This window comes from Elephas maximus, chromosome 3 (assembly GCF_024166365.1).
Source record: "Elephas maximus indicus isolate mEleMax1 chromosome 3, mEleMax1 primary haplotype, whole genome shotgun sequence".
NCBI lineage: Eukaryota > Metazoa > Chordata > Mammalia > Proboscidea > Elephantidae > Elephas > Elephas maximus.
Genome location: NC_064821.1, coordinates 60,476,334 through 60,547,626, shown reverse-complemented (window position 1 = coordinate 60,547,626; position 71,293 = coordinate 60,476,334). Strand labels below are relative to the sequence as shown.

Below are 71,293 nucleotides of genomic sequence, written 5' to 3'. Positions count from 1 at the left end.
GAGGCAGATGCTGGATAGAGGCTGGCCCAGAAGCTGGCACTTTTTCCACTACCGGGACCAAACCTGTGATTGATGGCAGCTGTCATTTCATCAGGCCCCTGGGCCTGAAGGGAGTTCTCAGGGTGCCCATGGAGCTTTCTGGAACTGCATCCAGTCCATCTGTCTGGTTGGTCATTGCTGGAGGCTTGGGGGTGGCTGTCTGCGCTGCACAATCCCTGGGTTCCCAGAGCTCATGCCTCCACCCCTAGAAAAGGTGCGGCCATGCTGGACTCCGCCACCTGAGTACTGGGAGCGTTTTGGCCCAAGGACAGAGTCCTTGTCTCCAGAAGAGCTGATGAAACCTCATGGGGGCTGAGAGTGGGATGGGAGCCAACCCCAGGACCCTTTCATCCTCAGATATCTTGGGATCAGAATGTTGAGGGAGATGGAAGGGACCTTGAGTGTTATCTACCTCTCTCATTTAACATATGGGGAAACTGAGGCTCAGAGAGGGGAAGGGACTTGCCTAGTGGCACATAGTCTCAAGTCCCTCCCCATCTTCTTATTGCAGCATGGGTGGTGGTGGTGGTGGGGGGTGTTCTGGCTTTTAGTACGAAATGGGGAGGGTGGCAAGTTTGTTTTCTGTGTGCCCAGGCTTCTTGCCAGCTCTTGCTCCCTTCTGTTTAGTGCTTTCTGCTGCTGTAGTAGGATCTGACCTCCCCTAGCCTAAGTATCCAGCTCTAGTCCTCACCTACACACAGATTTTCACAAGGGTCTTTCTGAAGACATCACCTTAGAGTAGCTCTAATGTGGGCTCTTTAGTCCCAAGGAGGGCAAGTGTTTGGGGACCTGAGTGACCTTGTTCCAGGCCCCCCCCCGGCCTCAGTATCTCCATTTGTAAAATGGGGTGGGGCGTTTGGAGGCTTCTAAGCACCCTTTCCAGCTCTGATGTTCTGGGACTACTCACAGTAGGAGCAGCTGGGACCTGGGTCCCCCAAGCTGGGACATGTCCGCTGCTTCAGGTGGGAGGGGGTGATGGGGAAAATACAATGGAGAAAAGGCAATGAGCTCTGGGCCCCAGTGAGCAGTGTCTGACCAGCAGGGGAAAGACAGGAGTGTTTGTCACTGATTCACCTCCTGTGTCTTGAGCATCCTGTTCCCCAGCTGCCTTCCTGGGGAGGGACAGGAAGGTGGGCTATATTTGTTTTCTGTGGGTGGGATGGGGAAAAGAAACTTAGTGGGCAAGGAAAGAGAGAGCCTCAGTCCCAGCAGCTGAGCAGGGAAGAGCAGATCCTCCTGCAACTTGGAGAAAATGAAAAGCACAGCAGTGCCTGGCATACAGTACGTGTTCAATAAACGTTTGTTGGGTGAATGAGTGAATGCATGTGTGCATACATAGGAAGATAGTCTAGCCTTGAAGTAAAGAGACCTGGCTTCAGCATTGGCAGACCTGGCTTTGAATTCTGCTCTGCCAGTTTCTAACTAGGGTAGATTGCTTAATGGCCCTGAACTTCGGTTTCCACATCTGTAACACCGAAATGATACTTCTTAGAGTTGTGAGGAGCAAATGAGATGGACTGATGGAAAAATCTTAGAATCCTGCCTGATGCTTAAACCAAACAAACCAAACTGTTGCCATCCTGCCATCGATTCCAACTCAGAGCGACCTTGTAGGACAGAGTAGAACTGCCCCGTATAGTTTCCAAGGTTGTAATCTCTACAGAAGCAGACTACCACTTTTTTCTCCTGCTGAGTGGCTGGCGGGCTCGAACCACCAACCTTTCAGTTAGCAGCTGAGAGCTTTTAACCACTGCACCATTAGGGCTTCTTGCCTGACATTTAGAAGTCCATAAATGATAACTTCTGATTCTTTTCACTAAAAATAGAATGATAGGGTCAACCTCTAGCCTTGCACTTCAGCATACATTTACTGAGCATCTAGGATGTTCTGGGCACCGCAGACGCCCAGAGATGATCCAGGCCCAGTCCCTGCCCTAAGGTTGCTCATAGTCTAACGGGGAAGACACATGGCCACACAGCCCTGAAATATCCCTGAGAAGGGCTTATAACAGCTGTTACCAAGAGTACAGGCAAAGGGATGTTTGAGCAGAGGCTGGGGATGTAGGCCAGAGAAGGCTTCCTGGAGGAGGTGGGCTCTGCACTGAGCTTTGAAGGATGACAGGAGTTTGTTCTTGAAACATGTCCCTCACAGGCAGAGAAAACATGGCAAAGACATGACGGGGGTGGCTTCTTTGGGGGACACAGAGAATCCTATCTCTGCTCCTATGTCATATTTTGTCAGGAGGTCTTCTCTAACCAGTAGATTAAATAACATCCTGCTCCACCCTGTTACTCCCTTCTCCAAATGCTGCTAGTTTTCCTGTCCTGTCACCTTTTGCCCTAATATGTATTTACTTGATTTTGTATTTCTTGTCTGTCTCTCTCTGCTAGAACATCTGCCTCAGGGGGGCAGAGACTGTTTTGCTCATTGCTGTAATCTCAGAGTCTAGAACAGAGTCTAACATTTAGAAGTATGAACTCAATTCATAGTTCTTGAATGAAGGAACCTTGGTTGGGGCATGCAGGAAGTGAAAGAGATGAGACTGAAAATCTCCACTGGGCAAGATGGTGAAGAGCCTTGAATGTCAGGCTAAAATTTTTGACTTTCCCTCCATAGGCGGTAGGGAACCACTGTGGGTGTTTTAGGTTTCCTCTGGCTCCAGTGCACGCAAAGGGGCCAAACTGGAGGTAAGGAGTAGGACGGAGGTTGGTGCAGTGAGCAGTGATGGGGGTGGGATCTTGGGGGCAGTGCAAATGGATTGGGGGAGCTGCAACAGCTTGGTAAATGTTTGGTGCAGATAGGAAATCTGGTCTATCTGCCCCCTTTTTGTTCTTCCTTTCCAAAGTGGAGATCTTTAGACTGACAAATTCCACCTCTCTCTTTTGCCCAATCTGCAAAGCTCATGGGACTCAGGGTCATGTCAGTCCTCCCCTTGGGGGAGTGGGGAAGAGGGCTGTCCCCAACCTGATCACTGTCTGTGGACAGAATCCTAAAGCAGGAGCCACTGAAGTGTTACCTCAAAGAGTACAGTGTCTGATGGAGGAGACAGCCCTCTTTAGGAAAATCCTTTGTCTGATGGAAGAGATAAGATCCCTCCTCTTGGAAAGCCTTCATTCTGTGAGGGATGTACAACCCCTATCCTGGAAGAGACTTCCCTTTCTGATTGAGTTCCCAGTCTGAAGGGAGAGACAGAACACACAGGCATAAAGTAATAAATTGTCCCATAAGAAGGCACTGTTGAGAGGAGGTCTGGAAAGGCTTCCTGGAAGAAGTGGGTTTTGCACAGAGTTTCCAGGAGGAGGAGTGGCCAGAGCCAGGAAGAATCAAGTTGTACCTTCTCCTTCCCAGACCCAAGTGAGCTAGCCCAGTGTCCAGGCACACGGGTGAATACATGACCAGCACAGCCTTTCAGTGAGCTTCCTAGCCATCACGAATCACTCCTTTTTAGTAAAAAAGAAAGACTGTTGGCAGGGGACAGGAATAGCTTCTGAAGCCTCTCTTCATCCCAGCGGATGCTTTTTCTCTAAATGTCTTTTCATCAGTAAGCTCCGGCCTGGAAGGCAGTGCATACCCACAGCGCCCCCTGCTGGAAGGTGTCAGAACAGTACTGCAGACTTTGAGCGCCAAGGCAGTTTGTGCAAAAAGGCCTTGGTTTCCTGCTTGAACGAAGCCCCAGATTCTGAAACCGGGAGTGAAGGATAGATAGGGACTGGGTCAATGCCTGGGAGGTCCAGAACTGCAACCTGGAGGATATGGGAGTTTAGGGCTAGGATGCTGTTAGTTGCCATCAAGGCGGCTCCAACTCATGGAGATCTTATGTATAAAAGAACAAAATATTGCCTGGTCCTATGCCATGTTCATGATCCTTAGATGGTTGAGTCCATTGTTGTGGCTATTGTATGAATATATCTCATTGAGAGTTTTCCTTGATCCTCTACTTTACCAAACATGATGTCCTCATCTAATGATTGGTCCAAAGTAAGCACTAGAGTAGGGGGTGGTTAGTTCAGCTTGGAATGGCTGAGAGAGCCATTGTAGAAAACTTTCCCCCCAGATCTTATTGGGCACACAGGACCTGGGGCTGACCAGCATCCTGAGTATCAGGGCCCCAGGAGAGGACCCCCTTCCAGCAGGTGCTACCCCAGACTACCCCCATGTCCCTAAATCATAGGGTGTTTGTGCCCCTTTCTTCTTCTAAGGCCTTGGATCTGGGGTAGCTGGATTTTAGGTGGGTGGTCTGGACACTTCCAGAAGAAATTCATGATTGGGAGATTCTAGGCGATGCCCAGAGGGGAATGAGGGCAACTGCTGTTTGATGACAGGACAGGTGAGCTTGGCAGTGCTGGGTTGGGATAAACTTGGTGTTTCCCATCCATCTCAGACTGGGACACAAGATTGAACCCAAGGAAGTGCAGGTTTCCCAGGAGGGGCAAGCAGTGCCTTGGAGGGAATTGGCTACTATAGAAGAGAGGGGCCAGGACACCTAGAGGCCTGAACCGTTCAAATCACTTCATTCCCTCCTACAGAGGGAGGGTCCTGGAGAGGACCCAACAGCCCTGAGCACCTGCTATTCTGAGTGTGTTCTCCAGGTTGAGAAGCTAGTGGGTCCTACTGCCATTCCATCAGGAAACATATACACACAGAGAACTCACTTTTACAAGATGCACAAGGGAGAAGACACTCTCATAGCGCAAATTGCCTACAAAGATAGGGGCAGTGCTAGGCACATATAAGTCAGTGAGGTGCTAAAGGGACTTCAGCTCCCCCCAGTGGCTTTGAGCTGTGGTGGTGGCTCAGTGAAAGGACTTTTGTACCACAGCGAGAGCCCGTTGTTGTTGCTGTTAGCTGCTGTCACGTTGATCCATGATTCATGGTGACCCCATGCACAACTGAACTAAATGCTGTCCAGTCCTGTGCCATCCCTGTGATAGGTTGCAAATTGGACCATTGTGATCCACAGGGTTTTCATTGGCTGATCTTTGAAAGTAGATCGCCAGACCTTTCTTCCTAGTCCTTCTTAGTCTGGGAGCTCCACTGGAGCCTGTTCAGCATCACAGCAACACGGAAACCACCACTGATAGATAGGTGGTGGCTGTGCGTGAGGTGCTTTGGCTGGGAATCAAGCCCAGGTCTCCTGCGTGAGATATGAGGATGCTACCCCTGAACCATTACTGTCATTCTTGAGGACCTTGCCCGTGACCCATGTTTCTATTGACCTTTTTAGTCTCAGCCTGTTGGCTCCTCTAATTGTGCCTATTATGGGTTAGCAGCACATACAGGAATGTTTTTTGGTTTATCAGGAGTTCCTATTTTAGTCAACTGTTCTCCTGGAAATCTGCAAAGGAATGATGGATTTTAACAAAACAAGGAAAGCTGCTAAAGGCTTTCCAAATGAACCTTACGTTTGCTATTTGGGTCAGTCAATGTGAGTTCCAACACAAAAGAGTGGCTGGTGACAGTTTTCAGATAAAAAGATTTTGCGATGACTAAGTGCTTCAGAAAACCATCTGAAATGTGGGAAGACGCTCCAGAAAGATGTTGTACTCTCAGTGCCTTGCCCATATCCCCTTCAGCTTCATTCACTTCAGTGCACATCAGCTCGACTCCCAACTGCCGTCACCTGCATTTCTTTGCCTGGTGGCTTTCCCTGGCTGCAGGAGCCTTCTTTGCTCATGCACCTGTGGCAGCCAGAAGAACTAAGGAATTAAAGCCCTCCCCCCCGATTTACCCCACCCCTAGGACTGGCCCCCAACCAATGAGTGAGTGGATCTGGTGTACAAATACCCCATTCCTTCACTGCTCGGGTGGGATAACTTTGAGGTGTGCGTCTATGCTGGCTTCCAGAGGTCCCCGCAGGAAGAAGGTCCATGCCCGTGGTACTAACCTGTTTAATAACATTCCCTTTATTGGCATTCTTTGCATCCCTATTTCACTCCACACTTCCCTGAGGGTGTTTCCTGGGATCACCCAAATATGCTCTTTGCACTTGAATCCTTGTCTCAGGCTCTGCTTCTTGGGGAACTAGGGTGAGGACTGTCCCAGTTTTAAAACTGAAAGTCCCCCATCCTAGGAACCTCCCTGTTCCAGGCAAACTGCGACGAGTTGGTCACCTGAGGGGGAATCCAAACTAAGGCAGGTGTGACCACACTAACCAAGGCAAAGAGATCACAGAACCACTAGTTTGAAAGCCAAGTATTCGGCTTGAGAACAAAACAGCAGACACAAGTATCATTTGGTCATGTGGTCAAGTTCAACAGTTTTTATTAGCTAAAAGCCTATGAGCGAATAGTAGCCACCATTGACAAAGAGGCCTTTTCTTGGAGAACAAACACACTCACACAGCCCCAGGGGATGATTGGCTAATTATTGGTGGACATTGGACGGCTGAGGTCTGGGACGTCCACAACATCTACATAACTGGCTACTGGGCAAGAAGGCGAGAAGTAGTCCAAGAACAAGGAAGTGTCCCAGGCACCCTGGGGACGTTTGGGTGAGCAGGCAAGGCGACAGGCAGCACATTATAGGCACTTGAGGCTCTGAGGGGGGACAAGCACCAGCCATGCCACTTGAGCCAAAGCCACCTGGGCAAATAGTGAAACTACATCACATGTGTCACTGCAGTCAACCACATTGAGACAAGGCGCTTTGCCTTGGGAAGCAGCTGTAAGCTCAAGACAGCTGGCCCCGAGCCAAGGAGATTTGCAGCATGAACAGGAGAAATCCCACTTCATCAGGTAACTGGGGAGGCAGTGCTGTTGAGAGGCTAAAGTCAATGGGGGTCAGGGCGGACACGGGGGTCAGGGAGCGCCAGAGTAAAGGGCTGTGGGCTTGGCCAGGAGCCGCCAAGCTTCTGACCTCAGGACAGATCTCTGTGGATCAGATTATCCAGCTGCAAAATGCCGCACACGCCCCTGCCCTGGTTATTTTTACACTGGCACTGCAGAGCGGGCTATGTACAGCTGAAGAAATGTGTCCATGCTGGCTTCTCTAGTCCCTGGTGAAAAAGTATAACCTCCCAAGTGCCATGGCAATGAACTTGTGCCCCATTCCTGGGGTAGCAATGCCCTTCCCTTTCCTTTCCCAGGGCACTAAGGATGTGGAATGTATTTGTGTCTGGAGGGCACTCAGAGACATTCCAATACACAGATAGGAAGAGGCAGGTGCTAGGGTCTCAGGCAGGTGAATGGGGTGGCCCATCACTGAGTACGCTGCACACTGATGCGGGAGACACCTTTCCTACTCCCCTTTGTTGGGAGACCCTGCCAAGGGAGAGAAAAGGGGAACAGTAGCAAAGAGAGGAGGAAAATTTGCTCCCAAATAAGGTCAGGGACCCACAGGAGGCAGGTCAGGCTTTAGATGAAACTTCCAGAACCCTTTTCTGACAGCTGTTGCAGGTGAAGCAGCTGGAAGGGAGGAGGAGGAGCCCGTGCTTTCTCAAACGTCTGAAGAGCAGGTTAGAACCCACCAGGAGATGGTCTGGGAAACAGTTCCTCTATTTATCAGTCACAGCAAGTGTCAAGTTTAGGTCGATGGAGGGCAATGTCTGCCATTCATGCGGCCCACAGGTAGGGGGCGGGCCGCAGAAACAGGCTGGGAACTGATGCTGTTTATTTACAAATCCGGCTTGAATCTGCCTAAGTGTGGGCCCCAGTTTTCCTAGTATCTGGAGTTGGCCTCAGGTAAGTGGCCTGAGAGAGAAGGCTCTGCATCTGTGGATGGCAGGAAGTTGGACTTTCGCGGCACTTTGCTGCAGGCTCTCCCCTGCTCCACCTGTGACAAGGAGGCCTGTAGCAGGAGCTCTTGCCACTGTCCAATGCCGCCTCCATTCAGGCTGAGCAGTACCATGTTCTGTTGTGGGCAGCTTCACCCAAACCATAAATGCTTGTCTGAAAGCCCAGGGGCTCGACCCTTAGTGTGAATGGTGGCGCTAATCTGAGGCCACATCCACAGATCGCAGGACCACAAGGTTGGGTCTGATCAGTCCAGGCAAATCCACCCTGAAGGTGGGGGAGGGTGGAAATGGTTTATGGAGCTGAACCTCCCTTAATGCATCTCACCAAGCTTCTAAAGGACAAGGAGAGCACCTGGTATGTCCGCTACAGTACACCAGCACCTGCCACAGAGCCTGACATACAGTAGGCACTCAAAAAAGACTTTTTGGATGTCAATGCTGAGAGGACCCTCAGGGAGACTGAGTCCAGCATTTCCCCTAGCGAGTAAGCTGGGGAGAGCTATGTGCTGAGTCACCCCACTGGAGGCTGTATTTGTACTCTTCTAATTCTTCAGGCCGAAAAACAAAAACAAAGCCAGTTGCCCTGGAGTCAATTCTGACGTGTGGTGAACCCATGTGTTTCAGAGTAGAACTGCTCCATAGGGTTTTCAATGGCTGGGGTCTTTCAGAAGTAGATTGCCAGGCCTTTCTTCTGAGGTGGATGCAAACCACCAACCATTTGGTTAGTAGCCAAGCACCTAACTGTTTACACCACCTGTTGTTGTTAGTGCAGTCAAGTCAATTTTTGACTCAAGGACCACATGTGACAGTGTAGAACAGCCCCATAGGGTTTTCTAGGCTATAATTTTTTTTTGTTTGTTTTTTGGGCTATAATTTTAATGGAAGCAGATTGCCAGGTCTTTCTCCTGTGGAGCTGTTGGGTGGGTTCAAACTGCCAATCTCTTGGTTAGCAGTTGAAGGCTTAACTGTTGTGCTGCCAGGGTTCCTTTTATACCACCTAAAATACCTGTTGCTGTCGAGTCAATTCTGACTCACAGCAACCTTACGTGACAGAGTAGAACTGCCCCATAGGGTTTCCAAGGAGCAGCTGGTGAATTCGAACTGCTGACCTTTTTTTGGTTAGCAGCCTGAGCTGTCAACCACTGCACCACCAAGGCACCATTTAGGAACTCCCAATTCTTGAGACAATACAGGGCATAAACACCATTTTGCGTGATCTAGAAAGCAAGGACTGGTTTAACAAAGTAAACCAGATTAATCCAAATTAAACCTGATTGCGGGGGCCATGTTTCCCCTACTCGAGAGCCTTTGAGACCACTTTAGCGTCAATACATGTGCTAATTACCTACAGTTCTTATCTTTTCCTTAAAGCTAGTCCCTTTAGTCCCTTAGGTCCTCTGCTCAGCAATCCTGGTAGCAGGTTCCCAAAGTGGGGTTTCATCTCAATACCACCGAACCAAAAAACAAACCAAACCCATCGCCGTTGAGTTGATTCCGACTCATAGTGATCCTATAGGCTAGAGAAGAACTGCCCCGTAAGGTTTCCAAGGAGCGCCTGGTTGATTCGAACTGCCAACCTTTTGGTTAACAGCCGTAGCTTTTAACCACTAAACAATATCCTTGTCCAGATATTCTCCTATAGCCTTTGGATTGTTTGAAATCCATGTGGATTTAGGGTGCTGGGCAGCGGAGCCAGGAGTGCAGTGATCAGCAATTTGCTTGTTGCAGAGCTCCAGGGCTGCACAGGGGCAGAGTCTGAGCAGTTTTCCCGGAGAAGAGGGGTGGTTTGCCCCTTGCTTGGTTGGCTTTCTCTGTTACTCCTTCCAGGCATCCTGCAGCATCAGCCCAGCTGTTCTTGCTAGTTCCACATACCGGGCAGGTGCTGAGTTGCCTTGAGCCCCAGTCATTGTCTACACTGAGGCCTGGAGACCCAGAATAGAGGTTTATGGGGGAGCTGGGGAGCCCAGTCCAAACGGGTCCTGATAGAGGATGAGAGAGGCCCAGAGAGCAGAAGCAACTCGTTCAAGATCACACAGAAAAATAGAGCAAATCCATTTTCATTGACAGGGAATATCTCCAAGGCAGAGAATCACAGAATGTCAGGGCAGGAGGAAGGCCCTCAGCTTCAGGGCACCCCGAGAGGGCAAGTGGCTCACCCAAACTCCTGCCAGGGCTGACCTCTGAATTCAGGTGTTCCTGATGACTTTTTCACCAATGGTGGGCCAAGAAGCGGGTGCAGCCCCCTCTGTTCTTACCCTGGAGCTGGGCTGCTGACTGCTGAATACAGAAGGGTTACTGGAGGGGGAGCATCATCCAGGGAGATGGCAAGGCTCTCCTCACACCTGAACTTGGGGCCTCAAGCAAGGGAGACCAGAGCCCTTATCCTACACCCTGCCACTGACTTTGAGTCAGTATTCCAGACTGGCACCCTGCCCCATCTGGGGCCCTGATGGCCATCGGTGTCAGTAATTACCAGGCAGAGATCCTCCCAAAAGGACAAGTCTAAAGTAGAGCCAGGGGGGCAGCAGAAGGGATTTTATCTTAAGTCTTCAGCCCCTTCCCTGTCCCTTTGGGAGGGATCACCAGGGGTTTGTGAAAGCCTCAGAAGTGCTTGTTGTGCAGTGGGAGCCGCTCCTGGGAGATTTTGCAGCATTGCATGAGGGCGGAGAGAGGGCTGGGTGGTGGGGAGGGGTCCGGGAGGGCACCACATCCTGTGGACGCTGCTGCTTCTCCTTTCATACCCGAGTATTCTGCTGGAGCCCACCTCCTCCCTGGCCCCTGCAGAAGATTGGAGCTTTTCCAGAATCTTCATGAGGCTGGGACTCGTCTCCTTGAAGAGGAAACTTTGTGAGGGCTTCCCACCAGGGCCTGGACCCTGAACAGACCTATTCTGGGACAGCAATTTGGTGAGGGGAGGCTAAGGCCTTGGGGAGGGGAGTGTATGGGGTGTCTGGATTTAGCCTGGGGTCCCAAGCAGGTGGGCTTCTCTGGTGAGGTTCAGATCCTGGGCGGGACAGAGGGGACTGGGTAGTTTGACACCAGACAGGAGGGGAATCTGAGGCTGGCACATACCCAGGCTCCCTGCTTTGAAGCTTCAAGATTCGTTCATTTCACCTAGCAAATCATACCTCCCAGCAGAAGCTGCCATCCCAAAATGCATCGCACCCAAGAGTGTTCTCTGTTGCAAAGGCAGCCCTACTGTATCTCAATATGTCGTAGCCAGAGATGGCTTACACTATCCCAGAATGCAATTCACACCGAGGTGCCTCTCTAGCCCCTCAGCACAAGTGGATAGAGTTTAATTTACTCAATTCCTGAAAGTGTGCAAATTATTAAAAATCTTCTTATCTAGTTTCTTCACTGACTTCTGTGACCATGTCTAGTCTTTTTGGACTTTTTTTTTCCCACAGGCTCCAGCTTAAATCTACACCTCAGCTTGCAGGGCATCTCCCCTTGTCCTGCCCACCCCTTCTTCTTAGCTAAGAAGTTGCAAAGAATCTGCAAACCACAAACTAAAATGCACTAAGGGGAGTTCTCTGCAAAAAAAAAAAAAAAAAACCCTCTAGGTGACTTCTTTGTAAAGTGTTGGAAGGATGTTCTCTGATTAGTTTGTAAGTGGGATTTAGGGGTCCTGTACTGTCACCATGGAGACAAGTGCCTATCCCACAATACAACAGACAGTGGTAGCCTCTCTGGACCTAGAGGCAAGCTTGTTGGTCTGGTTACTTGCAGTCACTGTGTTCTCTCATCTCACCTTTTCTGAGGGGGACATTGCTGTTTCTACTCCATGCCCACCTGGTCCACCTCCAGAGAGCATTTAGGCTTAGCTTGTATTCTCTCTCCCTACCCGAGAGTTGCAGTAAACCCCAGGACATCAGAAACATAAAAATCCTGAATGTCTCAACAGTAAGGAACCTTTGAACCACCTAGTGATCTAGTCCAACTCCCTCACCTCAATCTCTTATTTTACAGATGGGGAAACTGAGGCCTAGGCGGGGGGCAGAGACTGGCCTAAATTTGTACACTTGGGTGGTGGCAAAGTTGAGATTCAACTCAGGCTGCCTGACTAACAGTCCAGGGCTCTTTCTAGCAACCAGTATATTGGCTACAACTTCAAAAGTTTCCCCCACCAGGTCGAAATGGCACCCTCCCACCCCTCCAGCCTGGCCTCTCCTTTGCCCCCACTACACATAATTTGGGTTATAGCAGAGCATGTCGAACTCGAGGTTCTCATCCCAGTGCCGCAGGAGCACAAACAGCTGGCGGGCAGCAGCCTTTAGCGTGCCCTGTGTGCGGCCCTCAGGCACCTCCTGCTGCTCCAGCCAGGAGCTGGCCTTGGCAGCCACCAGCTCCCATTCAATGAAGTAGGCAGCTGAGCTGTGCTCCAGCCAGGCCAGCGCTACCACCGTGGCCCACAGCTTTCCCACGTGCTCCACCATGGCCCTTGGCTCCAAGCCCCACTTGCCCTTGGCCAGGGGCTCCAGGGAGAAGCTGTTACAGGAAGGGTGCTGAAGGGAGGGCCTGGTGTACAGCTGGGGACTTGGCATCTCTGACTTGGCCTGGCGGGCAGTGAGAGACACTCGGTGGCAGGTGAAGGGCGAAGTCCACTTGAGCTTCTCCATGGGGATGTGTGTGGCTTCACAGAAGGCTTGGTTGAGCAGAAAGGCTCCAGAGGCCAGCTGCAGGGATACCTGTGTGTGGGGGAGCCCCTCAGTGGGCCTCAAAGTTTTTGCCCTTGGAGCCCCAGATCATGTAAAAGTCTGGATCCACATTCTGTCCCCATCCCCAGGGATCTGAGGGATTCCTGACTAAACACCACCCGAGCGTCTTCATCCTGCACCCCACGGGCACTTCACTTTCCAAGCCCAACTCAGCATCTTCACTCCAAACCCGCCTCTTAACCTGGATGGACCCAGCTTGGCCAAGGGACTATCCAGGGCTGTCCAGCAGACTCTGGGCAGCACACCCCCTCTTCCTGCCCCCACGCCAGTCAGTTCCTATCAGGTCTACTTTCTAAAGAGCTCTGGAACCCACCACTGGCTTCCTCCTGCTATCCTGGCCTCTAATTTCCTCCCTCTGCCCAACGCACCTTTCCTGCATCCAGAGGGATTTTGTAAGGCATTGGTCTTTGACTTAAATTGGTTCGATAGCTTGATTTGTCTCTTAAAATAAGTCTAAAATATGGTTTACAAAGCCCTACAATGATCTAGCCCTGGTTTGTCCTTGTCACTCACCCCCTCAAACTCCATTCTCCAGCCAACCAAGCTCTCTGTCTCTCCTCTCTGGACCTTCAGCTGTAACTTCTTATCCTTTGGGTCTTGGCTTAACCATTACCTCCTTCAAGAAGTCATGCTTGATTCCTCCGCCACCTCAAGCCTGGCTTAGAGATCTACCCTCCGACTCTCCCTCACTAAACTGGCCTCTCCTATGACAGCTCCCAAGGATAATAATGGCCCGGTTCCTTGTCTGTGTCCCCACTAGACAATTGGCACCATGAGGGCAGGGACTGTATCAAGTTCAAGGTGGTCTCCCCAGGGTCTGGCACTGTGCCTGACACAATAAATACTTGTGGAGTGGATGAATGTGTCATGCTCTGTTGCTCTAGATACTTGAAAATTTATCCATACACTGTGTGTGCAGGGACAGTGCAGAGCAGAGAAGCTCAAACCATGTCCCTCCTCCAAATACCTCTGGGTCCAAGCCCCACTGGGGTCCCAGATGTGGCAGAGCAGGGCTCCCCTGCTCCCCAGTTGAGAGAAGCTCACTCCAGACCTGGCTTCTCACCCTGCCACAGTGGAATGGGGCATCTGCAGAGACACGTGCTATACATGGTGCATGTCCCTGGGGTGTTAATTTTACTGGCTTGTGAGTCATTTCAAGGCTTATTTTTATATATTGAAAAACAGACACATAGATGGTGGAATAGAATGCAAAATTCCTGTGAATTTTTAGAGCAAAGATAGCAGATGGCAAAGAATTTTTGTGATGCTGGCACTGGCTTCTAGCAACACCCCTAGACCCCTGGGGGTAGGGAAAAAAAAAAAGAGCCCCCCGCAAATGCTCTCTGCCCTGCTGGCTACTTGGGTGGAAAGGTCTAAGAAGTTCCAGATCTCAGAGAACTTAAGGTCTAAGACTGAGGTCTTCTTCCCTTTGGAGGAGAGAGGGGTGGGTTGGGGGCTCCAGGAAGGCCCCACTGCTGCATGTGGGGGCTGAAGTCTGGGGTCTGGGGCACTCACCAGTGGCACGTAGTCAAGGTTCTGGCTCCCTGAAGTTGACTCTGGAGTTTTGCTCAGTGGCTTGCCTAGGAAGCCCCTGGCCGCTCGAGTCAGCAGTCTGGACTTGTTCAGATTCAGTCTGTGCGGGGGGAGCCGGGAAGAGTGATCACAGCCACTCCAGGGGTGTCCCTGGTCATCCCACCACTAGTGCCCACCCAGCAGCCTCTGAAAGTCAGGGCCAGAAAGGATCTGACAGACGGCCTCCTCCAACCTCCTCATTTGACAGCTGGGGAAACTGAGGCCTGGAGCGAGAGAGAAGTGTTTGCCCAAAGTTGCCCAGTGAGCTAGCAGCAGCCTGGGCTAGGAGCCAGGCTAGTGTTCTTTTTATAACTCTCTCTCTCTCTTTTTTAAATTGTTGTAAAATATATATGTAACGCAACATTTGCTAATTTAACATTTTTAATGTGTGCACTTTAGTGATATCAATTACACTAATCATATGCAACCATTTATGACTTTTTTTTTTTGATATTGTATTTTGTCCAGCCCAGCATTCAGAAGAGCCCCATGCCTGCCCTCCCTGGGAATTCGCATTTGAAAAGAGACCACGGAAGTGGGGGAGATGGACTACAACTGGGAGTTTTAGGTAGTATGATACCTGGGAGACGATGGTGTCTCTGGGTAGGGGGGCCTTCTTAGCACCCTTCAGATACACCCTGTTGGTTATTGTGTCTAAATGTAAGGCTGGGCCTGCCTTTGGCCTTCCAAGTCAGGGAGAGCCCCAAGGGAAATGAGTGGTATTCAGCGTACCCTTATGGGAAATCCCAGTTACCTGGATCCAAAAAGAGTCTCAGGGGCCTTCACAGAAGAAAGGGTGTTGGTGGTCACACTGTGCAGGGGATCTGGAGAGTCATAGAAGGACAGGGTTGAGCCCTGACAGATGACCCTGTCCAACTGCTCGTTGCCTGGCTGGGGAAATATAGAGGCCCAGAGAGGGGCAGGGACTTGTCTATGTCCCTATATCCCTAGGGGTCAGAGCTAACCATTAGACTGCTGGGCTGCTTCTCACCTAGTTGGTATGGGGGAGGGAAGAATGTGTAAGAAACTGGCCTACAAGTCTACTTGGCGGGTAGGCCCTTGGCATCTTCTGGAAGGTTACCTGTAGGGGCCGTGACAGCTTTATGTCAACTTTCTTCACCCCAAAATGGGGACATTAAGTTGACCTCCCTGGGATGCTGCTGTAGGATTCTGGGCAGAGTCGGGTGGTAGACTATTCCCTCAGCTGGGAATTAGGAGGCCTGATTCCAGACCTGACTCTGTCACTGACTTGCTGTGTGACCTTGGACAGGTCATTTCACCTCTCTGAGCCTCAGTTTCCTCATTTTTAAATTGGAGATAGTCCTATTTACCTCTTCCAGGGGTATTCTGGGGAATAAATGAAGTTCTGAGGACTTCAATTGGTGCTAAGGCACTGTCCCAACCCAAGGCTCAATCACTAGAACCATCTTGCTCAAGAAGAGACATGGCCCTGGCTGCCCACTCACCTTCAGAAGCCACGTGTTTCTCACAGCTGGGGCATACAGTCTCGCAGGTGGGCATGGTGGGGCTCTCCTCCAGGTCTACAACAGAGGAAGCCAGTGAGGCCTCACCCCTCCCAGCCCTCCTTTCTCACCTCCCATCCCCCCTTGGAGAGAGATAGTCCCAAGTCACAGTTCCTGGGGGCAGGGTAGGGGAGCAAGATCAAGGTTTCTCTCCCTGGTTTGATGGCTCTTCATCTTCCAGAGACATCACCACTGCTCAACTGGAAGAGTCAGGCACACCTGGGTTCAAATGCTGATTCCTCCATTGACTAGCTGTGTAGCTCTGGGAAAAATTATTTCTTTTATAAGCTTCTGTTGTAAATTGGGGGTAATTGTAACTATCCCACTGAGTTGTTGTTGTTAAGAATTAAATGAGATAACACACAGGTAGAGTTTAACTTTCAGTCTCATGTGGCCCTGGGTACCCAGCAATGAACACAGCTTCATCTTGGCCCTCACAGAGCTTATGGTCCCATGGGGACGACAGTCAGATGAACATAATTTGTGCATGAAACTTTTTCCATAATTTAAATTATTCCTTTAGAGTAGATCCTTGGAATAGTAATTGTAAAAATGATCACCTTGATTAAGTTTTGAATAAAGTATGTGCGATTGGCATTTACTGGGCATTGTAAGTACCCAATAAACGTAAGGTGGAATCAAGGCCTTGAGCTACAGACACAGCAGAGAAGCAGAAGCAGGTCAGGAGCCTGGGTGGGCGTCAGGGTGAAAGAGGTGAGCACTTGTCATTGGCGTGTGCCTCCCTGAGGAGTGAAGCTCAAGCACGCCAGCTCCCCAGGGAGAGGAGGTACTAGAACATGGAACTGACTGGTCAGGAGGCTCTGAGCCTCAGTTTCCCCATCTATCAAATGAAAATAATAATCGCACATACTTTGTTCAAAACTTAATCAAGGTGATCATTTTTACAATTACTATTCCAAGGATCTACTCTAAAGGAATAATTTAAATTATGGGAAAAGTTTCGTACACAAATATGTTCATCCGACTGTCGTTCCCATGGGACCATAAGCTCTGTGAGGGCCAAGATGAAGCAGTGTTCATTGCTGGGTATCCAGGGCCACATGAGACTGGAAGCTCGGTTTGGCTCAAGAGTAGAGAAGGTTCCCCCTGGTCTTGGAGGCTCTGAGGGACCAGGGAGTTAGCAGAACTCCTTAATTCTGAAGAGCTCCCCTGAGGCTCTACCTCCTCACATATGAAAATATAGTGGTCCTTTTTAACCTACCAATGTTTTCAGCACTTTCTAATCCCTTGGGGAAAACAATCTTATGATCGGGGTGGCTGGGCTTGTGGCCAGGCGGGATCTCTGATGTCCCTCTCATGCACACCAGAGGTGGCACCAAGGAAGAGGTTAGGACTGGTGCAGCAGTTAGGCTGTCTTCAGAGAGACAGAAAGACACACACATTCAGGACACAAAGGGTTAAAGACATTCTGAAAATTAGTGCAAGGCCAGTGGCCCTAGGTCACAAAAAGATCAAATCATGGATCTTCAAGGATGCAAGTTGTAGGCACAATGAAATCCAGTGAAGACTGAAAGCAAGCTATTGGGAATCTTGAAAGAACCAGATGGTGGTACCCAAAGAGATGGGACTGCCTCCTTGCTTTTTCCCCTGCTTATTAGGTTTTTTTTTTTTTTATTAGGTTCCCTGGCTTTTGGGGCCTGGGAGGACTCAGAAGTTGGTGTCAGAGAACAGCCACTGGAGTTGGTGGATCTTGAAAAGAGAGAGGTGGGGGTACGGTGTTATAAATTGAACTGTGTTCCCCAAAAAGATATGTGGAAGTCTTAACACCTGTGCCTGTGAATGTGACCCTGTCTGGAAATAGGGTTTTCATTTGTTATGTTAATGAGGTCATAGTGGAGTAGAGGAGGTCCTAAACCTAATCCCTTCCGAGTGGAGTCTTATAAGAAGAGAAAACAGGCACAGAGAGACGCAGGGGAAGAGATCATGTGAGGCTCTATCTACCAGACAAGCAACGCTAAGAAATGCCCAGGGCTACAGAAACTGTGAGACAAGAATTTTCCCCTAGAGCTAACAGGGAGAGGGAGAGAGAGCATAGTTCTGCCCACGATGCCCTGAATTGGATTCCTAATCTCCAGACTGTAAGAGAATAAATTCCTATTCTTTAAAGCCACCCACTTGTGGTTTTTGTTATGGCAGCCCTAGGTAACTAAGACAGATGGTGTGACCAAGTGGGCAGGGAAGGTGCTCCTCTCTGGCTCCTGGCGCTCTTGGCAAGGTTGTATTAATGCTGGCTCATTTGGGCCATGCCAAGCCCCTCTAGATCTCAGACCTCAGAGAGCCTGGGAGGCCTGGCCCTACTCAGGGGCTCAGAGTAACCTCAGGGGCCCAGGCTTCTGAACACAACCAACGTGGTTCATACTTAGGTTTTGAAATTTGCCATCTCCTGGTGCTGATTCTTCCCCGAGCATGGTCTGGGACCGTGCGAAGCTGGCAGAGGTGCCCCTCAGCTGTCGGGTCAGGGTCCGTGAGCTGGCCATCCGTAATGCAGCACCTTCACAGAGGACAAGGAGAAGGGATCAGATGGATACAAATGTGTTGGTCCTTTGTCTCTCCCCCAAGACTGACAGGAATGATTCTGGCTTTAATCTCTTAATTATCCAAAGACAGGGAGGCAGTGTACAAAGTAAGGCCTTGAGGTAGAATCAGAGAGACCTGGGTTTGAGCCCCAGCTCCATCTCTTACTATCTAGGTGGGATGATTAATATCTCTAAGTTTCTTCATCTGGAAAATGGGGATAATAATACCTACCTGGCCTGGTAGATACTATTGCTGAGATAGTGTTTAGAAAGCAGCAGTATTTTCTAGTTAGTTAAAAGGCTGAGTTTCCCAGGAGCACCCTATTCTCCTTCTGTCCCAGTTTGCTGCCTCAGAGACCTAGGTTCAAGACCCTTACCCGACAGGGCAAGCCCCTGAAGTCCCAGGACATCACCAACGGAGGGCAGATGGAAGGGAGATAAACCTACAGCACCCGAAGCACGTTTTGGGGAACGCTACTCTTGGAGAAGACTAGTTTTATAAACTGTTTCTTAAAAAACAGAGTTCTGTTGGGAAATCAGTTTTGGAGAAGCTGTATGCTGTAGTCCATTCTCTGAGCTTCAGTGTGTATCAGTGCACTAAAGGCTCTGAGAAGTCCCACAAGTAAAGGAAGCTTTTGAATTTTATTTAGTCCAGTGTTTCCTAAATGTATTTCCTGTTTTTGTGCTGAACGACTATTAATAGGGAATAGGACAAGGGTTCTAATTCCCTGGAACACACTTTAGAGAGTGCTTGGGTTAAGATATGGGCCAGGTCCTTGAACCTCCTAGGCTGTGGCTACAGGTGCTAACAGTGATGTCAGATATGGGTGGAAGGGACAGACAACGAGAATGCTCTGTGGGGCAACAGTCCGGGCTAGAGAGCTGCTGGCCTGAGCCTGAAAGGAGAGCAATTGAGGGTGGGAGAGAGGGGAATGGGTCGTTAACTATTTTATTATGGGTTGATTTGTATACTCCTCCCAAAATATGTGCAGGTTCTAAACCTTGGTACCTGTGATGGCGACCTTATTTGGAAACAGCATCTTTGCCGATATCATTGGTTAACATGAGGTCACACTGCAGGAGGGTGAGCCTTAATTCAATATGACTGGTACTCTTATAAGAAGAGGGAGATGGCTATATGAAGATGGAAGCAGAGATGGGATGAATGCTGCCACAAGACAAGGAGCACCTGGGGCCACCAGAAGCCAAAGGATACAGAGAAGGGTCTCCTCCCCTAGAGGCTTCAGAGGGAGCATGGCCTGGTTGATACCTTGATTTCTGACTCCTAGCCTCCAGAACTATGAGAGAATACGTTTCTATTGTTTTAAGCCACCAGTCTGCAGTAATTTGTTTAAAAAAAAAAAAATTTTTTTTTTTTTTTTTACGGCAGCCCTAAGAAAGCAATACAGAACTACAGATCTGAAAAGGGGGACGGGAGGAATGACGAAGGTCACCTTCTGTTCCCAGGCATGATTCTTCCAGGAGGCCTGCTAGAAAAGGAAGTCACAAAGGACAGGGAGAATAGAATTTAGAAAAGAAAAAAGTACAAATAGCTCATAAACATATGAAAAGAGTCTCACAAACAAAGAAATTGCCCAAAGAGAGATTCTTTTCTCGCCCATCAGACTGGTAGAGTTTAGAAAGATAAACAATATTCGGTGTTGGTGAGGGAGGACTTTGGAATAACCAGCCTTTGGGCAGGGGACAATTTGGTGACATGTATCACAATTTTAAATGAGCATGCCCTTTGATATTGCAATCGTAAGATTTAAGTAGCCTCGAGGAGAGGACCAAAGAGAAGCACGATGGTGTTCTTTGCGGTTGGTTTATCATCATGAAAAGGGGAATAAACTAAACGTCTAATAGTAGGGGGCTGGTGAAATAAGCTGTGATAAATAGTACAGTGGGCGAGAGCACAGACTCTAGAACCAGGCCAGGAGGATTCAAAGCCTGACTCGGCCCTTCACTGGGTGTGTGACCTCGGGCAAGGTACTTCACCCCTCTCAGCCTGTTTCTCCGTCTGTAAAATGGGGGTGATAACAGTATCTACTTTGCAGAACTCTTTCGAGAATTAAATTATTTAATGTCTATAAAATGCTTTGGAACACTGTCTAACTGGCCATTATTATGACAATATCCCCTACAGTGGAATATGCTGCAGCCATTAAAATGATGCTACAGATTCACTTTCGTAGGAAAATATCTTCCATACCCATATTTTATAAAATACAGCACATATTGGTATGATCCAATTCATATACAGTGACCTGTCTGCCTTTTAATATCTCTACATGAGGACATCCAAAGAGACAAGTCTGGAAGGATAGTCATGCCAACATCAAGGAGGTAGTAGTCATCGTTCCTGAATGACTGCTGGCTCCAGTCATTTTTACCTATTTTATGTATAATATATATTTTGAAATTTTCTACAATGAGCACAATGTCCCAACTGGAAACAAAGTCATTCTCAACTGGTGGGAAAGGGGATTGGGGTGGTTTCACACCTTTTTGCAGAGCAGTGGGATGGAGGCCTATGTACCTCTTGCCCACCAGCCACTGTGGGTTTTTCTGTTTCCAGGTTCATCCTGGCACCCCTCCCTGTGAGTCTGTGCTCCTTTCTAGCTCCTCCAGCCCAAGGGGGCTGCTTGGCCCTCAGAAGTGCCCTGGCTACCAGTGCATCTTACCAGAGTTGGGGTACTCCACCACAGTGGGCAGGTACTGACTCTGACTCATGTCTACTGGTACGAAGGCCGTGTACTTGCTGATGACGTTGCAGGCCTTGCTGGTGTGCACTGCATTCACCTGGTAGCGACGGCTGGACCCTGCAGAGGGAGACGCTGGTGAGTTCTCCCTGACTCAGAAAGTCCTCCCAGAAATGGAAGCTCTGGAAGCTATAAGGAGGGCTAGACCAGCGGTCCCATCTTTGGGATTAAATAAGCCCTTCAGATCAAGGGGTTGCCAACTTGCCAGTTAAGGACATTAAAAAAAAAAAAAAAAAAAGAACCAACATTATTAACCTCCATCATCATTTCACAAAATAAAGGACCTTTTAATTTAAAATGGTAAGACATTATCTCAGAATAAGAGACAGCTGCTTCCCTTAAATAAGCTTAGCATTATAAAAAACCCTCTGCATAGTCTGTATTTATTTTTTTATTTTGCAGCTGTCTGATGAGAACCTTGCTGCAGGATTTCATAGGTCCCTTGACTGATGGGTGGGGACCACTGATCTGGTCCATTTAATTGCTGAGAAGATTGACAATCAGAGATGGAGTGTGATATTTGCAGGGTAAAACAGCCAGTTAGGAACGGCCCTAAGACCCAAAGCCCAAGCTCTTCCCCCTAAACAGGTAAGCTGTCTCCTTGGCTTGCCGCCTCCCAAAGGCTATGAGGAGCCAAGGAAATGAAAGATAGACAAGAGTTTGGTAAGCTGTAAGGTGAGGTGCTCATGAGAAGAAAAGATATATATATATTATATCTTATAATAAATATCTTATAAACTTATTATAATACAACATATCATACCTATCTATATATTTATGTCTACACATTTATCTCCATCACCCATCTGTCAGCTTGTCATACTGGGATGGCTTTCGTGTTGCTATGATGCTTGAAGCTATGCCACCAGTATTTCAAATACCAGCTGGGTCACTCATAGTAGACAGTTTTCAGTAGAACTTCCAGACTAAGACAGATTTAGAAGAGACCTGGTGATCTACTTCTGAACTTTAGCCAGCGAATGTCTTATGGATCACAACAGAACTTTGTCTACCTCATTTGCTTTGGTCATGTCATCAGGAGGATCAATCACTAGAGAAGGACATCATATTTGGTGAAGCAGAGGGCTACCAAGGGTAAGGGAGACCCTCAGTGAGCTGGATTGGCACAATTGCCACAATGATAGGCTTGAACATGCTGGCAATTGCGAAGATGACACAGGATGGGGCAAGGTCTCACTCTGTTGTTACCATGTCTTGGAGTCCATTTGAAGGCAGCTGAACAACAATGTTATTGTTGCTATTAGTTGCTCTTGAGTCAATTTCGACTCATAGGGACCCTATGTGTACACAGTAGAACTGCTCCATAAGGTTTTCAAGGCTGTGGCCTTTTGGAAGCAGATTACCAGGCCAGGTTTCCCAGGTGCCTTTGAGTCTGTTCAAACTGCCAACCTTTCAGCTAGTAGTCGAGCACTTAATGGTTTGTGCCACCCAGGGACCTACAAGCTCTAGGTCTAATTCTAGATCTATGTATTCTCCAAGTGTGCTCCATCTCACACATGCCCCAGTTCCTGGACTAAATTAGCTCCCCCCACCAACCTGTTATACAATCTCTTGAATTCCCGTGTATTTTAATAGCACTTAACCCATTGCCATCCAGTTGATTCCTACTCATAGTGACCTTATAGGACAGAGTAGAACTGCCCTATATGGTTTTCTAGGCTATAAATCTTTTCAGAAGCGGACTGCCACGTCTCTCTCCTGCAGAGAGGCTGGTGGGTTTGAACCGCCGAACTTTCGGCTGCCAGCCGAGCGCGTAAGCACTGCGCCACCAGGGCTCTCAGGACTTAGGACAAATGCACTCAATTAATTATTTGTATAATTAATTATTTGATTAATAACTGCTTCCCTGCTAGTCTGTGTCAAGCACTCATGGTAGGGACTGGGACTGTGTTGTTCATTGCGCTGTACAGGACCCAGCGCGATCCTGGGCCCCAGCCCATCCGCAAAAAATAATGGTGCTGCTGAGTGAGTGAGTGAATGACTGAGTGAGTGAGTGAATGAGTGAGTGAATGGACCGACTAGGTCTAAAGGGCTCTGTGGGGAAGGTCGTGGTCCCAGAGGATCCGGGATCATGGAAGAGGGCTGATTCTAGTGTTCTAGCGCCAGAAGACCCTGTCGCCTGCGTCCCTACAGGAGGCGCTGCAGAGGAGACGCTCTGGGAAGTGAGGAGGAGGGTGACGTGGAGAAAGGAGCCAAGAGGGAGGACTATCGGGTGGGTGTGGAAGTGGAGGAAACCTAGTGCCTTGAATGGGCTGGGGGCAGTGGGCGCCTGGAGGCCGCGGGAGGACGGTGTGTCCTGAGGGTTGGCGCTGTGGGTCCGGACCCCGCTGTGGGGTGAGGGCGGGCCGGGTGAAGTGAGGAAACGAACCGGGGCTGTGAGTGGGGTGGGGAAGGGCCGGCCCGGCTGCAGGAGGAGAAGGGCGGATCCTGGGAGGGAGATGGGCGGAGCATCGGGCGGGGCGGGGCTGTGGGGAGAGGCCGGCCTGGCGGCACGAGGAGGGCGGATCCTGGGGAGGTGGGCGGGGCTGTGGGGAGGGGCCGGCCCGGCGGCACGAGGAGGGCGGATCCTGGGGGAGGTGGGCGGAGCATCGGGGCGGGGCTGGGCTGTGGGGAGGGGCCGGCCGGCGGCACGAGAAGGGCGGATCCTGGGGAGGTGGGCGGAGCATCGGGGCGGGGCGGGGCTGCGGGGTGGCCCGCCCGGCGGGGTAGGAAAAGGAGCCCCGCAGTGAGTGGGGTGGGGAGAGGGCGGGCCGAGGGCAGGGGCAGGTGGGCGGGGAGGGGCGAGGGGGGGCAGTACTGATGGGGCCTCTGAGGAGGGGACAGCCCACGGCGCTCACCCTGCTCGATCTCGCCCTCTCGCTCCGCCAGCTGCTCGAAGTCGCGGATGATGGCGCGGGCCGCCAGGTGGTGGAAAGTCGCGCTCCATAGGTCGGCGTCGCGCGGACCGCTTCGCTCCAGGTTGGGGGGCTCCAGCTCGAAGCTCACCTCCCACTGCAGCCGTTGGCTGTCGCGCAGGCCTTTGACCACCGCCTTGCCCAGCACCGGCCCAGGGGTGGCGGGCCTGCCCGGATGGGCCCGCTCCTCGGGCTCGGCCAGGGGCTCCCAGTCGGAGGACGTCTCGGTTTCGAAGGCGAAGGAGGGGTGATGGGACGGCTCTGCAGGTGGAGGGACAGGTGGGCTGTGCACAGAGCTTGGAGACAGGTGGCCAACTCCTGGGAGACATCATCCTTCCCCATGGAGCACACACGCCTTAAGCAAGGCCAGTGCTCTCCCCCCACAGAACAGAGGACAGCAGGGGTGGCATGGGGGTGTCCCCAAGAGAGTGGCAGGCCCACAACCCAGAAAGTCAGTCACCTGAGGGGACCACACAGGGTGGGGTGGGGACGCCCAGTATCACAGAATGCAGCTCCAGGGGTGACACCTGGGAGCCTCACAGACAGCCCAAGGGCCATATTGCTTGGGGAACAGGGGGTCCTCAGTGACCAGCAGATCCCCCACGGAAGACATCGGGTATCTGCCATCTGGGCCTGTCACCTGCAGCTGTGCCACAGCCAAGTATTCCTCCCTGTCCCCGGTCAGATTCTGGACCCTGTGGGCACTTACCCAGGTCCCCAGGGCTGGGGCGGTCTGAGGCAGACTTCAGGCTGGACCCAGAATTCAGCTCCCTCTTGGGGCCCCAGGTCTGGGGCTCCGGGCCTGAGGGCAGGAAGGGCTGGCAGCCTTGGGGAAGCAGAGAGGGCCTGCGGGTCCCTGGACCCTGAATTTGGGGGCCCTGGCTCAGGTCCTGGCCACTGTTCAGCAAGGGCTAGGAGAACAAGAGGAGGAAGCTGAGCCCAGGTGGCTGGAACCCCTGCCCTCCACCTCTATACCCCCTAGCCCCAGCTCTTTCCCTGGGCACCACAGCCCTTCCTAGGGCATTGCCCCTCCGGTACCCAGGGACACATGGCCCACTGTCTTTACCTGTGAGAAACGTTATCATGAATAACTCCAAACCATGGAAAACATATCACACACCACAATACTATTTTAAACCCACTTAATTTTTTGCCGTGACACTGAAAACTTTGTGTGTGTGTAGTTAAAATTATCAACCTTTTTCTTTATGTCTTGTATGTCATGCTTAGAAAGAGCTTCCCTACTCAAAAAAAAAAAAAAACCTTCTAGAATTTTGTGATTTTATTTTTGTATCAAATAGTGACATGTTAAAATCATTGATTTGCGTGAAATTCATTTTGATGTAAGGAGATGGGAACCAGCTTTTTACTTCATTTTCCAAATCGTTCAGATCTCAACACCATTTATTGAATACAGTTCATTCACTGAGTCTCTGTGGTGTATCAGTTCCCACAAAGCTCACATATACATTTGGTTTTACTTCTGGATTTTCTGCTCTGTTTTGTTGATTTAATCTGTCTAGTCCTGTGCTAAGGAGCTCTGGTGGTGCAATGGTTAAGCATTTGGCTGCTAACGGAAAGGTCAATGGTTTGAACCCACCAGCTTCTCCGAGGGAGAAAAGACCTGGCTATTCGCTCCTGGAGAGATCACAGCCTCGGAAACCCTATGGAGCAGTTCTACTGTGTCCCACAGTGTCTCTGTGAGTCGGAATTGACTCCACAGCATCTAAGAACAACAGTCTACTGCTAGTACAAAAAAAAAAAAAAATCAAAAGGCAAGTGATAAACCGGGAAGTATATATAATGCAACATGCATGACAGATCGGTTTCAACCAAATGCTCTTATAAAGCAGTGAGGGGAAAAATAAACTCAATAAAAGAGTGAGTTAAGGGCATTTACAGGCAGTTCATGGAAAAATGTATCCAACAAACCCTTGAAAAAATGCTTAGTCTCATGAAAAAATGTGTTGTTAGCCGCTGTTAAGACAGCCCCTGAGTCATGGCGACCCCATGCACTACAGAATGAAACGCTGCTCAGTCCTGCATCATCTCCGTGATTAGTTGCGAATGGGGCTGTTGTGATCCATAGGATTTTCACTAGCTGATTTTTGGAAATAGGTAGCCAGGCCTTTCTTCCTAGTCTATCTTAGTCTGGAAGCTCCACTGAAACCTGTTCAGCATCTAGCAACACACAAGCGTCCACTGACAGACAGGCGGTGGTTGCACATGTGGTGCATCGGCCAGAATCGAACCTGGGTCTCCCACATGAACGGCAAAAATTCTACAACTGAACCACCTCATCAAGGAATGCCCCCTGAATGTAAATTAAAACAAATTACCGTTTTTTGTTGTTCCTCTTGGACATTGGCAAATATTTAAAACTTCGATGACATTCAGTGTGGTCAGTTGGGAGACAGAATCTTTCATGCACTGTTGGTAGGAGTGTAAACTGGTGCACATTTGTGGGAGAGCAATTTAACAATCTACATTAAAAATGCACGTTCCCCTTTGACCCAGCAGTTTCACTTTTAGAATTTAATTTTGTGGAAATAGCCACACAACCGTGCAGAGATCTATGTGCAAGTATATTTGTTGCAGTATTGCTTGTAAAAATGGAAATCTGTAAACTACCTAAATGTCCATCAATTAAAAAAAAAAAAAAAGAAAAATCCAGTTGCCATCAAGCCAATTCTGACTCACGGCAACCCCACATGTATCAGAGTAGAACTGTGCTCCACAGGGTTTTCAATGGCTAATTTTTCAAAAGTAGGTCATACCAAGCACTTCTTCTGAGGCACCTCCAGATGAACTCGAACCTCCAACCTTTTGGTTAGCAGCTGAGCTTGTTAACCATTTGCACCATCCAGGTCCATCAGTTGTTGTTATTAGGTGCTGTCAGGTCAATTTTCAACTTATAATGGCCCATTATGACAGAATAGAACTACCCCCATAGGGTTTTCTAGGCCGTAATCTTTACAAGAGCAGATCACCAGGTCTTTCCCTCACAGAGCTGCTGGGTGGGTTCAAACCAACAGCCTTTCGGTTAACAGTTGAGTACGTTAAATGTTTGCACCACCAAGGACTCGATGTCCATCAACAGGGGCTGGCAAATGACGGCAGATCCATGCAATGTACTACTATGCAACACTGAAAAGGAGCGGGGAGATCTCGTTGTACCAATAGGGAAAGACGTCCCAGATGAAGTTTATTTTAAAAAAGTGAATTGCAACTTTTTGTATCTTGATCGAGGTGATGGTTACATGAATAAATGCATTTGTCAAGACTCAGACCGTTCATCAAAAACAGTAATTTTACTGTATGTAAAAATAAAAGAATTAAAAAGACTTTACAAAGTAAATTGGAGAGCAGCTTTCATATATGCTTATCAGGAACATATATACTTATGTATGTGTATGCACACGTGTGTGCGTGTGTGTATGTGAGTGAGTGAGCATGTGTGTGTGTAGTATTTCTGGAAGAAAACTAGGCAAGATGAGGAGAACATTTAGGTTTACTTTGTACTCAGCTGAACTGTTTGAGGGTTTTTATTCCAAACTCTGAGTATGTATTGCTTTTGTAATTAAAAAATAGTAAAATAATTAAAAATGAGTGTAGTGCCTCTAGGAACACATGCATCCCCCTGGTGGAGGAGAGGGTGCTGGAGCAAAGGCACTTACTAGGTGTAACAGAGACAAAAAGTGCCCCTCAGATTTGTAGGCCACTAGTTAACTATGGGGCTTTTTCATTCCTATCAAGTGCTGATTGGGAGCACCTGAGGATGGTACAACGTTAACGGAGAAGAGGCCTGGTCACTCTCAGGATGCCCTCAGTGAAAGCTTGTACCCAGCCAGGGCTGCTAGGTCCTAAAAACCAAAACCAAACTCATTGCTGTTGAGTTAATTCCAACTCATAACTACCCTATAGAACAGAGTAGTACTCCCCCGTAGAGTTTCCAAAGAGCACCTAGTGGATTCGAACTGCCAGCCTTTTGGCTAGAAGCTATAACTCTGAAGCACTACGCCACCAAGGTTTCCATGCTAGGTCCCAGGAAACCACTTAACTCCTCTCTCCTCTCCCCCTCCCCCAATGAGAGGCTGAGATCCCCCTCACCTCTGCCTCACCATCACCACCACACTGGGGACAGAAGAGAGAGACAGAAGCTGCTTATGTTTTCATGGCAACAGATTAGCCTAAGATCCAGCTCTTCAGCTTATTGGAGGCTGCCATGCCTGTGTGTGTGTCCATACGTGCAAGTGTGTTGTGGAGAATCAGAGAGGGAAGAAGAAACCAGACATGGGATGAGGGAGTGATGAACAAAGGAGCAAGCAGCAGAGAAGTGAAGAGAAGTCCACCTGCTCAGAACTCTCACCAAGGCAGAGCTGCCGTTTATAGGACACCTACTGTGTGCCGGGGTGGTGCAAAGGGTTAATATTTTTGGCTGCTAACTGAAAGGGAAGTTCAAAGTCTGCCCAGAGGCACAGAAGAAAAGTTTGGCAATCTTATTACAAAAAATCAGCCATTGAAAACCCCATAGAGCGCAGATCTACTCTGACATACATGGGGTTGCTGTGAGCTGGCGTCGACTTGACCGAAACAGGCAACTGTGTGCCAGGGCTGCACCAGGCACTTTATCTCTTATCTGCTAACCCTGGACGAGTGCCCCACTCAGAGCTGGCTCCCAATAGATATCTGTTGGTGGATGTTAGCTGAATCATCTGCACAAACTATTCTCTATCATAGCTAAAGGAAGTGGGGCTCAGAGAGGTTTTGTAACATGTTTGAGGAGCAGAGTTGGCCTGTTTTCCCATTGCGTCAAAGGGTCACCCCAGGGAACGGGTGGCAGTGTCCCTGCCCTTGGGGAGCTTAGAGTCTCAATCATGTGTATATGTGGCAGATGAGGGGATAAAGGTGGGGATGGTGGTTGGGGGTGGGAGGGACACCCAGAGGAGAGTGAAAAGGCTGCTTTTATAGAGCCACAGAGCCTCAAAGACAAATCCACATAAAGGCTGCCCTCAAAGCCTGCAGATAATACCAAACCGCAATTTGGCTTAGGACAGTGGTTCCCAACCAGAGATGATTTTTCTTTCCTATCCCAGGGGACATTTGGCAATGTCTGCAGACATTTTTGGTTGTCGCAACTCCGGGGGAGGATGGTGGTGGTGGTGGTGCTATCTACTGGGTAGATGCCAGGGAGGTTGGTAAACAAAGCCCTAACAACAAATAATTAACTAGCCAGTTGCTGTCGAGTCAACTGCAACTCACGGTGACCCCACGTGTGTCAGAGTAGAACTGGCTCCATAGGGTTTTCAACAGCAGATTTTCTTGGAAGTAGATTACCAGGCCTTTCTTCTGAGGTGCCTCTATGTGGACACCTCCAACCTTTCAGTTAGCAGCTGATCATGCTAACTGTTTGCATCACCCAGGGATTCCAAAACAAAGAATTCTCTGGCGACAAATATCAATGGTGCAGAGGTTGAGAAGCCCTGGCTTAGCAGGACAGTGGGTGACCCTTCCTGCTGGGGCTCTAACTCTCAAGTCATCACCGCTCTGGATAAATGTACAGCCCCTAGGATTTGCAGGAGGCACAGTGTGATGCAGGGGCAAACGCAAGGGTTTTGAAGGCAGAGGCACCAGGGTTGCACGCCCTCAATGGCTGTGTGACCCTCATTAAGTCACTTTATCTCTCTGGCCCTCAATTTCCCACATCCCTATAAGTCTCCATACTCCCTTCTCTCCCAGGGCTGCTATAAAATCAAATGAGTAGATGGGGATGCTCTCTGCCAACTGGGAAGAGAAGCCAACCTCCCTAGAGTTCTCACCAAGGTAGAGTGGCCATTTATAGGACACCTACGCATGGGGTCTCATGGGGTCACCACGAGTCAGAGTGACTCAGTGGCAACTGATATGGTGTTTTGGTTTACTTTGTGCCAGGAGCTATGTCAGGCACTTTTACTTAACCCCTTGAAGAGTGCTCCACTTACAGCTGCCTCCCAATAAATATCTGTGCACAGTCTCATCAACTGTTGGGTATCATTATTAGGAAAGTGTTGTTGGGGGTCAGGCAGATGAAGGTCTGGAAGAGGGAGGAGGGAATGGCTCACTCCCCAGTGTAAGTTGTGGACGTAACTGTCCTTGTGGTTGGAGCAGGAGACGCAGCTATCCCATCTGTGGCCTCCCCCAATCCCTCTCCAACTTGCCCTGCTTGAGTACCTGTAAATTGATCTGCCACAACTGGGCATCCACGCTGGTCTGGTTGGTGAGGTCCTGCAGCTTGGCTTTCCGTAGTGGGTATCTCCTGGCAGCCGCTGTGGGGTCACTGGCTGTGGCGGCCCTTGGGGAGGGCTTGGGGTTGGAGATCTGGTTGGTGCTGTATGCCCTCCGTCGCTGGGAGAGGATCAAATCTGGGGTGGTGACAGAGAAGCCACCGGGGTGGAGGACAGTAGGAAAAAGAGAGAGGGGCTTGCAGGCCCCTTTCCTGCTTGGAAACTTCTGGAATTTTCCACTGCTTGCTGACTGAAATACATGCAATGCCTCACCTGGCATTCAAAGCCTTGCCCTATCTGGCCTCAATCTATCTTTCAGCTACTCCCCTTTTGCTCCTTTTTTTAGGTACCATATGCTCTGGACAAAATAGATGAGCGGCTGTTTGTGTATGTGTCTTCTGGGAATCACACCTCCACACCTTTGCTCAGACAGTGCCTGCTGCCTGGGATCTCCTCTTCCTTCCCTCCTCATCAAGCCTTTGTTGATTTCCTGCACCAGGTATGCCTTCCTCTCCCTGGGATCACTCTACTTTCTATTGGAGTCATGGCCAATCATATCCCTCTCACTAGACGGAGAGCTCCTGAAGGGCAGGGGGCGTGTCTGAGTCACCTTTGCTTCCCACGCTATGCCCAGTACCTAGTCTTAGGAACTGACTGGCCACTACCTTCATAGGGAAACTAACACCATAAAGAGGCTCTGTATCTGACAGGCTAGATTCTATCTGGGCCAGAATGCTCCTTAGACGTGAGAATGTTGAGTCTTCTGCTTGCTTATTTGGACCCATCATCAGGAAAGACCAATTGCTAGAAAAGGACATCATATTTGGTAAAGCAGTGGGTCATCGAAAATGAGAGAAACCCTCAGTGAGATGGAGTGCCACAACAGCCACAACAATGGACACAGATATACCACCAATCGTGACGATGGCACAGGACTGGGCAACGTTTTGTTCTTTTATACATAAGGTCACCAGGAGTCGGAGCTGACTTCAACAGCAATTGACAATGACCTCTTTCGAGCTCCAGGAGCTTGGCCAAATTGCTTAAAATTCTCTAAGTCTCAGTTTTCTCATCTGCAAAATGGGTATAAGAGTACCCATCTCTGCAGCTGCTAATTATTCAGTGAGATTTTTTATAAAGTGTTTAGCACATAGTAAGTGCTCAATAAAAGGTAGCAATCAGTGAGGTCTCCTTGCAGAGGGCAACAGGCACAAAAAGCGGCAGACTCACTGGGGTTGATGGTGGAATCTCCGCTGGACTGCCGGGCATCTTTGGTCTGTTCCATGCTGAAGGGTGCCCCCGAGCTCTTGGCACAGTCCCCGCTGTCTGGGCCAGGACTCCCGTCCTGTGAGTGGTAGAAGATGGAGCTGCTGGACTCCTGAGAGTGCAGCGTGCTGTACCGTCGCCTCTTGTCCTGGATGGAGTGAGAGAAAATGGGGCTGCGAGTGAGGTTAGGTCGGGAAGGACTTCCAGGGGGACAGCAGGGTATCAGAAGAGGGAGGGGTGGTTCCAGCTCTGAAGAACTGGCATAATAGGCAAGTTTTTTGCTTGCTTGGGGAATTTAGGCAGACTTCTGTTGAAGAGATGATGAATACAATTGTCTTTTCCTATCACCTATTTTTTTTCTTTTTTCAAAAAGGCTAGATAATTATTTAGGGATTAATTAATCTATGTTTTGATGAATTACTTTGTCATACACAGTATTACAAGTGTGATTTGACTTTTTCTCCCCAACTCCCTATCCCCTCCTCCACCCAGCCCCTGTTGTTGTTGGGTGCCCTTGAGTCAATTCAGACTCATAGTGACCCTATGTGACAAGGTAGAAATGCCCCACAGGATTTCCCAGGCTGTAATCTTTACGGGAACAGATCTTCAGGCCTTTTCTCCCATGGATCAAGAGGAAATGCTGACCTCTCAGTTAGCCGAGCACTTTAACCATCCTCAGGCCCTAGTCACCATTATCTTCTTTTATCTCGATAGATTTTCCTGTTCTAAACATTCCATGTAAGTGGGATAATACGATATTTGTTCTTTTGTGTCTGATTTATTTCACTCAATATAATGTTTTCCAGATTCATCCATGTAGTTCTTCCATCTTTATGGCTGCATAATACTCCATCGTATGCATATACCACATTTTGTTTACCCATTTATCTGTCGATGAGCACTTGGGTTGTATCTACCTTTTGGCTATTGTGAATTCTGCTGCAATGAACATTGGTGTACATGGGTCTGTGTGAGTCACTGCTTTCAGTTCTTTTGGGTATATACCTAGGAGTGGAATTGCTGGGTCATATGGTAGTTTCGTGTTGTCTTCATTTTTAATTACTGGCTTCTTTACAATTTTTAAAATTTAATTATAAATGTCACTCCTTTATGCTGAGTGAAATTAGTGAGTTGCAAAAGGACAAATATTGTATAAGGCCACTATTATAAGAACTCGAGAAATAGTTTAAACAGAGAAGAAAATATTCTCTGAAGGTTATGAGAGGTGGGAGGGAAGGAGAGGGGTTTTCACTAATTAGATAGTAGATAAGAACTATGTTAGGTGAAGGGAAAGACAACACACAATATAGGAGAGGTCAGCACAAGTGGACTAAACCAAAAGCAAAGAAGTTTCCTGAATAAACTGAACGCTTTGAAGGCCAGCATAGCAGGGGTAGGGGTTTGGGGACCATGGTTTCATGGGACATTTATGTCAATTGGCATAATAAAATCTATTAAGAAAACATTCTGTATCCCACTTTGGAGAGTGGCGTCTGGGGTCTTAAATGCTAGCAAGCGGCCGTCTAAGATGCATCAATTGGTCTCAACCCACCTGGAGCAAAGGAGAATGAAGAACACCAAAGACACAAGGTAATTATGAGCCCAAGAGACAGAAAGGACCACGTAAATCATAGACTACATTAGCCTGAGAGCAGAAGAACTAGATGGTGCCCAGCTACAGCTGATGACTGCCCTGACAGGGAACACAACAGAGAACCCCCGAGGGAGCAGGAGAGCAGTGGGATGCAGACCCCAAATTCTTGTAAAAAGACCAGGCTTAGTGGTCTGACTGAGACTAGAAGGTCATGGTCCCCAGGCCTTCTGTTACCTCAGGACAGGAACCATTCCCAAAGCCAACTCTTCAGACAGGGATTGGACTGGACTATGGGATAGAAAATGATATTGGTGAAGAATGAGCTTCTGGGATCAAGTAGACACAGGAGACTATGTTGGTATCTCCTGTTTGGAGGGGAAATGAGAGGGCAGAGGGGGTCAGAAGCTGGCTGAATGAACACAAAAACAGAGTGGAGGGAAGGAGTGTGCTGTCTCATTAGCGGGAAAGCAATTAGGAGTATACAACACAGTGTATACAAATTTTTGTATGAGAGACGGACTTGATTTGTAAACTTTCACTTAAAGCACAATAAAAATTAAAAAAAAAAGAAGACTATAAACGCCACTCCTGTCCCAAAACAGATAACAAAATTAACCATTTGCTCCCTCCATCCCCTTCTCCATGATATAAACATATATATTTATGTGTACATTTCTCTCTCTATATAAAACATACAGGTATTTGGGAGTCATTTTTTTATTTACAAAAACTGGACCATATTACTTACATTATTCAGTATCTTGAATTTTTCAAGGAGTCCCTGGGTGGTCCAAATGGTTAATATGCTCAGCTACTAACTGAAAGGTTGGAGGTTCAAGTCCACCCAGAGGCACCTTGGAAGAAAAGCCTGGCCACCTACTTCCAAAAAACCAACCATTGAAAACTCTATGCAGCACAGTTCTAATCTTGACACACATGAGATTGTCATGACTTGGAACTGACTCAACAGCAGCTAGTTTTGAATTTTGTAGTTAAAACATTCTGGAAAGCCTGCATGTCAATCATTCTTTTAAACATTTGGCTCCACAATATTCCACCACCCCCTATTGTTAAGCATTCACTTTGTGGCATTTATTTTTGCCATCATAAAAAATGCTACAAAAAAACCCTTGGACATAAATCCATTACACTACTTTTATTTTTATGCATTAGATTCTACGAGAAGGATTGCCGGGTTGAAAGATATTGCTAGATTGCTTTGTAAGAGAGCTGTGGCAAGTTATATTTACACCAACAAGGGATAAGTGTAGCCTTTACCCAATATCCCTACCAGTAGCAGGAGAAAACTTTGCCAGTCTCATGGGTAAGAAAAGGAGAAGGGATTTGATGACTTTTTCAGGTCCCTTCCAGTGGTAAGGTATGTTGATGATCCACCGCCTCCCAGACCTCTGAGGAAGTCCTACACTGTTAGTGAGCATTTCGTTAAGTGTTTTCCCTGCTGTTGAACACACCACTCTCCATAACACATTAACCATTACCTTGAACAAGGTTCTTAATATTAAAAAATCTGGACAAAATTCCAACTCTTTTGAAAAATTGGAAACACATTTAACACAGGGCTCACATTCCTGCATTCTAGAGCCAAGTAGGGACTTTCCCTATTTAGACAAGGCATCCAATTTGCCATATTCCCCACCACTCCTTATTGTCTCTCTAATTATGAGCTCAGTGATAATGGCTATTCATCATGGCATTTGCACTTTTTATTTTTATACTGATTTCATACCTGCCTGATCTCTCTATGCATTTGAATTTGTGGCTCCTGATGAAAAAGAAAACAAGTTGAGGAATCTTTCAAGGGGAGAGTGGAGAGAGTCACTAAAGATGAAAGATGGGTGAGGAAACAATTTTCCAGGTAGTTTCCCATATTTCAGCATGAATCCCCCCTCCCTTTGAGAGGTTTCTTATTTTTATCCCATTTCTGCCACCACATAAAAGGGAAATATTTGCATAAATAAATACAGCACAAACTTGTCAAAGGAGATAAGAGCATCTAAGGAGATATGAATTGTGTTTTAGAATTTCTTAGAGGAAATTATGTAAAATGCAGATTCCTGGACCTTTCCCTTAGGGATTCTTATTCAGTAAACTTTAGTTAGAGCTAGGGCTCCGCTTTTTAAACAAATTGTTCAAGTTATTCTGCTTCAGAGATTCTGAGAACCACATTTTGAGATGGTGGCATATACCCAAGAGGTATCACAATGATTGAACACCCATGGCCTGGAAACTATACCCTATGACTGTAAACCTAGTTCCAACTCATTCCTAGCTGCCATGAGTGGAGTCTTTCCAGCTAAGGATGGCTTTATGGCATGGATTCTGGGCCCCCATTAGCCCCTGGAATTACTTACAGATCTGGGATTGGAGATGTACAAGGAGGCATCACACACAATGCCATATCCCACCAGCCGTTCTCCGGGGAAGAGGGCGCTGGTGCTGACAGGTGAGATCAGGACTTCGGCGGTTTCAGGGAAGACCCACTCCACAGTCACATCACTGAGGACCGGGGCCATGGCCTTCTTTAGGGATTTGACCATCTGTTGGGCAGGGTTAGAACACAGGCTGGAAGTATGTGTGAGTGGGGGTATGCAAAGAGGAGTAGCATGAAGACCCTGTGGGCAGGACCATGAAGGAATGTGAGCAGAGAATAAAAGACAAATCCTGGGGGTGGCTTGCCCAGCGATGAACATGCCTCTAAGCTTTAGGCTCCTAGAATGACAGAGTTGGAACAGATCCTTGCTATCATCTTCTCTAAGCTTAGGATCTTATAAATGAGAAAACTGAGGCTCAAAGTAGGGCTGTCACTTGCCCAAGGTCACACAAAAAGTTTGTGTCAAAGCATAGACCAGCTAGTGATCTTGAGCAAGTTAATTTGCCTCTCTAGGCCTCAGTTTCCCCTTCTGTTAAAGTGTGTTAGTAATCCACAACCCTCTGTGTGCTTGGCAGGATTGTCTGAGATACTGAACATGAAGTTATCTGCCACTTGATAAGTGTTCAATGAATGACGCTGTGGTTTAGCATCTCCTAGGTTGAATTCTCTTGATGTACTGCAAAGCTGGAGAAAAATGATTTGGGGGTGTGGTAGCCATGGAGGTATGCCGCTCAAGTCTTCCTTCAGGAAAGGATATGCCTTTTTGCCACAAGGAATCCAGTTAGGTGGAGCTTCCAGGTGCCCGGCTTTGAGCCAAGACCACATTTCTTCCTGGAAGCCCCAGCCAATGACCAAGCATGGCAGGTATACTAGTGCCAGACCATTTCAGCCTGACACAGACTCCTCTAACGGGCAATCTGATCCAGAGCTCCCTGTCAGGTTGGTATTATAGCCTGAGGCTCTCCTTGCCCAATTCTGCTTTCCTCTTTTTCTTTTAACAGGTGTTGGATCTGCGTCATGGGTTGAAGACTATTTCTTTCTATTTTCTCATCTTTTATCATTCATAGACATATCCCCCAATAAATCCCCTGCACTCTTAACTCCAGCTCAGTCTCTGTTTCCCAGGGACCTGGTCTGATGCAGGATTTTCTAAGGGTTGGATAATTTGTGCCAACTGCACAGGTAATGGAAAGAAGACTATAGGCCATTTCATATCTGGGCCCTTTAGAGTTTTCTGAGCCACCATTTGTCATCATCAAGAACTTGACTAGAAATGATTCCAAACACAGCTCCCTATCCATAAAGGCAGTGACTCTTTCAGGGACCCCAATCTTTCCAAGCCAGTGGATGGAGCCTGTGACCTGGTGGCTGGAGACCAGGGGATCTAGTGTCCTGTACTAGCTCCTGGGGTCATCTGCTCTGTGACCTGCACCTCTCTGGTTCTCATTGGGGTGTACTGTGGCCTAGTGGAGAGCTCAGCTTTGGGGTGAAATCTCAGCTCCACCACTGACTTGCCATATGACCAGTCTAGGCCCCTAAAGCTCTAGCACCAGAAGGGATTGGGGCCCTTCCACCTACCTTGGGCTGTAGCCGCTCTCCCTCCACCAGGAACTCAGCACTGCCCTTGGACACAGATGCCAGCCTTTGCACCAGTCTGTGGCAGACATTGGGTCCAATTCCAAAGCTATAGCACCTGGGGAAAGCGGAGGAGAGAGGCTAGTACTTCCCATCCTCTCTGCTTTCTTTGGACCCTGATGCGGAAAGGGACAGACATGATCTATCAGAGTTATCTCAGAGCTGGCCGTATCTTCAGGCAGAGAGTGAGGGAGAAGGAAGAAGGACCAGGGTGAACACTTATGTACACACATATACAGGTCATAAATTTCCCATCCCAGTCAGAGTCAAAGCAGCACAGAGGACTTCCTCTTCCCAGGCCACACAGGCTGGTCTTTGAGGGATGCATGCAGAGGCGTGGCAACTCATCCCTCCTGAACTTTTGATAGGAAAAGGCAAACTTTGAGGTCAACCACACCATCCTGAAAGGAAAGCACGATAGGAATTGTGGGTTTTTTCTATCTCTGGAATTTTCCACATTTTGCTCTGGTTCTTGTACCCCCAGCCCAGGGCAGCCCAGGATGACTGAGCCCCGGGCCATCAGCCCAGGCTAACCTGGTGGAGGAGGCGTGGTTGCGCACTAGCTCCAACACCTTCCCGGTGTTGCTGACGGCACCATCCGTGATGAGGAAGAGGAGCCGTGGGTGGCCCTGGTGCACGGGCTGCCGGATGATCCACTTGAGAGGGGAGAGGATGTTGGTGCCACCCATGTCAGCCCGCATTCTCTGGATGTTATCACAGGCCATGGCCAAGCTCTCCTGCAGGGAAAGGGCCACAAGGAGAGTTAGAGTCCCCAGGGTCACCATACTAGGTGGAGACCCCAAGCCCCCTGGATGACAAGTTCTTTGTTTCCCTAGTTCCCAGCTCAGCCTCAGTGGAGTTGACCTATGTTCCTGATTTCATCTCTGCCCCATCCCCTGGAAGAGGAGGTACCCACTTATTTGGTGTGATCCTAACCAACAACATGTCCCCCTACTAGTGCCTGAAACTCCACCATTAGTGGTATATCAGCTTACTACTGTCCTTTCTGGTTCCTCTTTAAAAATATAAATACCCCTGGAAAAGTTTTCACATTTAGCCCCTGATTCCTCAGCACCAATGCCAAGGATGTTGTTCTTTTTCTGACGAGGGAGGCAGATGGATAGTAGAAAGAACACTAGACTAGGAATCTTAAGACTTGAGTACTAATCCTGAATCTGGCGCTAACTCCCTATGATACTTTGAAGAAATCACTCCCTCAATCTGGGCTTCAGATTCCCTTCTTCCTGGACCAACCTTGTGGGACACAACTGGCCAAGGATTCCTGGCACTGGATGGACATCGTTGAAGCACAGACAGATTATCACTGGACATTAGACATCCTCCTGCTTCTGACTTCAACATGCATGATTGGAGGGGACTTATAAGTAACAGCATATATCAAAAGTCTTAAGGTGTACTCTTACCTTTTGTACCAGCAAGTCTAGGAATTTATCCCAAAGGAGTAATTAAGGAGGTACACAAAAATTTTGCTACCAAGATGACTTAATAGAAAAAACTGGAAACAACCTGCAGGCCCAACAGTAGGGGATTAAGTAAACCATGATCTATTACATAACAAAAAACTAGGCAGCCATTATAATGATGCTGCAGATGAATGCTTAACTGGTGTAGAAATGTGCTCATGATAGACTATTGTGTTAGAAAAGTAGAGTACACAAGAGTATGTAAGGCCTAATCCTACCTTTGTTGAAAATGTGTGTAAACGTATAGAAAAAGGTCTGGAGGGATTTGTACCAAGTTTTTTTTTTTAGAGAGAGGCAACAGTTTAACGGGTATTGAGAGTTTTTTTTTTTCTTTCTTGACTGATATAATCATGAGAAATTTTTATTCTTTTGATTCTCTGGGTTTAAAAATTGGGGGACAGTCAACATACAATATTTTTATATTTTAAAAACCCATAAAGTTATTTTTAATGAAAAAGTTGTTCATTTTTTCCTTTCTCCTTCTTCCCTTCTGCTCTTAGACCTGGGCAGGATGCTCCAATTTTGAACATGCTGCTGGGGCCACAGCCTTCTTATTCCAAATTGTAACTGGAGGCTGGTGAGTTGCATTCTTTGCCCACTTCCATCCACTTACCCACCCATTCCCTCCCCACCCCTTCCCATTCACCCGCTTAGCTCAACTTTGCATGAATGTATTGTTCTTGTGAGGCAGAAGCTTTGGTGTGTGGCAAGTCTGGACCGTGTGCTCTCTCTGCCCCCTCCTGGTACCCCTTCTCTGTGCACTCACACATACTTTGTCCAACATATTTTTTTATTTTAAAAAGTATGTGTGTAGGGGTGGGGTGAGTGGGTATCAGAAGGCTGAGATGTTGGAAAATGGCCTAAACAGAGATAGCGTCTCTTCACTTCTCTGTCTTTACACATGACCTGGGTTTGATTTGGGTGAATAGCTTCCGAGGCAGTCCCCAGGGCAACCTCCTCTTCCCTTTTCCCTTTTTTCTTTCGATCCCCACCACTCACCCCCTTCTGGGTTCAGTCTTCCTTACCCCTCCTTACCTCATTGTATGTCTGACTGGCAGGGAAGAGAGTCTTAAATGTGGATCCAAACCCAATGATATTGAAGAGGCAGGCTGGCAAGAGGCTTTTGAGAGCCACCAGCATGGCATCCTGGCAGGTGAGAAAGGAATTTTTGGGATTCAGGCATGAGTGGGAAGGGATTACCACTCTGCCACTACGTATCAGCACTCTCATCCCAGAACAGAAGTAGCCTCTAAACAGGCCTTTGTCCCTCTGTCTGCATCCAGCATCTCCTTCTCCCACAGATCAAGAAATCTGCTGATGCTGACCAAGGGCTGGACCAAAGCCATCATCATAAAACTGATCATCCGTGCGGCCGGTCTGACTTCTCAAAGCCATGTTATTATGGCTTTCCAGTTCCATCTCACCTCTTGCTGACCCTGAGAGGTAGGGAGGAATGCTTCCTGTCTCAGGACACACAGTTGATAGAACAGACGTCTGGCTCTCCTTCAAGGCCTTTAGCCTCAGACTCAACCTATCATTATCTAGGGACAAATCCCTTAGGGACAGTCTCTTTAGCTGATATTTGTTGAGTGCACAGGATGTACTTTACACACATTGCCTCATGTAATCACCACAATAACCTTTTGAGGCAGGCACAATGTTATCCCCATTCTATAGAAGTGAAAATTGAGGCACAGAGAGGTGGAGTAATTTGTTGGTGAGCATATAGATTATAAATGGTGGACCTAAGATTCAAAGATATGTCACTTTGTCTCCAAAGCCTGTGAATATTAAAGAGTCTTCACCTATTTCACTTTGTACCTTCCCAGGAGACCTTGACAAATTGGGGAAAGAGGGAAGGTGGAGATGGTGGCAAGAGCAAAAATGATGATGATGTTGATATAATGCAACAATAAACAGTAAGCAATTACTATGTTCCACATACTGTGCTGATCAACTAATATTTGTAATCTTTTTTTAAATCTCTGTAACATGTACTAGAGTATAATGGTTAAGAAAATAGGCTTTGCAGTTAAACATATCTGGGTTTAACTCCTACATTTACCATTATTAACTTGACCTTGAGGTAGTTACATCATCTCTGAGCCTCAGCCTGTCACACAGTACACATTTAACAAGTGGTTATTATTACCAACCAAATGAGGCGTGTGTCAGTATTATTACCCCCATTTTACAGATTAGGAAACAATCTCAGAAGGGTTAAGGAATTGTGCTGGACACAAAACCTAAAAATAGGACCGAGGATTTTAAAATCTAGCTCTGAAATCTTTATTCATGTCTGCTTTGCCTTGGCACAGAACTCAGAAATGAAGGTCTCCCCCACTCCCCATGTAGTTTATTGATGGCACCCCAGGGGTCTCAGCATGGCTTCAAGGAAGCAAGCTGTTATACTGCAGAGTCCAGAAGGAAACAGCTGTAAGAGGATCCTGGCAACTTTCACATCGTATGCCTTTCAGGCTCCACAGGCCTGCAGCCCCTCTCCCCACCCCCCACCCCCACTGTAAACATTAACCTAAGTGTTCTCTTGGTCTCTCTTTATTGCTTGTGTCAATACATTTTGTGTCTCTACAAAAGTCAATATCTGCTTATTTTTTCATTAGCCACTAATTTATATTCCTGCTAGCAGGAGACTCTGCTGATCCATACAGATTGTCTCTGCTCACACCTATTAGAATTTTTTAAGCCATGTGTTTGGCAGCAAGTGGCAGCTGAAGAATGAGACCAGCTGCAGGAAATTAAATTGTCTGAACTTTGCCCTTTGGCATGGGCTATTTGGATTTCTCTTTACTCCTATCACCCTAAGCCCGGTTTTCCCTAAAACTTGAACCCAATGGGCCATAATTAATGACCCAAGCAACCCCTGATGGCCTCAATGTCAATGGGGAAAGGGGTGTGTGGGCTGAAAATTTCTGTGCCTCTCTCTGAAAGGGGCATGTTCAGCAGGATGGATTGTGCCAATACAAAGCCATTTGTCAAGGGGTGACCTTGAGTTCAGTGAGCTGAACTGAAAAAGAGCAAAAAAGACTCCGAGGAGAAAGGAGACTGAGAGAGGGACCAGAAAAAGTTATGTCAGAGAGTTCTGGAACGGAATGGTTAGAAAAGTCTTCAGTTCAAGAAATGGATATCTACTCATAAACCAATTCCATTCAACTGGTACTAACTTCCTGAAGGAAACCTGGTGGCGTAGTGGTTAAGAGCTATGGCTGCTAACCAAAAGGTTGGCAGTTCGAATCCACCAGGCACTCCTTGGAAACTCTATGGGGCAGTTCCACTCTGTCCTATAGGGTTGCTATGAGTTGGAATAGACTCGACGACAACAGTTTTTTTTTTTTTTTTTTTTTACGGGTAACTTCCGGAAACAAGATGAGAAGAATGTTCTGGAAACAAGACGAGAAGGATGTAGAGAATGAGTCCAGGCTCAACAAGAAAAGAAAAAACAAAGTCATGATCAATTATTTCTGTCTGCCTGGCCTTGAGAAAAGGGAGCATAGCAACATGTGACATGTGTTTGCCCTCCCTGAATTAATCCTCCCTTCTCATTTAAAAAAAAAAATTTTTTTTCTCATTTTACTTTTTTTTCTCATTTTACAGAAAGGACAAAGGAAGCCCACAGTTAAGAATCAACCTGTCCAAAGTCCCATAGAAAGTTAGTGGCAGAAGTGGTCCTAGAACCCAGACTTCTTACTTCCCAGGAATTGTTCTTTCCACTATGCCATGCAGCAGGGATGACATAATCAGAGAGAAGAGCTTTTCTTAGTAGAAGAGCATGTACAGTCCCCAGTCAGCAGTACAAGAAAAATGAGCACAGAACCAAGAAGGTTCTGGCTCCCTCACCAGCCTTGTGATATTGGGAAAAGCATTAGCCTCTTGGGGGCTCAATTTCCTTGCTTGGAAAACTGGTTTGGTCAAATATGTTGCTAAAAAGCCTCCTTAAACTTTTAAAAAGCAAAGATGTCACTCTGATGACTAATGTGTGCCTGACCCAAGCCATGGCCTTTTCAATTGTCTCATATGCATGCAAAAGCTGGATGACGAAAAAGGAAGACAGAAGAATTGATGCATTCAAACTGTTGTGTTGGCAAAGAATAGTAAATATACTGTAGACTGTCAGAAGAACAAGCAAATCAGTCTTAAAAGAAATACAACCAGAATGCTCTTTAGAAGCGGGGGTGGCGAGACTTTGGCTCACTTACTTTGGGAATGCCATCAGGAAAGACCAATTGCTAGAAAAGGATAGCATATTTGGTAAAGTAGTTGTTGTTAGGTGCCGTTGAGTTGGCTCTGGCTCATAGTGACCCTATTCACAACAGAACGAAATACTGCTTGGTCTTGAGCCATCCTCACAATTGTTGCTATGCTTGAACCCATTGTTGCAGCCACTATGTCAGTCCATCTCCTTGAGGGTCTTCCTCTTTCTCACTGATCCTCTGTTTTACCAAGCATCATGTCCATTTCCAGGGACTGATCCCTCCTCATAATATGCCCAAAGTATGTAAGACGTAGTCTTGCCATCCTTGCTTCTAAGGAGCATTCTGGCTGTACTTCTTCCAAGGCAGACTTGTTCCTTCTTTGGCAGTCCATGGTATATTCAATATCCTTCACCAACACCACAAGTCAAAAGCATCACTTCTTTTTTGGTCTTCCTTATTCATTGCCCAGCTTTCGCAATGTATATAAGGCAATTGAAAACACCATGGCTTCGGTTAGGCGCACCTTAGTCCTCAAGGTGACATCTTTGTTTTCAATAAAAGTAGACGGTCAGTGAAAATAAGAGAAACCCTCAGTGAGATGACTCAATGGCCACAACAATGGACTCAAACATACCAACAATCATGAAGATGGCCCAGGACAAAGAAATGTTTCATTCTGCTATATATAAGGTCCCCACAAGTTGGAGCCAACTTGACAGCAACTAACAACAAGGGATGTTTTGGGTTTATGATCTCCTCCTGACTTGGTAAGTCTCTGGAAAGGAATACAAGTGGCTACACAGGGCTGAAGTGTGGTCCAGCACTCCAGAACTATGGACAGCTCCCCAAGTCCAAGCCTTGCCTTTGATGGGGGGCAGAAGTGGGGCAAGGTATGGACAAGTCCTGCATCCCAGTGTCAAGTGGCCTAGGGTCTCATATATGATTCTTCTATATACTTCAAAACAAAACCTAGCCATTGTGAGCCTGAGGAGATAGCTGTCGTCGCAAATCTCACTCAACTCCTCCTCTCCTTGCTGGTCCTGTCACCCTGTGAAGAAGAGTTTTCTCCAGGGACAAACTAGGGGTAGGGAAGAAAATTTAGGTGACAGCAGCGTCCCTCTCCCTTCTTCGTCTCTCATCCTTCATTCTCCTGAGTTATGATCCTTGACTGAGCCCTTGACAGCATCTGAGGGCCTTTTATGCATAAACACAGAGGTAGGCCCCATAGGGAGAGATAGACGAGAAAGAGCTGGTCCTTTTCTTTAATGAGTTCATAATTTCAGAGATGACAGACGTCTGCACAACTAAAAATACAAGCGAGAGTTGAATAATTCCATAATCAAGGCAAATGATCTCCTGAGGACAATGAAAGTCTCCTGTATATGTGTTTGTGTGTGTGTTTGTAGGGGGTGGGGGGATTATCATCTCTTTTTGGACTCATGCAGAGCACTCCTTAGCATGTAGGCTATGCTCCCAAGAATTCTGATTGGTTAGCACTCAACTGTGAGTTTCTTGAGGGCAGAAACCGTTTTACATCCTGCTGTCTTTCCAGATGGCCAAGCACAGTGCTTATCGTACATTAGGTGTGAAAGAGGGTGGTATGAGCACAATCTGCTGCCGTTCCCTGTGACCCACAGATGTGACAGCTTGGCTTTTTGGATGGGAAGAGTGTGCGGGCTGATTCCCTTTTTCTGGGGAATCTTGACTCAAAACACATCCCATAGCATCTGGTGGGCTATCAGCACACTCCTCCCGTCTTGCCCTGAGCACATGTTGACATTCCCAGGAACTGCTTAGCTAAGTGTATGTGCTATACAGCACCTGGCCAAACCCACTTCTGTATCTGTTCCCAACGGGGAGGTTCCTCTTCTATTGCTTTGGCTGCTGTGGGAAGTGACCCACTGGCCATGGGGGACTGATGCCTACTATTGAAGCTGACCTTGCTCTGCCTCTATGTGAGTAAAGAGTTGTTCCATCCAATGCCTGTGGGTAAGCTGTGTCTGGTGACCTCAGACCTTGGCTGGACATTGTTGTTGTTGTTAGGTGTCACTGAGTTGGTTCCAACTCATAGTGACCCTGTATACAAGAGAAAAAAAAAAAAAAACACTGCCTAGTCCTGCATCATCCTCACAATAATTGCTATGTTTGAGCCCATTGTTGCAGCCACGGTGTCAATCCATCTCATTGAGGGTCTTCCTCTACTTTGCTGACCCTCTACTTTATCAGCCATGATGTCCGTCTCTAGGGACTGGTTCCTTCTGATAACATGTCCAAAGTACGTGAGACAAAGTCTCACCATCCTCACTTCTAAGGACCATTCTGGCTGTACTTTTTCCAGGACAGACTTGTTCGTTCTTCTGGCAGTCCATGGTACATTTGGTATTCTCCACCAACACACAGTTCAAAGGCATCAATTCTTCTTTGATCTTCCTTATTTGTGGTCAGACTTTCACATACACATGAGGCGATTGAAAACATCATGGCTTGGGTCAGGTGCACCTTAGTCCTGAAAGTGACATCTTTGCTTTTTAACACTTTAAAGAGGTCTTTTGCAGCAGATTCGCCCAATACCATACATCATTTGATTTCTTGATTGCTGTTTCCATGGGCATTGAATGTTTCTTATTGTTTTGTTCGATGCGAGCTCAACATTAGGCATTAAAAAAAAAAGGTGACCCTAATATTTACTACTGGATTGCACATTCCTTGATTATAGGGCCACTTCCAGTTAATATCTAATGTTTGATGGTGGGAACAGTCAGGCAGAAGCTGTTTAATCTTAGCCCAGCTGTGTGACTTTGGGTAGGTTACGGAAACTCTCAGGATCAGTTTTCCCATTTGGAAAATGGGTCAATAGGACCAACCTCATAGGATTATTGTCTGAATTAAATACCAAATTATGCATTAAATGCTTATCACAGTATCTGACACATAGGAGGCCCTAAGCAAATGTTAGTTTCCCTCCTCTCCTCTCTGTATCCCTTTCCACTCGGTACCTAATGAGGTATTTTAGCTAGAGTAGGAACATCATGATAAACGGAGAAAAGACTGAAGTTGTCAAGGATTTCATTTTACTTGGATCCACAATCAACAGCCATGGAAGCAGCAGTCAAGAAATCAAAAGATGCATTACACTGGGTAAATCTGCTGTGAAAGACCTCTTCAAAGTATCGAAGAGCAAAGATGTCACCTTGAAGACTAAGGTGCGCCTGACCAAGCCATGGTATTTTTAATCACATCATATGCATGTGAAAGCTGGACAATGAATAAGAGCGAAGAAGAGTTGACACCTTTGAATTGTGGTGTTGGCGAAGAATATTGAATATACCATGGACTGCCAAAAGAACGAACAAACCTGTCTTGGAAGAAGTGTGGCCAGAATGCTCCTTGGAGGCAAGGATGGCAAGGCTCCGTCTTACATACTTTGGATGTGTTGTCAGGAGGGATCAGTCCCTGGAGAAGGACATCATGCTTGGCAGAGTACAGGGTCAGTGGAAAAAAGGAAGACCCTCGATGAGGTGGATTGACACAGTGGCTGCAACAATGAGCTCAAGCATAACAACGATTCTAAGGATGGCGCCAAGACCGGGCAATGTTTTGTTCTGTTGTGCATAGGGTCACTATGAGTCAGAACCGACTCGACAGCACCTAACAAAGTTTGTAGAGTGCCAAGGGCAGCCACTGAAGAAGATTTCATTCCTTGTGTGATGGTTAAGGTTGTATGGTAACCTGGCTGGGCCATGATTCTCAGTGGTTTGGTAGTTATGTAGTGACGTCATCACCTCCATGATGAGATCTGATATGATGTAATCACCTCTATGATGAGATCTGCTATGAGCAGCCAATCAGCTGAAAGAAAGTTTCCTAGGGGATGTGGCCTGCATCCACTATATATGGACTTTCTGGCAAAGCTCACTGGTTTTTGCTCTGCTCTGGGTCCTGCATTTTATTCATCATCATCTGACCTCCAGCATCCTGCAGTCTTACCTTCTGATCTTAGATTCATCAGCCTTTGCAGCCTGTGAGCCAGCAGCCTGCCATCTGACCTGCCCATCTTGGGTTTGTTAGCCCCTGCAGCTACATGAGTCAGGAGATGTGAGTCTAACCTGATGCCTGACCTCATGGACTTGGGACTTTCCAGCCTCTACAACCATATGAGCCATTTCCTTGATACAAATCTCTCTCTCTCCCTCTCTATGTATACATATTTGTGTGCTTCACTGGCTTTGCTTCCCTACAGAACCCAGCCTAAGATACCTTGTAAACGGACAACAGTTTTGCCTCTGCTCACACCTCTTCATGGTTTTATTTTGGGAGCGACTTGAGTTTAGGTATCTGTTTGAACTGACAACAAAATTGCAAAAATTGTTCACTGCTTCACTTTTACCCATGGATAGTCATTGAGGAAAGCAGTTCAGGTGTGGAAGAAAGCTGGTTGGAGCAGAAAGTGCTGAGGAAGCCAGGTTGGGGAAGCACAGCTGATTTACTCTGGATCTCTGGACCCCAGGGGAGGGAGTCTGTTATGGATTGAACTGTGTCTCCTAAAAAGATACGTTAAAGTCCTCACCCTTGGTACATGCGAATGTGCCCTTATTTGGAAACCAGGTCTTTGAAGATGTTATTCAGTTAACATGAGATCATGGTGGAATAGAATGGTGTTATGAATTGAATTATATCCCCCCAAACTAACCCATTGCTGTTGAGTTGATTCTGACTCATAGTTACCCTGTAGGACAGAGTAGAACTGCTCCATAGGGTTTTCCAAGGCTGTAAATTTTTACAGAAGCAGACTGCCACATCTTTCTCCTGTGGAGCAGCTGGTGGGTTTGAAACACCGGCCTTTCGGTTAGCCAGCTGAGCGCTTAACCACTATGCCACCAGAGCTCCTCAGAGCTGAAGCCCAGGGCCAAGGGGCCTCCACCCAGAATCCAGAGAGCGTAGCCAACACCCAGAGTCTGGGTGGTGGGGCCATTGCCCAGATGGTCTCAGAGAAGAGAGGATTATTTTCAAGGTTTGAAAACTAATGCAATTTGTTCTGCTACATTTTGGGTTTGTTTGGTGCCTGTTATCCCTTCTTTCCCTCTTTTTTTTTTTTTTATAATGGAAATGTCTACCTTGTGCCTATTCCACCACTGTACTTTAGAAACAGGTAACTTGTATTCTAGATTTCACAGGTTCACAGATAAACAGGAATTTTGCCCCAGGATGGAATAGCCCTAAAGTCTCAACCGTATTTGATTTAGATGATCCAGAAGATGAGGTTTTGGACTTGGACCTGATTTAAGACTTTCTGGAGGATGTAATGGGGCGATTGTGTTTTGCATATGGCAAGGGCATGAATTCAAAGGGTTGAATTGTGTCCTCCTCAAAATATGTGCTGTAAATCCTAACCTCTATGCCTGCGGTTATAATTCCCTCTGGAAATGGGTTGTCTTTGCTATGTTAATGAGGCGAGACTGGTGTAGGGTGTATCTTGAGTCAATCTCTTTTGAGACATAAAAGAGATTAGGACAAGCAAGCAAGCAAGCAGAGATGAGAGAAGAGAGATGCCAAGCCACACGAAGAACACCCAGAAGCGGAAGCTCAGAAGAGACAAGGACCTCCCTCCAGAGCTGACAAAGAGATAAAGCCTCCCCCTAGAGCTGACACCTTGAATTTGGACATCTAGCCTCCTAAAGAGTGAGAAAATAAATTTCTGTTTGTCAAAGCCATGCACTTATGATATTTTTGTTATACCAACACTAGATAACTAAAACAGGTGGGTTCTAATCCAATCTGAATGGTGTCTTTACAAAGGAGAGAAGACACAGAGAGACAGACAGAGGGAAAACGGTCACACAACAGACTTATGCTACAGCTGCAAGCCAAGGAATGCCTGGGGCTTCCAGAAGTCAGGAGAGACAAGAAAAGATCTTCCTCTAGAGCCTTCAGAGAGAACATGGCCCTGCCAACACCCTGAATTTGGACTACTAGCCTCCAAAACTGTGAGATAATGTATTTCTGTTTAAAGCGACCACTTTACTTTGTTATGGCAGCCCTAGAAAACCGGTAGATTTGCCCAATAGCCTCAAAGATGGACTTGAACATGCCGGCAATTGTGAGGATGATGCAGGACCAGGCAATGTTTTGTTTTGTTGTACCTAAGGTCACCATGGGAAACCCTGGTGGCATAGTGGTTAAGTGCTACGGCTGTTAACCAAGAGGTTGGCAGTTCGAATCCGCCAGGTGCTCCTTGGAAACTCTATGGGGCAGTTCTACTCTGTTCTATAAGGTCGCTATGAGTCGGAATCGACTCGAAGGCAGCAGGGTTTGTAAGGGCACCATGAGTTGAACATGACTCTACGACAACTACCAACAACCACAGGAAACTACTGCAGGGCCCTCTTAGCAGGTACCTTGACACGCAGGATGTTGGTCCCACTCATGCTGCCACTCCTGTCGATGAGGAAGATGAACTCCCCGTGGGTCTTTCTCAGGTTTGGCTGGATGGACTCGAGGTCAGGACAGAAGTTGAGCATGATGACAGAGTGGTGAGGAATGTCCTTGTGGAGACGTTTCCGGATGATTTCTGTCTGGAGGAGAAAGGAACACCCTCTCACTTGGGCAATCAAGGGGTCCAGGGCTACTCCCAGGGCCATATACTGGTCCCTCATGACTCATCAAGTATTATCAAGATCCATTCATGCTCTGCATGGAAAACTTCCAGTTGACTGTACCTGAGTCCCATGTTTGCCAGATGTTCACAGAGTTCAATGGTAGATGTGGAATTTGGAGGCAGAAAAACCTAGGGTCGAATCCCAGATCTGTCACCATCCAGCTGTGTGATTTTGGATAAGTCCCTTCTCTTGGTCTGTTTCCATTCACTTCTCAGGGTGGTTGCTAGGATCAACTGAGTTGGCACAGAAAAAGGAAGCCCCTGGCACACCTGCAGGCCTTCAGTTAAGTAGCGGCCTTTCTCAATAACAGCTGCTCATGGTGACCTCATGGGTGTCAGAGTATAACTGTGCTCCATAGGATTTTCAATGGCTGATTTTTCAGAATTAGATTGCCAGGACTTTCTTCCAAGGCACCTCTGGGTAGACTCAAACCTCCAACCTTTTGGTTAGCAGCCAAGTGCGTTAACTTTTTGTACCACCCAGGGACTCCTTCACTTTCACACTCAGTGTAAGCCACTCTGGTTCATCATGGCTGTGAGTTTTGTTTCCCTGGTGTGCTGATTCTCTCCCACTGATAAATTCCTACTCGTATTTATTCAACTTTTACCTGTTTGGAAGGCCTGCCTCAGTCCTCCAGGTGGACTTAATTACTTCATTTCCTCATCCATGAAAGGAGGATAAGAGTACACAGCTCATAGAGTTGTGTGGATTAAATGCAATGCTTATGAAACCCACTGCCAGGCAGAGAATAACTTTCTAAACAGCTATCATTGCTTCTGTTGTTGTTGTTTGTTCTCGGGGTCCCAGTACTTCTCACACTAATCTTTTAGCAAAGGATGGTCAGTTCTACACATAAAACAGATCCTGAACTTGTCCCCTTCTCTCTGTCTACACTGCCACCCAGGGTCAGGACGGTGTCATCTCTTGCCTGGACCTTTCCAGTAGCCTCTTACCGACTGCTGCCTTCCACTTTTACCTTCCTGTGGTCCAGTCTACATACAGCAGCCAGAATAATTTTTCTTGTGGTTTTCTGCTTAAGCTTCCACTCATGCTGTGCACCATGATTTACAACGCCCTACATGGCCTGACCCCTGCCTACCTGTCCGCCTCATCTCTGCTCACCTGTTCCCTATGTCTCAGCCACGGAGGCCTTCATTGTTTCCCTAATAGGTCTCCATTACTCTGCTTCTATGTCTTTGTACATATTGTACTTGGTGCTCACTCTTTGTATGGTGGCTCTTTGCCATCTGCCAGGTCTCATTCTCAGACAGGCTTTCCACCTGGCTAGAGGGCACCCTGTTCCTATCGCTCATTATCCTATCACACTGCTTTACTTTTTCATGGTCCTCATCACTCTCCCAAATGATCTTGCTCATTCGTTTACTTCTTGTCTGTCTCCCCATTCTAGACTGTAAGCTCCATGAGGACAAGGAATGCATCATTTTCTGTGTTGTAACCCCAATGCCTAGAACAGTGCCTGGCATCTATTAGGCATTTGGTGTTTGTTGACTGATTAAATGAGGAAATGAATCTGTGTGGGTCTTTTTGTTGGTCACTGACCCTGTGTGTGGATCTTTGTGGGTTTTCTGGTCTTGCTGTCTCTCTTTGTCTCTCCATCTCTGTCTCTTGTACATGGTATATTCCCCCGTGTCATTGGCCCTGTCTTTGCTGAATCACAGTTTTTGACAGCTTGCCTCACCCACTTCTCCTGATTGATTGTTCACCTTCTGGATGTCCCCAACCTGCCCCTGTCTTCCTCCCCCATGGAGCCAGCCCCTTTGCCACAGGCCACTGCCCAGCCTGGCTCTTTGGATAGAGAACCTGGGGCAGCAGCAGCTCCATCTGCCAGGGAGAGGAGCCACCTCTGGGAACCAGATTTCGCCTCTCAAAGGGGCCGGCGGGTACCCTGGCTCCTCTAATATCTCCTCTTGAGCTGCCATTATCCAATTACAATAAACTCATCACTTCTCCACAGCTGCGGGTTGATCACTGTCATCCCTGGAGCTCATGAGAATTCAGGCCATTTGCATAAGCAACCCAAGGTGGCAAATTAATTCTCATTTGCTTCAGCGGTCCCAGAGCTAATTGATTTAAGACTTGGCAGGCAGAGCAACCCGCCCCAGGCCTGGGAGACCCGTTGTGCTCCCCCCTTGCCCACACACTGCAGTTGTCAAAGTCCGGTGGCACCCCTGGCATTGTCACCCCCCACTCTGTGAGCTTTGTTCCAGCCTCTTCTACCAGCTGACTCACCTGGGTGAGTGGCCACCTCTGGGAGGGCAGGTGTTTCCAGTGGGGGCTCTAATACGGGGGTGACATGAGCAACCAGCCATCTATTATTTCCTGCCCACTTCCCAGCGCACCATCCCCCTCCACCAGCTGGGCCAGCAGGGGATGGGAGGTGCTGTAAACCCAACTTAACTGCTACCACACCACATGGCCTATTCTAATTCCTTAGCCTCATTGTCACCAAGTCCAAAACACAAAAGAACAATCCTCCCCTTCTTTCAGCTCATCATTTAATTTTGGGCACCAGGCCTTAGTGTTCTCATCTAAAAAAAGGGGCCAATATAAAGAAGAGTGCCATCATTCTTAAACCCATCTTGGCATTCAGGACCTGGCATGGCATGCAGGGCCATGAGCAGGAGGGGGTTGTTGAGTGCACTTTGCGGCTGTCTCTCCCGTCCCCACCCCACCCCACCCCAGGGCCTTTTTATCCCTCAGCACCATGGGATGGGGAGGAAGTGCAGAGGGAAAGGATCTTTCTCAGCCTTTCTCTGCTTTGCCTTTATTCTTTACATAATAGCGAGCAAGGGTCACAGAGGTTGGAAGAGCAAGAAACTCACATAGAAGGTGGGAAAAGGGAAGCTCAGGAGGTAAAGATGAAGCTGGGAGGGCACCCAGCTATAGGGTCCTTAGGGCTGGAGTAACCTGTAGAAGGTCAAGGTTACTTCTACCACTAGTCTTGAATTCTGCCTGGCTGAGGCACTTTGGAGGGTCATTGGTGGTTTAGGGGTAGAATTCTTGCCTTCCATGTAGGAGACCCAGGTTCGATTCCCAGTCATGGACCTCAAGTGCAGCTAGCACCTGTTTGTCAGTGGTGGTTTGTGTATTGCTATGATGCTGAACAGGTTCAGTGGAGCTTCCAGAGTAGGAAGAAAGATCTGGTGATCTATTTCTAAAAACCAGTCAATGAAAACTCTATGGATCACTGTAGTCTGATCCCCAGCTGATCATGGGGATGGTGCAGGGCCAGACGGCATTTTATTCTGTTGTGCATGGGGTTGCTGTGAGTAAAGGGCCAACTTAACAGCGCCCACCAACAATAGGCACCTTAGAAGGAGTTGAAGGCGGGTCTAGGGAAAGGGGACCTGGCAAGAGGCAGGCGGACAGAGCCCAGGGATTGCTGTATTGGGAAGTCCATTCTCCGTGTGCCTCACAGTGCCCCAGTCCACTGAAGAGAAACACGGACAAGAAATACGTCTGGTCCAGGATCTGCCACCAGCTTGTTGTGTGACTTCAGGAAAGCCCTCTCCCCCGCCTCAGTCTCAGCGTCCTCCAGATTCAGTGGAGACTCATTCCCTAGTGCTACCAGCCCTGCCACCATCAACTCCCTGCTTTTGTCACCCTCACCTTTCGCTCTGCACTGTTGTCCTTCTTGGTCCCTCTAATGAAATCTGTTCTTCCTTTCAAGTGTTGGTCAAACTCTCCCAGGGTCATGTCCCCTTTCTCCATCAGGACATGTGGCATGTGGGGCTCTGCAAAGATGAGGAGACCAACACTCAGCGTTGTCGTGGTGGGAGGAGATGCGCAGGCCTTGGTTTATGTCAGGATCTTCCCGGAGGTGGGACTCCCAACTGAAAGGGGGGGTGTCATTTGTGGCTGCCTAAAGCAGTCTGGGGCCATAGGAAGACTCCTTAGCTGGCGTGGCTCACTGCCCATCTCCAGGCCTCAGTTTGCCCACCTGTAAAATGGGAGGGGGCTGAACTAAATGATCTTTTTTAGGTCCTGATGTTCTGTGAATTCTTGGAAAGAGATGAAAGAGCTGCTCACTGAGGGCACAGGGTCTCACTGCACTCGGGGTTTTGAAGATCCTCTGCTCAGCTTCCCCAGGGAAGCAAGTGCCCCAGTGGGTGGACAAGACCTCGGGGCCTTTGGAGCTAGAATCAGAGCAAGAGACACTCAATTCCACCAGCTAGAGCCAGGAGGCAAATAACTGGTCTCCACTCCAGCAGTTCCTTGTCCTGATGAGCTGCTGGGCAATGAGTCACATGTTCTGTTCCCCACAGGGTCAGCACCTCTGCCCTCCCCCAGGCACCCCAGGAGCCTCATATGGTGTCCATTACCACTGGGGTGGATGAGGATCTCCACGGGCCGGTCGAAGGTGTGCTTGTTGGCCAAGGTGATGATGATGCTCTTGGCTGAGTGGGCAGATGGGGCGGCGTCAGCACGAATCTCATGGGTGGGACTCTCCACCCCTGAGTGGCACAGAAGGTTGAGAATAGACTCAGGATTCCCAGGAGAGGTGGGGATTTGGTAGCAGACATTGAGACCCAGGCCAGAAAAGAGTTGTACTCCATCCCCATTATAGGTTCCTAACCTGCTATGTGACCATGGATAGGTCTCCTCCACTCTCTGGGCCTCAGTTTACCCACCTGCAAAATGTGGGCTTAGATAGATGGTATCTAATGGCCCTTCCCAACCTGACCTCAGAATCCAATAGGGGTCAAAGCAGTTGCTTCCTAATGGGGCACGTAAAGTACCCGGCATGCTACCAAGCAAATAGAAAGAGCTCAACACTCAGTTGGGGTTGTGTTTTTGATGGTGTCTTGCATTGGAATGTAATGCTGCTCTAGGAAAACACTAACAAGAAGCCACAATTCTAGCGCCCTTTTAAAACCCTGAGTGGGTTGGGGAGGAGACCCATCGGAGCGAAGGTTCTCAACCCTGGCTGCACATTCGAATCACCTGGCGAGCTTTTAAATATTCCAGTATCCAAGACACACCCTAGACTATTTCATTGGAATCTTGGAGTAGAGTCTGGGCATTAGTGTTTTGAAGTCTCCCCAGGTGCTTCTGATATTTAGACAAGGGGAGAACCAGGAAGTAGCTTTAGGGCTATCGTCTCCAGTAGAGGTCTAGGAGCAGCCCATTCCTTGATGGAAATTTCCCCAAGAAACACTGGGGTGGGGATGAAAAAAAAAAAAAAACCAAACCCAGTGCCGTCAAGGATAGAGGCCTTGAAAAATGTCCCTCTGAGGGCTCATCTGTGGGCTGCTGTTGGGAAAATAGAAAGTGGGTATTCTGAAGCTCTCTCTGCTTCAGGTTGTCCTCTGTCTGGGCCAGTTGGCTCCCCTTGCTCTCTCCTTCCTCTCTCTCCCCTGGCAGCTTTCAGCCTGAAGTCCTCCCCACCCTGGGACCTCAAGACTTCTTCGCAGCACCTGCCCTGGGCTGGGCAGCTCCCTCTCACCTGCCAGCAGGCATGGCCCATGGATCTCCAGCTGGAAGCTGAACTCGTACTCCATGGGATTGGAGACCTCAGTGTCCAGAAGATTCTCCAGGCCCAGCTTGTTCCAGGAGTCTAGGGCCCGAGCCCTGAAGCAATGCCTGTCTTTGCTGGGAAGAGGGTGGAGAGAAAGAGAAGGTGAGCAGCTAGGGCACAGAGAAGAGGCCAGAATGAGAAAAGGAGGAGGTGATAGTGGGTCCCAGGCAGCCCTGGCAATTCTGCAGCCAAGCCCACTAAGGGGGCTGAGGAGCTTCCTCCTACCCCCAGACCCTTACTCTCACACTCCCACCTGCCCCCAGGCTGAGGCCCAGGTATTTCTCTGGAGCATCCATGATGGACTGGGACTGTGCATAGTGCTCCACATACATTAACTCATGTCATTCTCATGATGACTCTCAGAGGAAGACATCATGGCCCCATTCTCCACATGGGGAAACTGAGGCTCAGCAAGGTGAGGTGACTAGGCTCACACAACTAGGACTTGGCAGAACTGGAATCCTTGTCTGTCTGCTCTACTACATCATGCTGCTTCTGTGAGCTGCAAGCCCTTGGACGAGTCACTTTTCTTCTATGCCTTGGTTTTGTCATCCATTAAACGGGGATAAAACTTATGCAGTTGCCTTGAGTACAACATGAGCTTGTGCCTAGCAAAGTGTCTGTCACATGCTGAGTTCCTGAGTTTCTTAGCACCTTTTCTTTGTTATACCCCCTCTATCTCTGATCCTGCTCCTTCTGCCTCCACTACATACACATCCCCTTCTAATGTCTTTGCTAGGTGTCCTTCTATATGCACGTTGTTGTTGTTAGTTGCCATTGAGTTGATTTCGACTCATGGCGACCGCATGTGTGCAGAGTAGAACTGTGGTCCATAGGGTCTTCAAGGCTGTGACCTTTCAGAAGCAGATCTCCAGGCCTATCTTCCAAGGTGCCTCTGGGTGGGTTCAAACGGCCAACCCTTCAGCTAGTAGTCAGTGTTTAACTGTGTTGCCCAGGGGCTCCACCTATCCTTGCAAAATACATGGTGGCCTTTGGGTGTGATGGTGTTTTAAATGGACAAGTTGCATTTATTATGAATCTCCTTCAATTTCTTTTCATTTTTTTGCCTAGTGCTGTTTTTATGCTCTGCTCCTGTGGCTGTCTGTAAACCAAATTCCTTTGGTGTTGTTTGGAGGTATCCATCACAATGTACTTAATTCCTCCCCTGGTGATAGACAGCTAGGCTACCTTCACCTCCTGTAACCACAAAAAAAACACCGTAAATATCCTTGTCCATGTCCCCTTTGGACTTAGGAAAGAATAGCTCTGGGATCACTCGGTCAAAGGGCACACAGTGGGTAATGCCAGACTGCTTTGCAGTTGCCTGTCTCAGTTTCTACTTCAACTGGCAGTGAACAAGAGTTTCCTTCTCCCCATGTCTTCACTAACATTTGGTATTATCTGTTTATTTTTCCATGTGTTTCTCTACCCGAGCAACCTTGATGTTCACAGGCATTTGATGGAAAGCATCTTTATCGACTCTGCCTGCCAGCATGGTCCAGAATGAGCTTATCAGAGCCAGCCCAGGGGCATCGGGCCCTGCCGAAACTCTTGTTCCCTGATGCACTGAGGTCCTGAATGTCCCCAGCTCTGTTAGGCTTTGACTCTTAAATGCACAAGGCTTGGCATCAACAGTAGCACTTGTAAAGACGATACACAGGTTGGTATTCCCTGATCCGAGACTGGTTTGTGCCACCAACTTCTCTGTCGTGCCTACAAGTGTCCTCACCCCAGCCTTTAAGGCCCTACGTGATCTGACTCCCCTCCCCACCACCAGCTCTGTAACCTCTCTCCTCCCCTCTCTCATTCACTCTGCCATACTAGCCCTCCTGCTGTTCCTCAAATATATCAAGCCTGCTGCTCCCTCAGGGCCTTTGCACATACTGCTCCCTCTGTCCAGAATGCCTTCTTCCAGATATTTCCATGGCTTGCTCCTTTCATTCAGGCCAGGCCTCAAATGTTACCTAATCCCTGTCTAAAATAGCACCTCCTCCACTTCGTCCCCCTTGATCCCCTGTAGCACTTACCTTCGCAGAACTTATCACCTAACCTGTTACATGTTCATGGGTTTGTTTCTTTATTGTCTGTATCACACCATTCGAATGTCAATCCCACGAGGGCAGGGACTTTGTCTTGTTCACCGCTGTATTCCCAGCACCCAGAAGGATGCCTGGCACAAAAATCAAACTCATTGTTGTTGAGTCAATTCCAACTCATAGCGACCCCTTAGGACACAGTAGAGCTGCCCCATAGGGTTTCCCGCAGGAGTGGCTGGTGGATCTGAACTGCCAACCTTTCGGTTAGCAGCTGAGCTCTTAACCACTGTGCCACCTGGGCTTCCTTCCGCCTGGCACATAGTAGGTATTTAACTACTATTTTTGGGGTGACTGAGGAGTCCCCTCCATGCTGACCCCAGTGGCAGCCTGCATTGCCCCTTCCACCTCAGGCTTAGCCTGAGGCCACTACTTTAATGGGTGAAGTCCAGGAGTTTGCCGACACTGTCCTCTATGTGTCTGGCTCTTCATCCCAGTGGGCACATGCTCCCAGCCATCCCCAGAGCCCTACCAGGAGTGCATGGACCTACAGGATATATATGGCACAACTTCCTGGAGATTGACTTGGCTCAAAGATTTGCGGTGAGAGTTGGGGTGAGGGGAGTTAAGTAGCTTAACTGGTAATCAATTTAAAGCGTTATTTTTACAGTGGAAATGGCACTAAGATGCTGTGAAATAGATTTTAAAATTTATATGACTTCAATGATAAAACATAAGACTTCAATAGACATCTTCTGTAGGCAGCAAGCTACTTAAAAAATGGCATCCTCTCTCCTAGTGGTGGAAACACCCTCATCTTCTTCTGCCCTCAGGCTTGGCTGGGAAAAGGGAGGAGCCCTTATCTTAGCTGTAGGTGCCTTTTCCTTCTACCCCCACCAGGGAGAACAGAAAAACCGTCCTGGTATTGGGCTTGCCTTGGTCTCTGTCCTGAGTTGCTCTTCCCTTCCTGTAGCTCAGCCTGGGTTTTAACTGGCTGTTTAATTGGCTCCCTTCCTGTGTCCTCATCCACATAATAGTTTGCCCTCCTGAGAATCCTGCAGCCTCATCTCATACTACCCAAGTGTGATGGTTAAGGTTGTGTGTCAACTTGGCTGGGCCATGATTCTCTGTGGTTTGGCAGTTGTTTGATATTGTGATCCCTTCCATGTTGAGATTTGATATAATGTGATCACCTCCATGATGGGATCTGCTGTGAGTAGCCAATCAGTTGAAAGGGGAGTTTCCTTGGGCATGTGAGCTGCATTGAATATAAGTGGACCTTCTGGCAAGGCTCGTGGGCTTTTGCTCGCTCTGGATCCTGCAGCTGGCTTCTGTTCATCTGACCTCCAGTTCTCGGGTCTTGAGCTAACTGTTTACCTGTGGTCTTGCCTGCTGATCTTGGGATTCCTTGATCTTCACAGCCCGTGAGCAAACCCTGCTCTCTGATCTGCTGATCTTGGATTCACCAGCCCCTGCAGCTACGTGAATCAGAAGAAGCCTCTATCCTGACCTACAGACTTGGGACATTCCAGCCTCTACAACTGCATGAGCTATTTCTTTGATGTAAATCTTTCTATATATGTATTTGGAAACTTTGGGGGCGTAGTGGCTAAAAGCTACGGCTTCTAACCAAAAAAGGCCTGCAGTTCGAATCTACCAGGTGCTCCTTGGAAACCCTATGGGGCAATTCTACTCTGTCCTATAGGGTTGCTATGAGTCGAAATTGACTTGACAGCAACGGCAGATGTATGTATTTATATGCTTTACTGATTTTGCTTCTCTAGAGAACCCAGCCTAAGACACCATGCTTCAGTTCCTCTCTGATCCTTTCTACCTGACAGCCTTTGCCCCTGCCGTTCTTGCCTGTGGGAATGCTCCTCTCTGTGTCTACAGCCTCATCGGTGAGGTCTCAGCTGAAACATCACATCCTTAGAGAAGGCTTGCCTGCCCCTGGACCCTTTTTATACACTTAGATCCATGAACTTCTTCTTCATTGCATTTTTCCCATAATTAATTATGCACACAAGTATGTAAACAATTAGTTACATATTAGTTGTGCTATTAGTTGGATAATAATCTCTCCCACCAAGTTCCAAAAGGGCAGGAACCATAATTTTATTCCCTCTGTGTAGGTGCTCCGAAAATATCTCTTTTGTAAATTAAACAATAAATCCTGGAAACTCTGATCCCAAGCTACCCAAACGCCAGAACTTCTGGCCAATACCAATACCTGGGTGTGTCAAGGGAATTGCTAAGTGCTCTAAAAAAGTGAGCAGGAGGAGCAGCTATTACCCTGATGGTGACAACTATGGGGCCAAGCCTCACCTTTCACCGTTCTATCTCCCCAACCCTGCACACCCCTGGCTTCACCCGACTGACTCTGCTGCCCATCTGGGATGCTGGCCGTTGTCTGGGCAGGGGTTCCTTACCTTTGGGGCTGTTGGGTGGAGGGGCCGGCATACTCGGTGCAGAACTGGGGCACCGTTGGGGCGCAGACAGCTGGCAGCAGGACCCGCACAGCCCCGCTGGGCAGTGTCAGGAGCTCAGAGGAGGTGCTCACCAAGATGGCCACGTTCTCCATGGGGCCAATGGTCCCCAGGTTGACCACGAACAGGATCCGCTCCAAATCCTCATCCAAAGCAAGCTTTCCCGGTGTGCAGGAATGAAGGGCAGTGGGAGCCCCTTCTTGCAGAATGTTTCCTAGGAGCCAGGCCTGGTGTCAGGGGCTATGCATATATTATCTCTAGTCCCCTTTTACTGATGGGAAAACTGAGGTTCAGCATAGGGGTGCAACTTGCCCACGTTACTCAGCAAATAACTAAGTCGTTGAACCAGATCTGAAACCACATGGACCTGATTCAGACCTATGTACTTTCTGCTGTACCTTGCTGCACGTGGGAGACATGAACTCACACAAAACACCTAACAGATGGTCACATCTCCATCCTGCTGACTCTACTTCCCCCCAAGAACCAAATTCAAGCATCCCTCCACCCTTGGGGTCCATTTTTCACTCACACTTTTTCCTTTTATCTGAAAGATCAGCTCCCTCATTCCTCCTTAGCCAGTCTTATCTCTCCATCCAACTCCTCCATGAAAACCTCCCTGGTCCCCAGTCAGGGGCCCCCTTTCTCTCTCCTCTAACACTATCCAGGACTCTTCTGGGACAGCCACTTTCTACTTCCTATCATGGTTATCCTAGCTATTCTTTCAGGCCGAGAGGAGTTGTAACAACTTGAGGACAACTTTGACCTTACACAGGGAAAGTGGTCATTAAAAGATTCTTGAATATCTTAACACTCAGGTGAACAAACTTGCCCTTGATCACAGATCCAAAGGTAAGAATCATGTATCATATGATACGTGTTCTGGGTTGAAGCCCTGGCTCTGCTACTGACATTCTGTGTGACTTTGAGTCAGCCACTCACCTTCTCTGAGCCTCACTGTCCTCAGTAGCAGGTATCACCAGTCACTGTTTGGGTACTTATTCTGTGTCAGGGACTGTGATGAGTGCTATGCAAGAATTCTTTCCACTGGTCATCAGGTGGGTATAATTATTAGTTCCATTTTACAGATGAGGTCTAATTTCTATCCAAGCTCACTCCCCTTATAAGAAACAGGGTAGGGAGTCAAACCCTGACGTGACTCATTCCACAGCCTCTGAGCTTAAATGGTACACTCCTCTGCTCTGCTGGGGTATCTGAAAAACTCTTTTGGAGCTTCCTCTGATCCTCAACACACTTGTGAGGTGAAAACAGGAATGACCGCCTGCGTTATAAAGACAATGAAATTGAGGTTTGGAGAAGTTAATTATTGGCCCAAGGTCACACAGGATTCTGTCTCAGGATTCCTGATTCCCACTCCAGTGCTCTCTCTACACTATCCCATGGCTGCCCTTGCCTGACACTCCAGCCCCGGCAGCCTCCAGCCAGGCCAGGCCTCACTGTGGCCCCTTTTGGCCTCCTTACCTGTGACTTTTGGGGCTTGGACACGAGTGGCGTTGACATGGCTGCTCTCCAGCTTGGCTTTGTCTCTGATCTGTACTGTCACGATGCGTTCAGCAATGACTGCCTCAAAGCCTATCACCGTGGTGTACTCATCCAGGGGGTACACGAAGAGGCCTGCCAGAGCAGGGCCAACATCATGGGGTGTCCTGCCCCACCCTGCATGCCCCACCCCTGAGCGAAGGAACCTGAGTGTTTGGCCTGTCAGGTGGATGGCTCACACTACCAGAGAGGGCCTGGAATGGCTCTGGGGCCAGTTGGGTGATAGCAGCGGCAGGTACGATGTGGGCACTGGGGCAAATGGAGAATCAGCAGCTTCTCCCCAGTTCCAGCAAACTTACTCTGCAGGTGTGTGAGCTCAGTGTGGCCAGACCTTCTGATTTTTCAAGAGCGACTGGAAACCTGGGTTTTATGACCTCTTGTGCAGGCCTAATAAAACATATCCATGCGGTGGATTTGGTCCATGGCCATCAGTTTGCCACCTGGGATGATGAGGAGCTGGGGCTTTGGAGGAAGGGACTAGGGCTGTGATCCAGATCCTGCCTTGTTTACTAGCTGGGTGACCTTGGATAAGGCATTCTGCTTCTCAAGCCTCTAAGTTCATCCGTAAGATGTGGATAATAAAACCAAACTCACAGGGCTGTCATGAGAAGTGAAAGACAGCCACCATTTAGTAAGCTCTGTGCCCCATATCGTGTGCCAAATATTTTTACATCTCAGTGCTTCTCAAACTTCAATGTGCACGTGAATCATCTGCAGATTCTGATTTAGTAAGTCTCAGGCAGGGCCTGAGACTCTGCATTTCTAATCAGTTGCCAAGTGATGCCAATGACTCAGGGGCCATGCTTGGAGTAGCAAGTTTTTATCTCATTTAATCCACCCAGTAACACTGGGACAGCACAATGCTGGGCCCAGGGTGAGCCCTTCACAAATCCTGGCCTCCTCTTTCTCTGAGCCTCAGTTTCCTCACCTATAAAATGAGAGGACTGGTTACGTCTACATGTGGAAAGCCAAAGGCCTGCCCCAAAGTTGTTCAGTAATTTAATCCCCTGGGCTTCCAGGTGGGTCCTATTTTAAGTCACTCTCCCTGTTGTTATTAGCTGCCATCAAGTCAGCTCCCAACTCATGGTGACCCCATGTACAAGGAAACAAAACACTGCCTGGTTCAGACTGCTATGATCCATGGGACTTACACTGGCTGATTTTTGGAAATAGATCGTCAGGCTTTTCTTCCTAGTTCGTCTTAGTCTGAAAGCTCTGCCAAAGCCTGTTCAGCATCATAGCAACACACAAACCTCCAGATGGGTGGTGACTGCACATGAGGTGCACCGGCCAGGAATCAAACCCAGGTTTCGCACATGGAAGGCGAGAATTCTACCACTGAATTACCAATGCCTGTCTTCCTAGGGGAAACCCTGGTGGCATAGTGGTTAATAGCTATGTCTACTAACCAAAAAGTCAGCAGTTCGAAACCACCAGGCGCTCCTTGGTAAACCTTAAGGGACAGCTCTATTCTGTCCTATAGGGTCGCTATGAGTCAGAATCGACTCGACGGCATTTGGTTTTGGGGTCTTCCTAGTGTTCCTCAAATAGAGCAACAGGGCCATTTGCCCTGCCTAGAAGATTTCTGAGGGGAAGAAAGTTTCCCTGCAAGTTCTTTTTGGGTAGTGTTGGCCCCCAGGGCATTGAAATGGTTTCAGAACATTGGGGTGGGCTGAAGTGTTGTCCCAAAGATATGAAACGTAGGGGTTAGGAGCTCTGTCACTGTGGTAAGAAGTAATCCTTCCACGCAGAGCCCAGCACCCTCCTGAAAAGGGCTTCCTGTAACTCCCTTCTTGAATATAAAGAGAGAAGTTTGATTTACACTCGACTCTGCAGGCAAACGCCCATCCACCTTCCTAAGTGCCCCACACTGATGATTCATGTTCGCAGGCTGTTGGCCAGTCCACACTGTCCCCATGTATTACCTCATCTGCTCACCATGGGCCCAGGCAGGACAGGCAGGGAGAAGCACCCTGATTTTGAGAAGGGCTGTGTTTTCCCCAATGTTAGTGGCAGAGACACACCTAGAATGGAGGCCATTTGGCTTTGGCCAAATCTTGATTACTCTCCTACTGGGAGGCTCCCTGGAGAAGGTATAGACTGGCCATTTGACACAGGAGCATGCCTTGTGATAGGTAGAAAGTGCTGGGGCAGCTGGCTGGAATGAAGGACTGGGACTGAGCTCAAGTTTGAGTCCAAATCCTGATCGTTCTTGTTACTAACTTTGAAGCCTGCAGGGCAGAAATGGTATTCCCATTTTATAGATAAGGAAACTGAGACTCAGAGAGATTACAGTGTCAATCAGCCCATAAATGGCAGGACAGGGATTCTACCTGGAGGATGGAGTGGCCCTGGGGAGGCCCCAACAGGGGTTCTTACCCTGGAAGGGCTGAGCTTCCAGGTTGCCATAGGTGAGGGAGGCAGTCAGGCCCAGGGCGTAACCACTGACAAAGGAGGTGACATGGGATGCGGTGAGGGGCAGGGCTGCCCCTGTGTCCTGGTTCAGCAGGCCGGGCATTCTGCTGGCTGCTCAGCCCTTAGAGCCTACAAGAGACAAGAAGGGCAGCAAGTAAGGAAAGGCCTGTTATGGACTGCATTATGTCCCCCCAAAATATGTGTTGTGAATTCTAACCCCCTATACCTGTGGAGGAAACCCTGGTGGTGTAGTGGTTAAGTGTTACGGCTGCTAACCAGAAGTTCGGCAGTTTGAATCTACCAGGCGCTCCTTGGAAACTCTATGAGGCAGTTCTACTCCGCCCTATAGGGTTGCTATGAGTTGGAAATGACTCACTGGCAACAGGTTTGGTTTTTGGTTTATACCTGTGGATGTAATCCCGTTTGTGAATAAGGCTTTCCTTGTTGTGTGAATGGGGCCATATCAGGGTAGAGTGTGCCTTAAGCCAATCATTTTTGAGATACAAAAGAGGAGACCAGGCACAGAAGCAAGCACAAGTGGGGAAAGGTTGATGCCACATGGAGATCTCTGAGGACTCCAGGAAGAGAAGGTGAGAGACAAGGATTTTCCCCCAGAGCCGTCAAAGACAGCCTTCCCTTAGAGCCAACTCCCCGAATTTGGACTTCTAGCCTGCTGAACTGTGAGAAAAGGAAACCTCTGTTTGCTAAGGCCTCCCACTGTGGTATTTGTTATAGCAGCACCAGGAAACTAAGACAGCTCCCATTGTTCCCCAACCCGGTTTTCTGCCCTCAGACCCCAAAGGTAATCAGAGCATGTTTCCATTTCCTCCAAAGATTTTCTGGTTAGTGATCCCTTGATAATCATCCCTGAGAAGCCAGGAGGTGGTAATTCTATTTCCATTTCACAGGTATAGAAACCAAGACCTGGAGAGAGGTGACCTGCCCAAACTCTCTCAGTGGTTTGGAGCACAGGTCCAAACTGGAACTCTCTTCAGCAGCCCCTGCTCTCCTAACTCTGGATGGGAGTGGAGAGACCCAGCCTCTGGCCCCATCCCTTTATCCCTTAATCCGGTGGGCTTCAGATGTTTCCTCCACAAAATGAGGGGACTGGCCTAGCTCTCCAAGGCCCTCCTTCTCTGACTTTAGAGGAGCACCCCAGAAGGCCTGCAGTGAAGGGGGCTCCCAGTCTTCCATGTGTTCAGGCTCGAAGCCTGGAAGTTGCTCTTGCTGCCTCTCTCTTGCCACCTCTCATCCTCAATCCATCACCAAATCCTGTGATTTTATCTCTGGAAAAGCCCTTGCACCCATCCACTGCTTTTCTTCTCTACCACCAGCATCCTTGTCCAAGCCACCACCATCTCTACCTGGACCGCAGCTCCTAACTGACCTTTTGAATACTCTCTTCTCTCGAGGAATCCAATCTCCACGCAATGGTCAGAGTGAAAAACTAGTAAATGATGAGTCAGAGTAGAACTGTGCTCCACAGGGTTTTCAGTGGCTGATTTTTCAGCAGTAGATCACCAGGCTTTTCTTCTGAGGCACCTCTGGATGGACTCAAACCTCCACCATTTCCGTTAGCAGCTAAGCATGTTAACCATCTGCACACTCAGGGACTCTAGAGTGAACATACCCACACACACATCAGACAGATCCTCACAACCCTCCGTCATGCTCTTTACCTTCTAGTGGTTTCCCATTGCTCTTCGGATAAAGACCCAAAACCTTAACATGGGCTAGGGCCCTGCTGTTCTTCCTAGCCCATCAGTCACCATGTTCCCCCAAACATACTTTGCTGGTCTGACCAGCTTCTTTTGCGTTCCTCAAATGTGTCCTGCTCTCTCCCACCACTGTTCTTGCCACTCTACCTGGAAGGCTCACCCCACGACCCATTTTTTACACTAGTAACCTCCTACTCATCCTTCAGTGTCAGCTCTGAGCCGTACCCTCAGGGAAGCCTGACCACCCATACCCCGCATCCTCCATCATCCCTCTCAAAAAGCCAACTTCTCCCCCTCAGAGTATTTCTATCAGTTTGTAGTGATACATTTTGTTTTTCTGTGATGATTTTGTGATCGCCAGTCATCCCTTTTAGAGTGTATACTCCTGGAGAGCAGGGACCAAGGGCTTCCCATTGTATCCTCAGTGCTGGCTGACTGAACGAATAAAAGAATGAAGGGCTGTTGTCATTTCAACAATGGACCGACAGTTCGTTCCAAGGACTTCATAGCATTTATCAGGGCAATATATCGATTATCTAGCTCCTTAGAAGTAAAGATGGCTCGCTTACTTTGGACATGTCATCAGCAAAGACCAATTGCTAGAAAAGGACATCATGTTTGGTAAAGAGTCAGTGAAAATGAGACAAACCCTCAACGAGACAGACTGACACAACAGTCACAACACTGAACTCAAACATGCCAACAGTCATGAAGATGGCGCAGAGCTGGGCGGCATTTAGTTTTGTGATACATGGGATAGCCATGCGTCGGCGTCGACTTGATGGCAACTAAGAAAATATCATTAGACTCCTGAGACCCTCCTGAGTAGTCACGTGCCTTTGGGGCTGGGGTGGGCATGAAACGCAAGGTCAAACAAAGAGCGTGGAATACAAGTTTGAGGTCAGGTTCTCTCTGCAGTTTTCCTCACTCTGGTATATGAGCCATGAAAACATTCCGCAGGCTGCTGGCCTGTTGGCATTTATGTTCAAGGCTGTTCGATGAGTGCTATTTGCTCTGCCCTTTCTCGAAGAAGGAAACTCTTCCCCTCTAGGCCCTTTTCATCTCCCCAGCTAAGATCCTGGGGTTCTCCCCCCTCTCTGCCAGGCCAGGAGTCTCTTTTTTAATTATGTTCTCTTTTGTGGCTCAGGTCCAGACAGCTCTCAGCCCTGGCTTATCGGCTGTCGGGGTGATTGACAGCAAGAGGTAGATAAGGCATCAGGAGGGAGCAACATTCTCTCAGGAGCTCTTTGTCCTGGTGGTCAGAGCAAACCCTGACTATCCTATTGGAGCAGAACAAGATGGCGGACTTCATTTCCTGACTGATCCACGTAAGCAGTCATGCTTCTCTCTCTCCTCTTTCTCATCCTGGTTCCACATGTCCAGAATGCTGATTGGGGAATACAGCTTCAGTCCACCATGGGACTTAACCATCTTATCCAACAGTCTTCCCACACTGTCTCTGGGGTCCACCCCAGGTTTCCCGAGGAGGCTCTTCCTCCAGGGAGTAGAGTCCGGATGAGAGATGTTGAATAACAGGGCAGACTCACTTAGAACTGACCCTTAAAAAATTCCCACTCTCTTGGATAGAGTACACTTTAAAGCCTAATTAACCCAATTTTTGACCAATTCATCAAGAATTTATAAGTACCTACTATTTCCTGGGTGGCACAAACAGTTAAGTGCATGGCTACTAATTGAAAGGTTGATGGTTTGAAGCCACCCAGAGGTGCCTTGGAAGAAAGGCTTCTAAAAAATGACAACCGTAAAAACTCCATGGAGCACAGTTCTACTCACACACATAGTCAACTCACTCAACTGTTTTTTTTTAACTATTCTAGGTCCTGAATAACACCCTGGGGATACAAAGATAAGACATAGTTCCCTTTCTCAAGGAGTCTATAATCTGGTGCCAAGAGAAATTTAGGGGTGGGGGAATAGTAATGGAAGCTGGAATTTATTGAACGTTGAAAATGGGGCAGGCACACGTATTATCTCATTTAATCCTCACAGCCTTATAAGGTATTAGTCTTTTGCAGATAAAGACATTGAGGCCTCAAGAGAAATGTGTTTGCCTGATTTTAGTGTGAAAGGGTCAGAATTTATCACGTGTTTATGTTCTCCATCTCCTTCCCTATCTGTCAGACAACCTGTCTTTGTCTGCCCAGTTCCTTGGTTTTGGGAGATGCTGAATCTGGAAAATGGGCTAGAGAGATGAGAGCAGACAGGCAGGGGATTAAACAAAAGTCTCATGGGCTGGGGCTTGGAGAAGAGAGTGAAAGATGGAGAATAAAGGGAGAACCCCCCCCAAAACAAACAAAGAAAAAAGCAAAACAAATGAAAACCTGTTGCCATCGAGTCAATTCCAACTCATGGCAATCCCATGTGCTTCAGAGTAGAACTGTGCTCCATAGGGATTACTTGGCTGTAAACTGAGACAGGCTGCCAAGCCTCTCCCCCATGATGCTGCTGGGTGGATGTGAACCACCAGTCTTTCAGTTAACAGCCGAGAGCAGGCTGTTAGCACCACCCAGAGAGGGAGAGAGAGTATTAAAGAGCAAGGAGCCTTCTAGGGGCCTTAGAGTAGCCATGGGGCTTGAGAGAATTGGGGCCGGGAGGAAGGATCTTGAGATGGGTTGCCCTAAGTTATAAATTTCCTCCCATTTAACATTCGTTAAGAGCCACAAAGATTAGAATTATTTGGGGGGCTGGACTGTGTTCTTTGAATGAAATGTGCTGAACCTGTACTTGCTGTCTATAATTGCTTGTTACCCTCACCAGGCTGTGAGCTCTGTAAGCGCAAGCAAGTACATCGTCTTCTTTAAGGTGCCCAGCGCCCAGCGCAGTGCTCAGTTCAGAGGAGGAACTCAGTAGATGAGGGCATCTACCAGGTTCTCGCCTTCCATATGGGAGACCCAGGTTCAATTCCTGGCCAATGCACCTCATGCCTAGCAACTACCTGTCTGTCAGTGGAGGCTTGTGTGTGGCTATGATACTGAACAGGTTTCAGTGGAGTGTCCAGACTAAGACAGACTAGGAAGAAAGGCCTGGTGATCTACTTCTGAAAGTCGGCCTATGGATCACAACAGTCCCATCTACAACCGATCATGGGTATGGTGCACGACCAGGTAGTATTTGTTCCCTTGTGCATGGGGTCACCATGAGTCGGGGGCCAACTGGATGGTAGTTTACAACAGCAACAGCAGCTAGGTTCTAGTGCTTTACATTAACCTTTGCTAGTCCTCACACCTACCCCATTTCACAGATGGGGACACTGAGGTTCAGAGGGGAGAAGCCTGGAACCCAGTGTTACACAGCTCGCAAGTGGCCAAGATGGATGGAAACCAGCCCTATTTCCAAAGCCTGTTCTTTTCCTTCCCCGGGTTGCCTACAAGTCTATGCTGAGATCTGAAGGGAGAGCGCAAAGAAGGGCAAGGTGGGAGGAGGAAGTGAGGGAGGGAGGTAGCAAGGACCAGGAACATAGTGGACCCCTCTCTACTACCACAGGCTCCAGATGCCGCCTCTGGTCCAGACTTCCCTGGGGAGATCTGTGGCCTGGGCCCCAGTTTGACCTGGAACAGCCTGGGGTGCGGTGTTCCAGGCTGGGAGCAGGGCTACCAGCAGGCATGGTGTGATTTGATTTAGCATATGTGGGTAAAGGCTCAGGGTGAAGGGGGTCCTGAGGCCCTGTTTCGTCTTTGTCACCATGACAGTGGGAGAGGATGCCTGCATCTGGGGTCCGGGGCCAAGGAGAAGGGCCTCATGCCTACCTCACCAGGGGATATTAGCTTTTCAGAAGGAGGTAGAGAAGAGGGAAACAGACTTGTCGGATAGTGGCTAGATTTGGGTCTCAAGAGTGCTATCTGATGTTAGAGTCCTTGGATTGCCACTTCCTGGGTGATCTGGGGCCACTTACCCTCCTGGGTTCTGCCACTTACATATGTGTGAGCTTGAGCAAGTCACTGAACCTCTCTGTGCCTTAGCTTTCTCATCTGTGAGATGGGATCACTACAGTACCCACCTCCTAGGAAAACTGGGAGGACAAATGTGATAATGCCTATTAAGAAGCAGAAAAGCAGAGAGGTCCTTCAGGGTTTCATGGGCTTCCATTCTTTGTTTTCTTCCACTGACCCTCCCTGCAAGTGTCATGTCCTGGGCCAGGTGGATCCCTTGCAGGCTTCCACCCTGGACAGAGCTGGGAAGGATTTGTGAGCCTCTGCTGAAGCTGGTCTTATGGCCCCTCTGACACTGTTCTTAGAGCTGAAATCTGCCCTGTCCCCTTCTATCCCAATTCATTGCTGTCTCTGAGACAACACGGCAGGCCAACTCACTCCCCTAGGAAAGCCATTCTGGAAACCTCTCACCCTCACCCTGGCCAGATCCTGCCCAGACTGAGTCTCCATAGAGTCGGGCCCCCGGGCTTAACGCAGACTGTGAGCCTGCTACGCCACCCTTCTGTGGCTTGTCACCCTGTCCACTTGGCTCGGGTCACACATCCTCCTCCTTTTCCCCATCTCTGACACCTCTACAAAGTCCAAACCTCCATAACCCCACTGAGAGGTGCCTTCTAAGGGCCACCCTTCCCGCAGCTGGGCTCTGCATCAACACCACATCAAAATGGAGTCTCTGGGTTTGGTCTGACTGTTCTGAGCTTCTAAATTTCTGTGGTTCTCCCATTCTGGTCTCCTTCTTCTAAACTGCCCCACCTTGGGTTCATATTCAGATGATACAGGTAATGAATCCATGCTTCTAATACCCATTCCTTCCACCCCCACTTACCCCATGCTCCAGACAGTCAAGATCCCTTGCTATTCCTCCAAACAAGGCTGCCTCTCCCTACATCCATATTTCTTTTCAAATGCCACCACACCCATGAGGCCTTCTCGAGGTTCTGCATGGGATACAACTGTCCCCCACTAGCACAGCTGGCATCTTTCACATTATTGATCTCATAATCCTTGTATCATGTGTCCACTCAACAAATGTATATTGAGCATCTACTATGTGCTGGACACTGTGCTAGGCCCTGAGCCACAATGGTGAACAAGGTAGACAAGGCCCCTGCCCTCAGGTCTTGTGCCTTGTGTCCTGTTGCCCACCCCATCCCCAATCAGGTAGTTTCCAACTCCTAAAACTGGAGGCAAGAACTTTCTCTTCTCCCAGTGCCTGGCACATATCAGTGCTCAACAAGGACTGACTGACTGAAGGAATGGCATGTGCTCCATTTGTTGAATGAATAGAATGGAATGTGTCAGGGGTGGGAATAAGCCTTGGCTCTGGGTTCATTTTTACAGGACATGAAGACTATGCCTTAAGAATCTAATAGTGGAAGAATGCCCTATTTCAACGCAAGACCCGTAAGATTCAATTCCAAAGGTAGCTGCAATTTCCTTTTGGGATGAGGATTTGAGGGGCTACATCAAGACAGAAAACGTCCAGACCTGTCTATGCATAGAGTGTCCCTACACCACTTGAAAGACTTGGATTGCGGCCAGTCCAGAGATCCAGGACAATCAGTCCCACAGAGACTTCTGGAAGGCTGCAGTCCAGACTGCCCATGGTCTCTGAGGCTTCCAGCTAAGAGGCTATGTCTGGACCTGTTGACGGAGGGAGAAAGAGACACATCCAAATTTGAAAACTCCAGGTAAATGGGGCTGTCTCTAAGGCCTCTGAAAAGCTTCTTCGTTTTATAAAACCACGGAGGGGGTGGTAGAAATACATGCAGTGGTGGTTGCCAGGTGGACGAATGCCTGTTTCGCGGAGGCCTGATGAGCTTCCAGTGCTGGAAGCCTCTGCCCACTGAGGGTCAGTCAGAAATGAGCACACAAATCACTGGGAAAATTGGACTCAATTTACACAAATTCAGTTTGCGCCCACCTTTCCGGGGGCACATTTGCAGGGTGAGCTTGCCCTGCTGAGCTGCCAGGATCCCTGTGGCCCATTGAAAGGTACTAAATGGTTTTTCTATGTGGTGCTGGGCCTGGTCCACATCTCCTGCTGGTCCTTCCCTGCCTGCAGGAAGCTCACAGGATGACGGAGTGGAGAGAGGTCTGTTTTAGAGTCCAGCCTACAGCCAGGTCCCTTCCAGAGCTGCTCTCGTGCACTGGGGCATCTGGAGAATTGAAAAATGACCATATAACCACCCCCTCTTCCCCCAACACTTCCAAGTGCTGCAAGGGCAGACGAGGACGCTGTTTCCTGCTCCTGGAATCCGCTTTTCCTTTTCCAACACTTTTTCATTG

At 48.2% G+C, this 71,293-nt stretch overlaps 1 protein-coding gene across 1 annotated transcript; it reads right to left on the bottom strand.

Moving 5' to 3' along the window:
• Positions 1–11,956: 11,956 nt before the first annotated feature.
• Positions 11,957–63,439, bottom strand: VWA5B1 (von Willebrand factor A domain containing 5B1). The gene is made up of 21 exons (XM_049875516.1): positions 63,301–63,439; positions 60,844–60,996; positions 59,305–59,575; positions 54,771–54,916; positions 53,647–53,778; positions 52,934–53,058; positions 49,043–49,219; positions 39,472–39,582; positions 37,487–37,689; positions 36,896–37,010; positions 35,298–35,483; positions 31,296–31,479; positions 30,013–30,203; positions 24,512–24,713; positions 23,746–24,063; positions 20,810–20,947; positions 17,969–18,100; positions 15,532–15,606; positions 14,820–14,889; positions 14,009–14,126; positions 11,957–12,463 (listed from the first exon to the last, which is right to left on the bottom strand). Exons 1-21 carry the CDS (start codon positions 63,437–63,439, stop codon positions 11,957–11,959), a joined length of 3,693 nt encoding a protein of 1,230 aa, XP_049731473.1.
• Positions 63,440–71,293: the final 7,854 nt, after the last annotated feature.

Bases quoted from the DNA above. Each gene is read 5' to 3' on its own strand.
- VWA5B1 (XM_049875516.1), bottom strand. From the start codon at position 63,439: ATGCCCGGCCTGCTGAACCAGGACACAGGGGCAGCCCTGCCCCTCACC. The intron at 15,607-17,968 runs GTATGAACCACG...CCTCTGTTGTAG, and splicing joins TGGCAAATTTCAAAACCTAA to ACCTGGAGGAGAGCCCCACC. The intron at 14,127-14,819 runs GTAACTGGGATT...CCCCCCGCACAG, and splicing joins GAGACTCTTTTTGGATCCAG to ACTGAATCTGAACAAGTCCA.